At 45.1% G+C, this 72,089-nt stretch overlaps 2 protein-coding genes across 2 annotated transcripts; both read right to left on the reverse strand.

Moving 5' to 3' along the window:
• Positions 1-946: 946 nt before the first annotated feature.
• On the reverse strand, positions 947-29,660 carry CASQ2 (calsequestrin 2). The gene is made up of 11 exons (XM_083420412.1): positions 29,142-29,660; positions 20,589-20,673; positions 19,083-19,183; positions 17,993-18,104; positions 16,328-16,401; positions 13,719-13,849; positions 10,537-10,582; positions 6,731-6,785; positions 5,736-5,836; positions 5,251-5,325; positions 947-1,360 (listed from the first exon to the last, which is right to left on the reverse strand). The coding sequence occupies exons 1-11, from the start codon at positions 29,373-29,375 to the stop codon at positions 1,190-1,192; spliced, it is 1,185 nt and encodes a 394-aa protein (XP_083276538.1). The 5' UTR covers positions 29,376-29,660; the 3' UTR covers positions 947-1,189.
• Positions 29,661-58,045: 28,385 nt separating this feature from the next.
• On the reverse strand, positions 58,046-64,796 carry NHLH2 (nescient helix-loop-helix 2). The gene is made up of 2 exons (XM_083420884.1): positions 64,489-64,796; positions 58,046-59,844 (listed from the first exon to the last, which is right to left on the reverse strand). The coding sequence occupies exon 2, from the start codon at positions 59,842-59,844 to the stop codon at positions 59,443-59,445; it is 402 nt and encodes a 133-aa protein (XP_083277010.1). The 5' UTR covers positions 64,489-64,796; the 3' UTR covers positions 58,046-59,442.
• Positions 64,797-72,089: the final 7,293 nt, after the last annotated feature.

Raw genomic sequence — 72,089 nt, forward strand, 5'->3', positions numbered from 1 at the left:
CTCAGGTACATAATGTTTTGGGCTCTCCTTTCCATGCACTGTCTATGCAGTGAGAATCAGGCTTATAGATTTATTAGGAAAAACAAGGTGCTTAGCTTTGCATCTAAGCACAATGACTTTATCCCCTCCTTATGTGTCCCTTATTCATTCTTCACTTACTTTAACTCATTTTATGCTTAGTTAGTAGACAAAGCTGCTTTTTAAATTTTCAGAGCTTCGTTTTAATCTGCAGTTGGCTCGGTACAGCTAACAATACAGATAACGGCATAACTGATAATACTAACAATACAGGGTAAATAGCCTGATCATTCTAATCAGGAGAATTACAATGAAGTAAGGGGGACGCGGGTGGTGCTGTGGGTTAAACCACGGAGCCTCTTGGGCTTGCCGATCAGAAGGTCAGCGGTTCGAATCCCGGCGACAGGGTGAGCTCCCGTTGCTCGGTCCCTGCTCCTGCCAACCTAGCAGTTCGAAAGCACGTCAAAGTGCAAGTAGATAAATAGGTACCGCTCTGGCAGGAAGGTAAACAGTGTTTCCGTGCGCTGCTGTGGTCCGCCAGAAGCGGCTTAGTCCTGCTGGCCACATGACCTGGAAGTTGCATGCTGGCTCCCGCGGCCAATAAAGCGAGATGAGCGCCACAACCCCAGAGTCGTCCGCGACTGGATCTAATGGTCAGGGATCCCTTTACCACACCTAAGGGGGACATAGCAGTGGTTTCTTAAAAAGTATCCTACAAAGTCTGCTTGATTATTCTCCTTGGGTTCACCCTGAGAGCTTGTTTTAAAAATACAAGTTGAGCAAAGCTCAACCCAAAACATTAAGATCTTTTTGCGATAATCCAAGAAGCTCTCAGCCCCTTGTAAATAATTATCCTTCTTGCCACTGGGATAATTCCATGCTTTTTTCTGCTGCTATTACAAAGAAACAGATCTGCAGAGAGCAAAAATGCCATGCAGTCACCTTTTTTATTGTCTTATGCTTGGGAAAGAGCTTTTGGAAGTTAGAATAGGAAATATGTTGGAGATGGGTACAAAGCAAAGAAAACAAGGCAGCAAGCCTTCAGTGAACTTTAGAAACAGACTTTGGAAGTCCTAAATACAAATGTCTTCCCTTTAAGGGAGAACACTGGGAGGCATAACATCTTGAGGAATATAAATTTAATGTCCGGATGCTTTCAAAGTGCCATAACCTAGTCGTCGTCATCGTCGTCATCATCATCGTCTTCATCTTCATCGTCTTCATCAACATCATCGTCTTCAGTGTTTATCTTCCCAGAAAGTACATCCTCTATCCAATCTTCCAATTCCTCAGCTGTTGGGAGGTCATCATCATCTCTGATATCCATCCAGACACTATCAGCCTAAAAGAAAAGGCAGTATAGAAAGAAAAATGAAGATTTGCTTCATGTAAAATAGCAGGAGATTGGGCCAAACTAAACATTTAAATCCTGATCTGCCCAATTATGTGTATAATGAGAGGTGTTAAAAGGTAAAGGGACCCTTGACTATTAGGTCCAGTCGTGGATGACTGGGGTTTTGGAGCTCATCTCACTTTACTGGCCAAGTCAGCCGGCGTTTGTCCACAGACAGTTTCTAGGTCATGTGGCCAGCATGACTAAGCCACTTCTGGCGAACCAGAGCAGCGCACGGAAACGCCGCTTACCTTCCCGCCGGAGCGGCACCTATTTATTTACTTGCACTTGATGTGCTTTCAAACTGCTAGGTTGGCAGGAGCTGGGACCGAGCAACGGGAGCTCACCCCGTCATTGCGGGGATTCGAACCGCTGACCTTCTGATCAGCAAGCCCTAGGCTCTGTGGTTTAGACCACGGTGTACCACCTTCCAGTTCCTTTAGGTGTTTTCTCCTCAGCTGAGGGAGAAAAATGCTTAAAGGAGGTTTTGGGAAGGGTAAGCAGTGAGAGTCCAACTTTCCTTTTGGCTATCTGTCATAGATGCTTTCGCTAAGATTCCTGAATTGCAGGGGGTTGGACTAGATAACCCTTGAGATCCCTTCCAACTCTACAATTCTATGATTCTATGACTCCTCCGCCTTGCACTGCTTTTGCTCTAAGCACTGGCCCTTAAACTGTTCTGAAGTAAGCCCAGTTCATCCCCACTGGACTTTTGCTGAGTATTTGCAGAATCAGCCGTCTGAGATGTGCATGGAACAATACATGGCAATACATACATAGAAAGTTACAATGAATAGAAATAAAAGTTGAATTTCCCTCCGCACCACATTCCTTTTTGTAGTTGTCACAGGACCCCAGCCACACCCCTGCCCATGTGAGCACCTCACCACACTCGTTTGCTCTCCCCTTCCCCAGACTTTCCCACTGTCCCCAGGTGGAAATTCTTCATTTAACCCCCCTGACAGCCTCCATGAAACGATCTACGCTCTGCTGGACCTTGAGAACACCTCCGTAGATTGGCGTTTCAAAAGTTTACTTAAAAAATAAGAAGATTTTTCTTAGCGGGGGGGGGGGGGGGGTTAGCATGGTTATATGCACATAAAATGGGACACGGGTGGTGCTGTGGGTTAAACCACAGAGCCTAGGGCTTGCCGATCAGAAGGTCAGCGGTTCGAATCCCCGCAACAGGGTGAGCTCCTATTGCTCGGTCCCTGCTCCTGCCAACCTAGCAGTTTGAAAGCATGTCAAAGTGCAAGTAGATAAATAGGTACTGCTCTGGCGGGAAGGTAAACAGCATTTCTGTGCGCTGCTCCGGTTCGCCAGAAGCAGTTTAGTCCTTCTGGCCACATGACCCTGAAGCTGTACGCCGGCTCCCTCGGCCAGTAAAGCAAGATGAGCGCTGCAACCCCACAGTCGTTTGCGACTGGACTTAACTGTCAGGGGTCCTTTACCTTTTGTGCACATATAACATTCCTCAAAGGGCAAGGGAAATAAAACAGGATAAATACATCCACCTAGTCCTATCTAAAACTCTCTTTCATTTCCTCAAATTCTTTTAAGTAAGATTATTTCAGTGGAGAGTTCTTAGGCTCTTCTGTCTGCTAGCAGCCCTAGCTTTTTCCTCCTGCGCCAGGCTAGAGTTCTTCAGCTCTTCCTGTATGCTGCTTCTCATCTCTGCAAGCCCCCCCCCCCCCAATCTGGATCCCTGAGCTACCCTTTTGAAATCTCAATCCACAAACAAACCAGACAACAAAAAGTTCACCTTTGTCTCAATTCCATCTACAGACAAGATTTCAAGCAACCCACACTTTACCTCATTATTTTTAACACCTCCTGAAAGGTTTACCTGCCAGACAAAGTTGGCTCCAGTAAAATAATAATAATAACCATAATTCTCAAACCAAACTACATCCCAGATTTTTTTATTTCTTTGTAAACAGGAGTGCATCCGAGTCATTCCCTCAGCGTCCCAGAACAGGATGAACTGTTTTTAACAAGTGACAGTTGGCAAGTTCTATTCTACATTAGTTGAGATTTTAGCATTGCCGTGGGGCCCTTCCAATTCTACAGTTCTATGAGGTGCTACCAATGACTCCCATTAAAAACCACTATCACCAAGAGAAGGGTTGTAAGCTGTTTTAATATTGTTTTTAATGCTGCCACCTGCTCTGGGACCTTAGCGTGAAGGGTCTGTTATGAATAAATTAGTAACAGAAAGGAGTATGGGAAACATGGAATAAAAAAGGAGGGAAATGATAAAAGGTATAAATGTAGGTGCCATACGGAGTCAGTTTATCATTGTATCTGGATTTGGGAGCAGACGGCCTCCTGTATGAAGTGTGGAAGATGGTTGGGAAAATAAAATGCTTGTAAAAATTTATCACAAGGGACATGGGTGGGTAAAACCTCAGTGCCTAGGACTTGCTGATTGTAAGGTCGGCGGTTCGAATTCCTGCGGCGGGGTGCGCTCCCGTCGTTCGGTCCCAGCTCCTGCCCACCTAGCAGTTCGAAAGCACTCTTAAGTGCAAGTAGATAAATAGGTACCGCTTTATAGCGGGAAGGTAAACGGCATTTCCGTGTGCTGCGCTGGTGCTGGCTCGCCAGAGCAGCTTCGTCACGCTGGCCACATGACCCTGAAGTGTCTCCGGACGGCGCCGGCTCCCGGCCTCTTGAGCAAGATGAGCACGCAACCCTAGAGTCGGACACGACTGGCCCGCACGGGCAGGGATACCTTTACCTTTACCTTGAAAAATTTATCAGGTGTAAGAACACGATTTGCAAACAGAAATACAAGACTGCCCTCTTTAGTTTGGTGGTTCCTATAGTCAGTTATAATAGTTTGAACAAGATATCTCACTCCTGACAGAACAGTGCTCTGCCAAATTGCTGAAATAAATGTTTGCTTTTCAAATTAAGAGCAATTGACAGAATCAAGCAGATAACGCTTTTTCTGGGCTGCTCCTCTTCAGACTGCATGTATACTCATGACAGCACTGAGTTTTCTGTGCCTCCCTCATGTCTTCCACTTGAACCGGGGAACCACCTATGGGCAGTTTGCTAATCTCACTGCTAGTGCTTCTCTAAGGGGCAGAGGCTGACTGCAATACAGAATATTTTACAATATTCAGCCAGTTTTATTTCTGTCCTTAAGAGATTTCAAAGCTCAAATTTAGCTCTTAGAATCAATTACGCAAGGCAAGAATATTGTCTAACTTATTCTGAAGTTCGACTTGTGAAACATTCAACTTCCAAAGCACGGCTTCTGATTGGCTGCAGGAGCTTCATGCAGCCAGTCAGAAACCGCAGAAGCCCCATCGGACATTCGGCTTCCAAAAGAACGTTTGAAAACCGAAACACTCCAAGTTTCTGATGGTTCGGGAGCCAAAACATTCAACTCACAAGGCGTACAGGAGCCGAGGTACAACTGTATCTGAATTTTTGTACCACTTTATTGACTTCATGAATCAAAGGAGAGATGCCATAACTGGGAATTAGCAGGCTTTCCTCCTCCCCCCACTTGCTACTGAACTGACTTCCACGCTATCTACGATGGATCAGGGTTGGCGCCACCACAACCATAAGTGGGACACCACTCCTGAGTCTGAATATGTATATGATCATCCTCAGCCCGCAACTATAGTTCTGTCTCTGAAATAAGCAAGACTTAAGTTGGCAGAGGACTTCCTAGAAGTATACTGCAGTGGGATACCTGGAAGAAGAGAAGAGTATGGGTGCGCCAAACGAAGAAATCCAGTTTTTGGACTTTGGATAGGCCCCATGTCAGTTTGTCTCTTCCTTGAACCTAAAGCTACCAGGTACGTGAACTTGCTGATACTCACATCTGTGACATTGACCACACCAATCTGTGGCTTGAATAGGTCGATCTTGAAGGTCTTTTCCCAGTACACAATGAGCTGTAGGAGCAAAAGAAAAGGGAAGCATTTCATATAAATATGGTGATTTATTAAGCGGTGCATAAATCAAGTTCACCCAAATAAATAATGGGGCCTGACAAGTGGGAGACTAGAGGGAAAGAAAGGTTGCCATCCAAATGTGTGTGTTATTTTTGTAAGACTTGGGCTGTTGTTCTCCATTTCTCATTCAATATTTTCTTCCCCTTTCCTCCTTTGTCTCCACCAACACATTCCAGAAAGTAAGGGTTAATTTGAGCCAAGTACAGCTGGCAGAATGGTACTTTCCGTGCCAGAGTTCATCTCTAGGAGATTTGCCGTTGTAGAAGTGGATAGGAGGGTGCCTATGAATCTATCTGGAGCACTGGGAAAATTACAACAAAATGACAATAAGGCCAGGCCATTGTACTCACCAGAGGAAAGTCGTCTGGGTCAATCCACACAATGCTCAATTCAGGGTTGTCGGTATTGTCTTTAGCAACCTGCTTGACAATTTCCAGGAATTCAAAGCCATCTGAAAAGAAATACAGTCTAAGTTCCTCTCATGCATAGGTGTCAGATCAGGGTGAGAACAGGATGTCCCAAGCAACCCTGCCAGTGGCAGAAGAGAACAAATAAAAAATATTGGCCCTCTGCATTTTCTCATTGCCATTCAACTGTCCTTTCTGTTCTGGACATGGGGAGTAGCCCGGTAATCTCTTCATTTCTTTGCCCATCTTCTCCTCTGCATGAAGAACCCGCCTGTGACTTAGATGGCATGTAAACAAAACATTACTGGAGCAACAAAGCCATGTTGGAAGCCCCTGCAAACAAAGGAGCTGCGGGGAAAGGGTTCCTGTGAGCAACAGTAGCTGGCTGTACAAAGTGCAGATTAGCTGGTGCCTCTGATATCACTGGCCCCCTTCCGCCAAATCCCTGAGGTAGTTTTGCAACTCAGGAAAAGCTGTACACTAATAATAATAATAATAATAATAATAATAATAATAATAATATTGAAATGAAGCAACATATTTGCACTGTTCGTAGCCATGAAATGCAAGAACTGTAGTCTCCGATAGATTTACACACTCTCACATAAAAGAAAGGTGTGTTCACAACAATTCTTTCAAACAGTAGTAGCTTGTTCTTGCATTTACGTCAGCAGTAAATTACTTCACTTTTGTGCAGTTCAAACACAGCCAAAGCATGAGGGAGCAAATTATTGCTGCCTTTACTTTGTCCCCAGGGTGAGTAGAAAAGTATCACTGACCAAGTATGAATCCTACAGACATAGGAGGGTTAGAGATATCCAAGCAAATGGTTTTATTCCATGATCTGCTCTCTTGTGTTCTTGCACGTAGGAAGGGATATGTTGTAATTTCCATTGATCTCTGAGCTCCAGAAAGGTGGACAAAGAAAGATCCCTTACCTGGGTCATCTTCTTCAGCAAATGCCACAATGTGAATGCCATCGAGGTCATCCTCCTGTGGACAAGAAACATGGGATTGGTGAGCGGAAAGTTAGGGACGACAGTGCGCTAGGCATGGGGAGATGGACCTGAAGATCGGTCAACCAGAGAATGTCAAGAAAAATCTATGATTAGAAGTGTTTCTAGAAATTAACAGAAAGAAAAATATGAACAGAATCAACAAAAAAAATTAGGCAAAGTTCAGTGGGGAGCTGAAAATAAATGAGCAGACACAAGGTGGAGATACACTGGAAAGGGTTCTAAATGACTTGCCTCAATATGCTAATTCCGCATTTTATACTCATGGCTCCTACCAATAGAATGTCATCCTTGTTTGGGTCCAAGAGCAGTCAATAATGACAACCTTACAATGAATTCCAGTCTTCATTGTAGACTGTCTCACCAGAGTGGTGCATGCTCTGGTCATCTCCTGCTTGGACTACTGCAATGCACTCTACGTGCGGCTACCTTTGAAGGTGACCCGGAAACTACAACTAATCCAGAATGCAGCAGCTAGACTGGTGACTGGCAGCATCTGCCAAGACCACATAACACCAGTCTTGAAAGACCTACACTGGCTCCTAGTACGTTTCCGAGCACAATTCAAAGTGTTGGTGCTGACCTTTAAAGCCCTAAACAGCCTCAGTCCAGTATACCTGAAGGAGCGTCTCCACCTAAATTGTTCTGCCCGGACACTGAGGTCCAGCACCGAGAGCCTTCTGGCGGTTCCCTCCCTGTGAGAAGCCAAGTTACAGGGAACCAGGCAGAGGGCCTTCTCGGCAGTAGCACCCTCCCTGTGGAACGCCCTCCCACCAGATGTCAAGGAAATAAACAACTATATGACTTTTAGAAGACATCTGAAGGCAGCCCTGTTTAGGGAAGATTTTGATGTTTGATTGTGTTTTTAATATTCTGTTGGAAGCTGTCCAGAGTGGCTGGGGAGGCACAGCCAGATGGGCAGGCTATAAGTAATAAATTATTATTATTATTCCTGTGATTGATTGGCAGGTTCCATGGTCCATAAGGGTTTTCCCCCACAAGTTATTTTTCTTGCAGAGGGATAAAGTGTCCCAGAACACATATGGCAAGCCACTTATTTATAATGACTCAAGCAGACTTGGGGAGTACATAGATTCTGTCTAAGACATGTAGCACAGTTACTAATCTGAACTGCACCTGAACAACCGTTGACTAAACATTGTATTTAGTCAATTCACCAGCTCTCTCCTGTGGCCCAAACCCCAGCAATCGAAAACTCCCAACTGAAAACTCCAGCCTTTTTCACACAACTCCATCATGTGGTCAGTGAATGTATGAATGGCAAGCAAGAACACATCAGATAGTGAATATCAGCAAATCACTCTGCCCAACCCTGATTGCTCCACATTGTTGTCGTTTAGTTGTGTCCGACTCTTCGTGACCCCCTGGACCAGAGCACGCCAGGCACTCCTGTCCTCCACTGCCTCCTGCAGTTTGGTCAGACTCATGTTGGTAGCTTCGAGAACACTGTCCAACCACCTCATCCTCTGTGTTCCCTTCTCCTTGTGCCCTCCATCTTTCCCAACATCAGGGTCTTTTCCAGAGAGTCTTCTCTTCTCATGAGGTGGCCAAAGTCCTGGAGCCTCAGCTTCAGGATCTGTCCTTCCAGTGAGCACTCAGGGCTGATTTCCTTCAGAATGGAGAGGTTTGATCTTCTTGCAGTCCATGGGACTCTCAAGAGTCTCCTCCAGCACCAGAATTCAAAAGCATCAATTCTTTGGCGATCAGCCTTCTTTATGGTCCAGCTCTCACTTCCATACATCACTACTGTACTTAAACCAGAGCTTTAACTATATGGACCTTTGTCGGCAAGGTGATGTCTCTGCTTTTTAAGATGCTGTCTAGGTTTGTCATCGCTTTTCGGAGCTAAATATGTATGGCAGAACACATATTTCTCAGGGATCTGCACCATCAGGGTTTTCAATTATTTGAAGAACAAAAGAAGCCTTCTGTATATGCAGTTGCATGCATGTAAGGACTCCTTTTAGGCATTCAACTTTATACGGCAAGATGGAAAGGCCAACATAGGAGGCATGGTTGCATGCTTCTCCTGTAACTTAGTATGAGGAATGCTTACGAAGTTAAGAGGGCTCCCACCTTTCTACAAAATTCTGATGGGTATAACATTTCAAAGACTGTAGAGAGACTCCAAGTCATTAAGGACCATTAAAGTGGTTTCGTACAGGCCGTGATCACCCATAAAGTTGTAAGGCAACCAAACAATCACAGAAGGTTCTTTCTGGTGCTGTCCAAAAGTGAGAATTGAAGGGGACAGTTGGGGCATAGGAATGGGAGAAAGGAACAAAAAGATTCTGGCAGGGGTGTCTGTAAAATCTAATAAGAGGAAAAGGGAATTGAGAAAGGTTAGCATTTAAAAAAAAAAAAATCTGGGATGGTTTTCTTCCTAAAAGCCACAAGGTTGGCAGCAAGGCCTTGGGTATCTGGGCACAATGAAAATTATATTGGCAAAGGCCATCTGAGTTGGCAGTCAGGTTGTTTATTGTGCACCTGCTATGAATGTCATCTTGGAATTATACCATGGAAAACCCTCATGTTCCTTGTCTTCCACCAATCCCAGCTTTCAATTTCAATTGGTATTAATGCAAGAGGAAAAAAATCCATCTAAATGCTAATTTCTTTCCCCTCTGAGCCCACCAGTTACAGAACCCCCATAAAATGAAGAGCTAAAAGAATAAGTGGAAAACATCTCTGGGGGAAGGTGGGGGAATTGTAAGAACGAGGCTTTAGAGATGTTTGGAGCAGATTTACTACTGAAATGAGAGCAAAAATAGTCCACTGTAATGTGTGGTTTGTGTGTTTCTTTTCTTCCAACCCCCCCCCCCCGCCCCACAAGACAATTCAAACTGTCTTAGCACAAACACAATTCCAAAGTCGATAACTCATTAAACAAGTGGCAAAGGCTCATCTCTGATGCAGTGGAAGAAACCCGGGCTTCATTTTCCTAGCATCTCCCAGTGCGTTAGAGAACAGAGGCTGCCATTCAACTACCAATGGATGGATCTGTCCATTTTGGTTTATCTGTGCTTCAAAATCCCCCCCCCCCCTGATTTCGCTTCACCCTATCTCTGCATCAGTTTAGAATTAGTATTATTTTTTGAAGTCATCTGTATTCATCTTCATGTGCCTTTCTCCTAATGCAGGCATGTCCAAAGTCCGTTCGGGGGGGGGGGCAGTTTATTCCAAAAAGCTCAACAACTTTCAACTTTGGTCGGGCCTCTTTGAAAAAAGTTTGGGCCCCCCTATAATGCATGCATTTTGCTCATGATTTTGCCATATATACATGTGACAAATTCTCTTATATTTGTGTACACTATTTTCATGAATACTGCCTTTGACTGGGGGGGTTGGTCCTTGAGGGTGCCCCCCTGGTGAGTGCTGGATAGCAGAGCTACACGAGTCCCAGGTTCACATACCCAAGCTTCAAGTAGCAAGTGGGGGGGGGGGTAATTTCTTGCCAGTTCTTTGCTGCATGGCTGCGGTTTGCAGCTGTTAACATGCCCAGGAGATCCGAGGGCTGTGATTCTTCCTTATGACATAATTCCCAGATGCCTTGGATTTGGTTGTAGCAAGCATAACAATTTTACCATATACTTTGCATTCTGAGTCTTCTTTACGGGCGTGCTTGACAATGCAGCTAGACTAGATACTTTCTCACGAAAATATCCCCATCCCTATAGCTCCCAGTGCTCCCAATTTGTTTCACTTACCCAGGTCTCAAACATATCTTCTGGGCGCAGCTTGCGCAGTGTGGCTCTGAAAAGAAAGAACAGAGACCTCAGTTTTATGGGTGAATCTGTATGGCGCTTATGATTGTAAGATTCTGTGTAACAAAAGTAGACTCAGAAGACAGGAACTTCCACTGGCAGGCCTAAACCAGATTGACACAGTGGTCCATCTTTTTTTTACAACTGCAGTAAGTCTGATTCCAAACCATACGGGAGCATCAGCAATTTCCATTAACACAAACAGCAACAACGTGGGGGGAGCAAGGAGGAATAGACTCTATCCAGGCACAACATATCATGTACAGTGGTACCTTGGGTTAAGAACTTAATTCGTTCTGGAGGTCCGTTCTTAACCTGAAGTATTTAGGTTAGTGGGCTAAGAAGGCCACAAATTTATTGGTTACAGAATGTGAGTGGCATTGGATCAGACAGACTATACTTGACTCCTGCCCGCTCTGCCGGGAGTCACACAAGGGTTAACAACCAGTAGGGGGAACTTGTTGATGCAAATCAACTGGAAGCTCATGCCCAGGGCATAGGACAGGAACCACAACCGCAGGCTTCTTTAACAGAATACCCTTCAAGGGGAGTGGTAGGTGATGGCCACAACCTCCCCTCTGACACACAACGCGCTTGCCTAACCGCCAAACCTGACAAAGTTGTGACGATTTGCTATGAGGTAGGCGAAAAAACCAAGTGGCTGGTGCCAATCTGCCAAGTGGGAAAAAAATTCTACCAGGCCCCCTGGACAACCAAGGTGACCAACCGAAGTCCACAGCAAGGTCCAGAAAAGAAGGAAGAAACCTAAAGGAGGGTGGGCGGGTGATCGGAGGAAGCCAGGAACAAGAAGGGAGAGTCGTGTGCCTGCGGTCATTCAAATACAGCTAAGCCACGCACACACCCAGCCTTATAGGCTGGCTGGTGAGCGTGACGCGGGCACAAGACTCAGAGACGCAGGGGGCTGAGTTACGCCCCCTGCCAGCGCGAGAAGTGGTTCCCGCTCACAACACCTCCCCTCCGTGAAGAGGAGAGGCCTTTTCTGATAATTTTTATTTATGATTTTCAATTTTATGCATTTCAATAATTTTACAATCATTTTAATGTTTTGAAACTCAACTTCCTTCCCCCTCTTTCTGCGGTTCCTTCAATTAATTTTTTTTATAGTTTCTGCATATTCGAAATTATCTTAATCATTTATTCATCTACTTTAAATGCAAACTCTTATAAAACTGCAGGTTATTACAATAATCCTGCCAATGTTCTTATCTGTTTACAGTTTGTTTGTAAATATTCAATAAACCATTTCCATTCTTTTATCAAAAGTTTGTTATCTTGATTTCTTATTTTTTCTGGTAAGTTTCGCCATTCCTGCATATTCCACAAATTTTTGTATCCGTTCTTCTTCCGTTAGGACTTCTTCTGATTTCCATTTTTGGGCAAGTAAAATGTATCTTTTTCTATCCACCTACTATTTGCATACGTTTAAAGGGTTAGCATCAATGGTGTCCACCAACATCCAGAAGGATTTATGGTATTTTATGCCACCAAAGAATTTGGCAGAATCAACAGGAAAGTCATCTACTAAGGCAGCAAAGTTCATGTCTGTTCCATGACCAGACTTGAAGCCAGATTGAAATGGGCCTAGGAAATCAATTTCATCTAGGGAAACCTGGAACCAAGACGCCAACACCTGTTTCTGTTTGGGCAACACTTTGCCCAAACAGAAGGAACTATTTCAGACTGACCAATAGTTGTGTAATGCTGTCAAGTCCAGTGACAACTTTTCAAAAAGTGGCCTTACCTCATCTTTCTTGAAGCCAGATGGCATTATACCTTGCTAAAAAGAGAAATTGGGCACAACACAAACCTATGTGGCCAGACCTTCTCTGGCAGCTTTTATTAGCCAGGATGGGCAAGGATCTAAAGCACAGGTGGTGGGCCCATATCTCTACAAATCCTAGCTACATCCCTGGGCAACACAAGCTGCAAATAATTCTTCATTGCAATCCATGTACTGTATGTGTGTGGATGCAAACATGGCCATGCGGATTATAATGTTGTGTGCCACTCAGAAACCCTCCATTCTATTGTTCTTTTCACAAATAAATAAACCCTGCAGGATTTCCAAATTATTGGTCTATTGATGCACCCCCATTTAGAGTTACCAAATATCTGCAAATCACTCATGAAGAGGTTTTTGTGCAGGCTGTGAGAAGGAGAAGGAGAAGGAGAAGGAGAAGGAGGAGGAGGAGGAGGAGGAGGAGGAGAAGAAGAAGAAGAAGAAGAAGAAGAAGAAGAGGAGGAGGAGGAGGAGGAGGAGGAAGAGTTTGGATTTGATATCCCACTTTATCACTACCCTGGCGTGCTCTGGTCCATGGGGTTACGAAGAGTCGGACACGACTAAACGACTAAACAACAACAAAGAAGTCTCAAAGCGGCCAACAATCTCCTTTCCCTTCCTCCTCCACAACAAACACTCTGTGAGGTGAGTGGGGCTGAGAGACTTCAGAGAAGTGTGACTAGCCCAAGGTCACCCAGCAGCTGCATGTGGAAGAGTGGAGACGCGAACCTGGTTGACTAGATTACGAGTCTACTGCTCTTAACCACTGCACCACAATAATCAAGAGACCTGCAAAAGCAGGGCCTGTAAAACACAAGCCTTCAATAGGACGTTTGCCACTCTCAGATGAGAGACAGATTGGGAAGACAGACACCTGAACTCATAACATTTCTCTGATGAAAAAAGGGACGTCCTATTCCATTATTATTATTATTATTATTATTATTATTATTATTATTATTATTATTATTATTACCTCACCCATCTGACTGGGTTGCTCCAGCCACTCTGGGCAGCTTCCAACATCTATAAAAACAGTAAAACTATTACAGGGCTGCTTTCAGATGTTTTCTAAAGTTTATAGTGTTACTAATCTCCTTGGCTTGGGAGTCGTACAACTCCATATCCGTCAACATTTCTCCGTTTAAATTGGGATGGCCTTAGGAAAAGGGAGATGTTCTAGGATCAAATCAGAAACCAGGACGGCTTCTGTAAATCTGGGACGGTCCCGGGAAAATAGGGACACTTGGAGGGTCTGCTCTGCAACTGGGATGCCCTGACCCTATAGGACAAGGGGTACTATTCTGAGTTCCATGATTGATACCTTCTGTGCTCATTCACAAAATCAACCAATTCTTCTTCTGTATATGGCTTGTCAGGGACATGGACCGGTTCATCCATAAAAGGCTCATAGAAATCCACCTCATTTAGCTTCAGGCCCAGTTTCTTTGCAACCTATAAACAAGCAAAGAAACTGGTAAATTATGGGCATTTCTTTTGCTGAAAAACATTTCTCTCTAATATATTGTCAGCTCACACTGAACACTTTCTGAATGATAGAATTATTCAACATGTAAGTATGTGGAAAGTTAAAATACCGCAACAAAGAAATATAGCACTACATACTTTCACAACAACAAAAACACTGCTTTCATCAGAATCAGCAATGCTCTTCTGAAAAATAACAAAGCAAAATTGAATCTAGCAAGGTTGAATGGCAGTTTTCGTTTGCTTGTTCTTTAATCCCACATGCACAGTTTAAAAATCCCCTTTCTATATGCATATACAATAATTTATTATGATAATTTACATCTAGTCCAAATATTTTAAGCGGCTTGCAGCTAACAACATAAATAACAACATTAATAAGTTAAAGCAAGTTGCTAGGAAAAGATCTAAAACAAGTTAGCATTTAAAAGCATCAGGCAATAAAAAATGTTTATCTGGTGCGGAACAGACATCAGGATCGGCAGCACTGAGTGAGTCTCCTTAGGGACAGTATCCCACAGCCAAGATGCCAGAACAAAAATACAATTTCACTGGTCACCATCCACCTGACTTCAAAAAATGTGGGAACTGAGAAAAGTGGAAACTCGGGTGGCAAGGATACTGTTACATGTGGGCAGATTATAGGAGTGAATGATTATTTCACATGAATAAAGAAATACACAAGACCTTTATATGCCCCTTAACAACTATGAAACACTGTACATAAAAAAGAAGCAAGCTAAGAAAATGCAAAAGAAATCAAATACACTCCTCATCTTCTTTTGAATTTCATTCCAAGTCATCAAGGTTTGAGTATCAAGTCCCAATATAAATGGCAAGAAAAACTGTGGCCCACACCCCACTCCATCAGATGAATGAAGTGTTATCCTGAGTTGCAGGTACACAGATATACGATAGGGTGCAAAATTGTAAAAAGTAAGGTCAGAGGGAGATTAATTTTTGAAAACTACAGATAATGATAATTACATTCTCAGCAGCGCTAATTCACAAAACAATTTTGATAACACGGACATCAGCTCAACCACCTGGCTCTCATAAGCCATTCTTGAGTTAAAAGGTAAAGGTACCCCTGCCCGTCTTGACAGACTCTAGGGTTGTGTGCCCATCTCACTTAAGAGGCCGGGGGCCAGCGCTGTCCACAGACACTTCCGGGTCACGTGGCCAGCGTGACAAGCTGCATCTGGCGAGCCAGCGCAGCACACAGAAACGCCGTTTACCTTCCCGCTAGTAAGCGGTCCCTATTTATCTACTTGCACCCGGGGGTGCTTTCGAACTGCTAGATTGACAGGCATTCTTGAGTTACTATACCAATAATTTAGGAACTTTCATCACTTTGTAACTAAGCTAAGGGCTACTGCCTCTGTAACTTTTCTGACTGATGTATGGTAAAGCACATGACTCTGACCTTTGGAGAGTTAGTAAGTAAACTCTAAACGTGTTTACTAAACGTGGTCTTTTTCCTGTGCGGGGGGGGGAACGGAAAAGTTTGGAAAGAAACTTTTGAAGGGGACATTCTGGAATTTACTTGGTATTTAAAATGTCTAAGAGCCTATGTTTCCACACATTACTTTGTTGCATATTTTGTGACTTTAAACCTCTGCTAAGGTTGTCTCTCCAAAGAGTACTTGCCCCAAAATTGAATCTTGGCATTCAAGAATTCTCCTTTACACACACACACACACACACACACACACACACTTGCACCAACACCTAGGACCCTGTACAGTAGTTCTTGCAAGCGACGCAGTGAACAACTGGCAAACTCGCTTGCCATTGGAGTATTGCATGACTTAGGGGTCAGCAACCTTTTTCAGCCATGGGGCGGTCCACCGTCCCTCAGACCATGTGGTGGGCCAAACTATATTTTTTTTGGGGGGGGGGGGTTGAATGAATTCCTGTGCCCCACAAATAACCCACAGATGCATTTTAAATAAAACACACATTCTACTCATGTAAAAACATGCTGATTCCCAGACCGTCCTCTGGCCGGATTGAGAAGGTGATTGGGCCACATCCAGCCTCCAGGCCTTAGGTTGCCTACCCCTGGCATGACTCATATTTAATTACCACCAGATTTAGCCATTGCTAAAAGCAATGCTAAAAAAAGCATTGCTAAAAGCCATTGCAGGCCAGTGTGGTGTAGTGATTAAGAGCGGTAGTCTCATAATCTGGGGAACCGGGTTCGCTTCCCCACTCCTCCACCTGCAGCTGCTGGGTGACCTTGGGCTAGTCACACTTTTCTGAAGTCTCTCAGCCCCACTCACCTCACAGAGTGTTTGTTGTGGGGAAGGAAGGGAAAGGAGAATGTTAGCTGCTTTGAGACTCCTGAAGGGGAGTGAAAGGCAGGATATCAAATCCAAACTCTATTGCTGCAATCCTTCCTAACAGCTCTTATGTGGAATTTGCGGGGTTCCAGCTGCTTACCCCTTTGTCAAAGGTGGCAAAGAACTTGACGTAGGGCTGGAAGTGTTCCGCTGCCTCCTCAAATGCTTTGTAATCTGAGAAGCAGAAAGGAAGGAGAAGATTATTTCCCGTTTGGTCATCTTAAATGAAGATTAACACATGCACTGGCATCAGCTTCTGAAAGCTGGATCAAAAATAACTCCCACGGTAGTCAGTCTAGAAACCAACTCTGCATTTCCACCCTTGCTGCTGCTGTGCTATGCAGCCTGGCCTGATTCTGCCATTACGGAGCCCCTCTTTCCTCACAGAATAAGTGGGAAAGAGGGGAAAACACAAAATCAAGCTCTTCTCATAATATGAAACGGGACATGAGTTAAAATATCACTTTTCAAAAGCACAGAGAACCCTTTAAAATGAGATTTATTTGTCTATGTTATTCTCATTTGAAAACCACATGCATCCAGCTCCAAAGTTTAAGGAATCCATGTTGTGGATTTGCAAGAGCTCACATGCGTTTTCTCTCTCTAGCTTTTGCAGTGAATGGGAAAGTGAAAATATTATGTAGTTAGGAGAGGTTCATGGAGGTGGCAACCTAGCTGCAGCTTGAACTGAAAAGTATAATAATAATAATAATAATAATAATAATAATAATAATAATAATGTAAAGGTACCCCTGCCCGTATGGGCCAGTCGTGTCCGACTCTAGGGTTGTGCGCCCATCTCACTTAAGAGGCCGGGGGCCAGCGCTGTCCGGAGACACTTCTGGGTCACGTGGCCAGTGTGACAAAGCTTATCTGGCGAGCCAGCACCAGCGCAGCACATGGAAACACTGTTTACCTTCCCGCTATAAAGCGGTCCCTATTTATCTACTTGCACTTTAAGGGTGCTTTCGAACTGCTAGGTTGGCAGGCGCTGGGACCGAACAACGGGAGCTCACCCCGCCGCGGGGATTCGAACCGCTGACCATGCAATCGGCAAGCCCTAGGCACTGAGGTTTTACCCACAGCGCCACCCGCGTCCCGTAAATAATAATAATTTACTATTTACCATCTGGGCAGCTCCCAGCATAATATTAAAAACTTCCCTAAACAGGGCTGCCCAGCTGTGGCTTGAACTGAAAAGTTAAATGCCTCAAGAGGGTGAGAGACGCTTTCCCGAAAAACATATCAAGGGGCACAAGGGGCTACTTATACAGAGGGGGGGGCTCTAATCACCCCAAATTAAGCTTGGAGACTAAGAATGGTTAAGGAAGTTCATGTAAGGACAGCCCCTGCCCTGCACTCCATCCCACATTCTTCCGGAGGACCCCATCCTTCTGGGATGTCTTCTTGAGGGATGCAGGAGTCTGCGGAGGCAGGAGGGGATGAGAAACTCTCCTTCTGTGTGTAAGCCTGCACGCTTAGGATCTGCTCAGACTTTGGGATGTGCTGAGGATGGGAGCAAGGGCACCACCCACCCCCTTGCATTCCATCTCCACTGCACACATTTCGTGACCTCTTTCGGTTTTCCGTTAACATGCTGAACAGAACACGGGAATTGTATCACAAGACCAATTCAGTAGCAAGGCGGACAGAGCTCCCTTAAGCAAGTCTGTCTATCTTGCTGCAGAATTTGGATGGGAAACGTTGACCTTCTTAGACCCCTTCAGAATCCGCCAAGATCTATGACTCCCCCGACCAAACCTACGTTCTGAGTCTTCTCCTTTGAAGTAGCCAATGAGTTTGGTCTCTTCTTCCATGTGGTCAAAGGCCTGCAGCTCCAATTTGCTGTTGATGATCTCTACTGGGTCTTCCATCAGCTGCCATGAAGAAAGAATTTGGTCAAGAACAACTTATTAGCAATGTAAATGGGGTGCTTGCTGGGTGGATCTACAAACGGGGAAAAACACGCTATAAATAAGTCGGAAATTAAATCATTATAACAAAAGGGGGGGAAACTATGGAAAATAACATAGTTGTTTTATTTTTGCTCTCCAGCACCATCTGGTGTTGCATGTTTGTAATGCATTCAAAATGCTGTTTTCTTTTACTAATGTAACTTTTGTAGTAAAAAGTGTCGCATCAAGTGGGACTATTTCTCTATATCCCATCTGAGATTATTCACTTGGCTCCATAGTATTGAGTACTGGCCAGATATTTTAGACTATAATGCCCATCTGTCTGGCCAGTTATGCTGGCTTGGAGTGATGGGCGTTATAGTCCAAAACAGATCAGGGAAGATTGCTGTATACAAACTAGGTATTGAGGATGCGGCTCTACAAGAGCGGATTCAATGGCATTGTCTGCATATTAAAATCTTCAGAATCAGCATTTAGGGAATATGTCAGAAATAACAGGTATTATTGCATCATAATCCTAAACAAGTTCACTCAGGAGTAACCGTGTGTGGGCTAACTTTCTAGTGTTACAATTTGTGGCCATGCAGTCCAATCTAATGCACGACTATTCAAAAATAAGTCCTGTGATATATAGTGAAGTTTACTCCCAATTAAATGTGCATAGGATTGCAGTCTTGGGTAGTGGTCATGCTTGGAACAAAACAAGAGTTCAAAATTTCCACTTGAACAGTATTGGAGAAAAAAGGAGACAGCATTGAGAACAGTCCTTTTTAGACAAAGCGTGTTTCCATTCGCAATTTATGGCTTATATATTACATTTGCCCGGAGACCAAGAATAAGGTACCACATAAGTTGCAAAGAGCACTAACACGAATACATTATTTCAACTATAAATGTGGGAGAATTTATTGGGCCAGTTCTGGTTTTGTTTGTACTTACATCTAGGAGGAATTCAACCAAGACATCTGCAGCCATTTGCCCATCAAACTCGATGATGTGATCCTCCTTAAAGATGTACAGGCTCCCTTCTTCATCCAGACCTGGAGAAAGGGCATACAGAGAGAGCAACGACTTTGCAGTTAGACTAAATGGGCTGGTGAGGTTCCTTCCAGCCCTGTGATTTTATAGCTGTAAAACTGGATTATGTAGAAAAAGAGCCTGCTAAAATGGTCACACTGGGTCTATTAAGAATCTGCTGTGTGATGTTAGCTGGAGACCATTCTGGAAGGTGAACAGCCTTCCTTGGCTGGAGGTGGTGCCAGCAATATCTGCATCTGAAACAGAACAAAGGACAGTCGGGGCTCATCCACACTGCCATTTGTCCCACAATTTGTCCTATTTGTCCTGTGACTTCTAAGTTCTTTTCTTCGCCTGCTGCTCTGCCCGGCAAAATAAATCATAGGACAAACAAAAGTTTGGATGAGCCCTCAGTCCTGAGACTGGAGTTGAAAAGATTCAGATAGCATACCCTCCAACAGTTCCATTTTCTCTAGGGTCACAGTATACAGCAAATATTCCTTTAAACTGTTTAAATATTTCAGAGTGTTGCACTCAGCTCCTCCTGGTCCTTTCCCTCTTGCTAGACAATAAAACATCTCTGGGCAGTATGAAGCTATCTAGTTCTATCAGCACAAGGATTTCCACTTGTGCAATGAAACTGTCAGGAGCTTGTCCTACACTCGAGTAGGACCCTGGAAGAGACACATGCTCGACTGGCAGCCTTATCTCTCTCCCGATCGCTTGCCAATCAGCGGCTTTGTTTCAACAGCCCCTTCCCTCTTTCAAAAAAAGAGAGCGTGATCTGCTTTTCACACCTGGGCAATTCGGCTCCAGGGACCACACATTCGCTCCATAAGACGCACAGACATTTCCCCTTACTTTTTTGGAAGAAAAAAGTGTGTCTTATGGAGCGAAAAATATGGTAGTTTCTTACAGGTCCTACTCCAAGCCTTTCCAACAATCTCCGCCTTCTGCCTCCTCTCCATCACTTTCTGTTCCTCCTCCTTCAGGCTTTGTCCCCTGCTATTGGCGGCTCTCACCTTTGAGTGCCGTACCTATTTTTAAGCACCCGCACAGACCTTATAAACCACCACAGAAGTACAGCAGCTTTAACTTTGCTCCAGCGTAGTCATGTCATTGTTGTCAAGGGCTGTTTCGTTCACGCTGGTATCATTGGAACAATTGCATATGAAAGACTGAATTCATCAACTGCTCTAGAGTGAAATTTGCAGCCAGCCTGAGGCCAGATGGCCGCTGCAGTGCATCTTGTTGGATCAGGGCCCTGGCAAGGGAAGCCTAGGCGCTGGCGGTAATGTGTAAAAACCCAGCAGAACATTGGCTGCTCTGCAAATCGTCATTTGACTTTGGTCACTGGATATGTGACACTGGAATCTCCTCAACATTCACTCATGATTATCTTCAGCATTATAAACAGATCACACTTACCCAGCTTTTTGGCAAGTTTGACATCTTTCTTGGAATCCACTAATCCAAAACCAATGCCTTTCTCTTCTAGGACCTGTGCAGCGAGCTGAAGGAAAACACAGACAAGGTTGTCAGTCCAAACTTCCCACAAATAACATTTGATGGAGCAGAAGACAGAGCCAGCCATTTTGAGAGCCAGTGTGGTGTAGTGGTTAAGAGCAGTGGACTTGTAATCTGGGGAACCGGGTTCGCGCCTCCGTTGGGCGGGGTATGATAATAATAATAATAATAATAATAATAATAATAATAATAATAATTGAATAGGACATACCTATTTTCATTGGAGAAGTGTTGGAGGGTATGTAGAAGTTCTAAGTACAGGGCAATGCAAGGGAGTGATTCCCTCACCTTTCAATTTTGATACTCTTAGTGGCCTGACCAACTTGTCATGGGTTACAGAGGGAATGAGGGGAAACACTGGCTATGTTGAGAGGTCAGCTTTATTGGGCTTCTCTTCTCCTTCAGTTGTTTCCATTAAAGCTGCCCATTTATAAGAAGTCTGCAATTCTAAGAACTATTGCCTGAGTTTGCTTGTTTTCTTCTGTCCTCCTCATCCCTTTTCCATTGTGTCTTGCAGATTAAACCTGAGGGCAGAGACAGTCGGGCTTCTTATTGATCTTCCATGGGCTGCCCTGAGAGCCAGATGAAGAATGGGGTAAACATGCTCTCACTACATAAGCAAACTTGTTCTTGCTGTCAGATCTTTTTAGCCCTTTCCCCATGGTTCTCATAATTCCCCTCTTTTCCACATTTTCCCGTTTTGAGGCAAGGTGACACCCAAATTGCTCTTACCCCAGACGCACAACTGGGGGGTTATCGATGCTTTATAATAGTGTCCCTTTGATATTCTATACCCCGTTTTATATTTTCAACATAGTGTTTTATTGTGTTTGAGGCATTTTGAGCAAATGCTACCTGAAAACTACCTAATTTGGTTCCAAGATCTCTAGTGAAGTTTTAATATAATAGGTGGAAATATCCAAATGATATCCAAAATAATGCCAGAGGTATTATTATGGTTTTATTAATTGACAAATCGCCTTTCATATAAGATTCAATGTAATTTACAATCATGCAATAAAAACAGCTAAAATATCCTTTAAAACAATATAAATACACATCGAAAGCACCATTAAAATGTTTTTCTTATCCAGCTGGGCAGGCTTGGTATAATATGGGTTGAAATAAAATGGGAACCAGAGACCCTGTCAATGCCCAATAACCTGTGCTTTGCAGCTGACATGACCTGTCATGAGGGTTACGAAGTGGAGCTTGTGTAACTTTCATTTTTGTGCAGAAGGAGAAAATTTGCAGCTAAGCTTTTCTCACCTTTGCACTTGCTGAAATTCTGCATATCTGCTGAAGGTATAGGGCCCCTTACTCTCCTTTGTATCTGGATACCCATTGCCAGACTCCACCTCTTTGGTTCAGTGTAACAATTGGGGTCATCAACAGGACACGTTGATCCCACTGAGAACCCACAGATTTTCAGTTTGAATTTGATCTCAGCGATTCTGATTTGTGCACATTTGCAATTCAGCCCTTCAGTGGGGTTGCCATATTTGAAGAGCAAAAAAAGAGGATGCTGTGAGGGCCATTCAAAGCAAATAAATGGAATTTGTCTCAAATGGAAAAAGAGGACGTGTCCTGGAAAAGAGGACACATGGCAACCCTACCTTCAGCGCAAATTTGGACTTTCACATCCACACCATGTCTGCTCCGTTGTGGGAAGTATACACAACTGCCACAAAAGAGATGTGAGACAAAACGGAAGTAGAGGTCACGGAAAGAAGAGTTGGAAAGAAATAACCAGATCTACCCAGAGGGAAAAAATAAGTGCATATCATCTGATCCCGACACTGATGCAATTTGAACACATTCCGCTCCCCCTGTGTTGTTGTTGTTGTTGTTTTGATTATCTGTGGATCCAGTAAAAAAAAAAAGATTGTTGATTGAGAGTGATGTTATGTAGACAAAGCCCCATAAATGGAGACTTAGGGATTATTCACATTCACCTTTTGCCCTGCATTTTCCAGGCACATGTCCACACTTAAAAGCTCTGTGTCCCAGGGTCTTTACTTTTGCTCCATGCTTTCCCCACAACAGCACATTCGTTAGCACTGGATCGGAACAAACATCAATTCGGGTTTCCCACGGATTCGGGTTTGCTCTGTTTGAGCTTTAAGGTGCGAGTTTTCATGGGGGAAAGCTCCAGGGCAAGAAAAAAAGTGCTTGACACAGACCTTGCCTGGAAAGAGCAGAAGAAAAGTAATATGCATAAGCCCACAGGCAGATTTTAATCCACATTAAACTCCAACGTGGACAAGCCCTTACTCGGCATTTAAAAAGTGTTTCAAGAATTTTAAAAGTTCCACATATATTATGAAGTTTGTTATGTATTCAGTGGTCTGTGTTTGCCTGAGCTTGAGTCTGGACTAAGGAATCTGAGCTCCTGTGTTCTGATTCGATACATGATATCCAATCACATAACATTTCAGGATTTGGGCCTCTGCCATTGGCCCTTAAACTCTGAGTTGTGATTCGAAGCTTGGAAGTTCAGACAGCCAATCACATTGGGAGTGGGAGTGGCCCAGGCCTTCGGAAATGTATATAAGCAGTTGTTTTGCCTCTGTTGTCCAGTTCTGTTAGTTCAAAAATGGTTCTTGCTGTTATCACTGTGTCTTGCCTTGTGGGAACCCACCTACACTTCAAAACTGTAATTTTTACAACAGGTAAATCTACTAACTGCTCCTTGTTTTGTTGTAAACTCAAACCTCTCTTTTGCTCCTGCAGTTGGAATCTGTTCTCTTGCTATTTCTCCTCTGTTACTGGCGTGCAAGGCAACTCAGCAGCCTGCAACTCCGGGCCCAAGAGCCTGGAAAGGCTTCTTCTTTTGGTGACACATGTACAACATATCCCCCTTCAATGCATCAGCATTTGAACATGGCAACCGGCCTTGCAAAATTGGCAAAGGGCCACACTTGCAGGCAGGTAGGCCGATTTTTAAAATTCCGCCCACATTAAGCACAACACCCGGGAAGTCTGAGCATAAACTCAGAACTTGGGGCAGGTTGCTGTCTTAGCACATGCCAAGACACATTCCCAAAGTGGCAGCTCCCGGAAAGGGGTTTGCCTGACAGCTTGCTTTCACCTTCCCATTGTGTTCAAGTGACACACCTCTGCCTGGAATGGAAGCATTCAGGTCAGGCAATGAGGCAGAGGAGAAAAACAAAAGTCAAGCCCTGCTGAATTTCACCAGAAAGGCCTGTCTCTCTTTCGCTCCTCTGCTGTCCATCTGCTCCCTTGTTTGGCAACACTTGGTTTCAAGTGTTTTCCTTGCAATCGATTAAAGAAAAAAAAAAGACATTTTGTCAACCAGAACCAGGGCTTTTTTGGCCGTGGCCCCGATCTGGTGGAACGCTCTGTCACAAGAGACTAGGGCCCTGCGGGACTTGACATCTTTCAGCAGCGCCTGCAAGACAGAGCTGTTCCACCAGGCCTTTGGCCTTTGGTAATCCTCATGGAACACTAGCCCAATGGTTGCCATTAATTTGACTCTAAATTGATTTTAGAATGTATTTCAATTAATTGATTGTGAACACCCAAGGTCACTTTTCCACTCACAAGAAAGAGGAAGGCGGCGTATATGCTAACGACGGCCCTGCCCATGTCCACCTTGTATTGCGCCCCTCACTCTATCAGATCCTTCTCTTTGGGATTACTGAAATGTCATACAATAGCATGGCTCTTGTGAAAGTGCAGCATGCCCTAAATCTTTGTTATAAATAGCCCGAGCCCAAGTGTGCTCTGAAAGCACCAGGAGACTGAAGAAGATAACAACTGCCAGCTGGAAGCCTCTTGGGGGGGGGTGTCTACCACTAAATCTGCTCATGGCGCTCACTGACAGCAGTTCAGGCTTTTGTTGTAATGTTAGAAGCAAGGGCAGCGCAGCCAGGTTTAATCTGAGAGCTCTTTCCGAGGAGAATTAGGCTATTAATTTGCAGGCACAACTTGGAAGAGCGGTGTGGGCTATTTGCAAAATGGATTTTGAGCAGTCCGTTGGTGTGCTTTGAAGTCCCAGCAACTGGGGAAGGTGGCAATTGGTTAGCTTGGAAAGTTATGTGCATATCGCATGCAACGGAATCTCTCCTCATGCGTTCTGACATGAAAATTAGGAATTATGTGAGGAAAGGATATAAAACAGAATGTGCGGTTGGTTGTGCCTAACGCAGTGTCCGTTGAAATGATGATATCCTAAGTCCAGCAAAACATGCCTCTCCTGTATTGGTCTCTACAGACACAGCAGGCAATGCAACCTTCCAATAGTTTGACTTCATTCCCAAAGACCCACTCCTCCATTGTCTTCTGAGAGCAATGGAATGTCCAATGAGATTGGGAGGTCAGTGGGAGATAGTTTATATTAAACTCTACGAATCTGATGCACCACTCTGCCTGCGTCATATAGGTAGCATGATCCTATTCACGTTTACTCAAAAGTATGCCCTGCTGTGCTCACTGGAAGGACCTGAAGCTGAGGCTCCAATACTTTGGCCACCTCATGAGAAGAGAAGACTCCCTGGAAAAGACCCTGATGTTGGGAAAGATGGAGGGCACAAGGAGAAGGGGACAACAGAGGACGAGATGGTTGGACAGTGTTCTCAAAGCTCCTAACATGAGTTTGACCAAAATGCAGGAGGCAGTGGAAGACAGGAGTGCCTGGCATGCTCTGGTCCAGGGGTCACAAAGAGTCGGACACGACTGAACGACTAAACAACAATGCCCTGCTGAGTTTAATGGAACTGCATCCCGCAACCGTGTGCAAAAGATTGCAGCCCTAGCCAAAAATCCTGTACCAGTTGCAAATGCCAGCGAGGAAACCGAAATCGGAAAGACTGCAATTGCTGCAACCCATCCAATTTGTTTCTTTTACCAGACTTGTAACAGGGCGTAGGACTAAGTTCTGGAGTTGAACATGGCCTCACCCTAGGTTCACAGGGCTGCAGGATGCCTTTCGCTTAAGGTCACTAAAATTAGGAACACCCAGCCCAGCTAAAAATATGACCTAGTAAGACTATATGAAACCTTTTGTGAGGCAGTGTGCAGATCAGCCCACCATTGTGTGTCCCAGATGCCTGTAAACTGAATTCCTGGAGCGTGAGCAGAGAAACCTCTCTCCTGTTGGTGAGGAAACTAGAGAAGATACTCTGCGAGGGAGATTTAACAGACATGTCTGCCTCCCTGGAAATGGGGGGGAAGTCAAAGATGTGCATCTCTCTCTCTCTCTCTCTCTCTCTCTCCACCCCTCACCCCATAACCTATCATCTCAAAACTGAGATGGGAAACTTATTCTATGCTGAAGGAATGGTGGGTAATCTGGTGGGGGCCACATACTGTGGGGCAGAAGCCAGCTGTGGGTCAGATCACAAATGGGTGAAGCCACTCCTTTCCTGTTTTTCTCTGCTTGCATTTTGTGTGCTGGGTAGGAAGAAAGGGACTTCTTTTCCTCTCCACCCAGTACAGGAACACAGGACTTGTCCACCCTTACTTACTTTTTGCCTTGCTCTTTCCAGGTGCAGATATGCATTTAAAAGAGCCACGTCCAAGTGTGGGTTTTTTTGGAGGGGGTGGAGATGCCCCAGAGCTTTCCCTGCCAAAAACCAAAACCAAAACACTCTTTAGCACTCAATCAGAGCAAACATCAATTTGGTTTTTCTATGGATTGATGTTTGCTCCGAATGAGCGCTAAAGAGCCAGTTTTCATAGGGAAAGCTCTGGAGCAAAATAAAAGGGTGCTTAGACACAGAGCTTTGAAGTGCGGATTGTGCCTGGAATTTGCAGAGGAAAGGCAAGTGTGGATGAGCCCTGACATGAAGGATGTCAGGGCAGAGTCAGTTTGTAGTCTGTACCCAGATTTGGCCAAAGGAATGAATAGAGGAAAGCTTTGCTCTGCTCTTCACACCATTTGCCTAGAGCGGGTCAAATCAGAGTGATCTACGCTGGCATCAGGGGCAGACGTCGGTAATCTTTCGTAATATGGCGCCCTGCGCTAGGTCAACATTTGGCACCCCCAAATCCATCTTCTCAATTATCAATCGTCTCAATTTTATGCCCATTTGGCTCGGTGCCTTGTGCAGGTGAACCACACGCACCGTCCTAAATCTGGCACTGCTGGCATCTGGGTCAAGCTTGCTAGTGAGCCCAAGGAAATCTGTTCCCTCTGCTTTAGCACACCCTCATCCAACAGATGTCTTCCGCTCTCCTCAGTTGTTCTCATTATACCTGAAGTATACCTGAAGGAGCGTCTCCACCCCCATCATTCAGCCCGGACACTGAGGTCCAGCTCTGAGGGCATTCTGGTGGTTCCCTCCCTGTGAGAAGTGGAACCAGGCAGAGGGCCTCTTCGGTAGTGGCACCCACCATGTGGAACACCCTCCCATCAGATGTCAAGGAAATAAACAACTATCTCACTTTTAGAAGACATCTGAAGGCAGCCCTGTTTAGGGAAGTTTTTAATGTTTAATGTTTTATTGTATTTTTAATTGGGAGCCACCCAGAGTGGCTGGAGTAACTCAGCCATATGAGCGGGGTATGATGATGATGATGATGATGATGATGTTGATGCCACGGACTGATTGCCGGGCCTAGCAAGACCTGTAATTGCACAAAGGCCACCCAAGAACCTGCTTCAAAAAAAGAGCAACACAATGTCGAAAAGTAGCCCTGTGAGCCAAGAATGGAGCATCCCTTAGAATGGGGCAGAGCTTTAAAGGGCAAGTTTTCGTTCAGAAAGCTCCAGAGCGAAAACAAGGGTGCTCAGACTATGCCTGGAAACAGCAGGGAAACGTAAGTGTGGATAAGCCCACAGTCTGTCTTTCGCTGGTTGAGATGCACCATGGGCTGATTCCTCACCCCTCTTTACGGAAACAATTTGCTACAATTCGTCAAACAAGTCTCTCCACTGCTAGCAACACTGTGGCACACTCAAGTCCCTTCGCCATAACTATTTCCGTGAACAAATTTCCCAGCTCTCTCTGCGTTTCGGCCCCTGTCTCTGCCATGTTTCTTGGCCCCCTATTTTTGCCTGTTGGGTTGCCGTATTAAAAGGTTTGGCAATGTGATTTCTTTGGGGATGTGCCAGGGCTCTCGTTCCCCTGCTGTTAAATCTCTGAGGGGAGAGGCTGCAGCTCGTTTCTGGCATGCAAGCCTGCAAAGGCATTTGCGTGGACATGAAGGCAACATGCAGCCGTGGCAGGAAGATGACCTGGTTGCAGCAGGTGGGAGATGCTAAAAGTTGCCACTGTCAACATGAATTTGCTCTACCTGTGATTAGTAGGGGAAGAGGCTAGGAGAAGACTTCCTTCCTTCTCATACCACACAGTTGCCTTGCTTTGAGACGCCCACAGAAGTTCACAAGACGCAGCACTAGGAGGAGGAGGCCACAGTAGGAATTTTAGCTGGGAACAGGGCAATGTGGGACGGCTTCTCTGTAAGAAGGAGCTGTTGCATCTCTTTCTCCCAACTAATATTCTTAGCTTGGCAATTCCAGGAGAATCAGATTGCCAAAAGGTATCCCTCCACTATGCCTTGCAGTCCTTTACATGTTTTACAGTGGACGCTCGGCTTGCAAATGTGATCCGTGCAGGAGGCACATTCACAACCAGCAGCATTTGCAACCCGCAGCGCCGCGTCTGCACACACGAGGGTTGCGATTCAGCGCTTCTGCACATGCACAAAGCGCGATTTAGCACTTCTGCGCATGCATGAGTGCCAAAACCTGGAAGTAACCCGTTCCGGTACTTCTGGGTTCTGTGCGGTGCGCAACCCGAAAACACACAACCTGAAGCATCTGTAACCCGAGGTATGACTGTACTCATAGGATTCCTCTGGCAGCCAGTATAGCATTTTGTTTTGCTCCCTGATAGTGGAACCTTCTCACCACCAGAGCATTAAGCACATTCTTGGCTCAGAAATAGGTTTTGACAATAAATAAACATGAACAGCAAACGGTGAAGAGATCTGAAAGCAGGCAGCAGAGAACAAACCGGCGTCTAGCACAGACTGAGGCTTTCTAAGTAATGGAATATTATTTTCAGCTTGATTTAGCAGAGGCTTGCTTGGGTCGGATTCCTGACAGGGGCAGAACAATGGCTTTGATACCGGAATGCAGATGGAAGAAACACTTGGATTAAACATAAGTGACTGGGAAATTCGTTCCGAGAGTTTGGCTAGTGGATGAAAGCCTATCAAGCTTGCATTTGTGATCTTGTTGAATGGCTCTGATGTTCCCCACTTACTGCAACTCAGAGGCAGCGCCCTTGCCCCACAGAAACATTGACAGCTTTGAGGAGGTTCATTGGCACAAGCCTTCCAGACCGGAAAAGTTAAGATTTAGGTGCACATCTACACTCAAGCATATTTCAAAGGCCTCTTTAGAGGTCCCCCATTTGGTGTGTGTCCCCCCCCCCCACGCCGCCAAGGTGCTGAGTGTGACCGTGACATGCAACCCACACTTACCTCCAGCACCATCTCAGTCATTTGAAAACGCCTCTGCGAAATTTTGTCGGATGCCACAGGCTCATGAAGGAGCACGCCGACCATGTCATACTTCTTGAAGGCCTGCTTGTAGTTTTTCTCGCTCAGGTCAATCACCCGATCTTTCCCATCGTAGGTAGGGAATTCCAGTCCTTCTTCTGCCCTGCAGCAAGTGAGCACGTAAAAAACTGCCAGGAGCCAGCAAGCTGTTTTCATCTCGGGGTGTTTCTTGTTTATCTTGGGGGAAGGAAGAGGAATTCCAGAGCCTGCGGAGGTCCAGCTCTCGGGGTGCCAGCTTGATCTGCTGCCCTCCTGCCGAATCCGTCTAGATAGATTGAGGTCACTGAGAAGCAAACTGGCAGCCCTGGTTGGAAGACAAAGGCGAAAAGACAGACAGGAGAAGCTGGGAGACCAAACCCTGGATACCTTACATAGCTTGGCCCGGCTTCTGGGTCATTAAGAACTCCATTTTTAGGAAGCAGTTGTTTCACGCTATAAATAGACCCTGCAATGAATAAAAAGGACAGATATGACACGATTGAGGGACTTCGCTGGCACTCTGCTTTGCCTCAGAGAGAGAAAGGGAACAGCGGAGAGGGGAGGAGGGGCAGGAATGCGCCGAGATGCCTCTGCTGTACAGAAAATGCACACATCTCCCTTTGAGTTTCAGAAGGGGACAAGCAACTACATGGACTTTGTGGGTAACTGGCCTTAAAATACCTCCATTATTTATCGGGAGGCAATTAGGGGTTTTCCAAACAGATGTTTTATTTTCTGCATTCTAATTTGCCTCCATGAAGGAGAATTCCCCTAGACATGTTTGGCTGCTGTTAGGTGCTGAACTAAATACAAACTTGGACTCTCCCTCTCCCTATGTTCTTATGAAGAAGAGCCCAACCCTCAAAGTGATGCAACCAAGAGGATTTGTCGCACTCCCCACCCCCGCTTTTTTGTGGGACTGAACCAAAGAGACACATTTCAAGTGACATGGGCTGTATTTGTTTATTACATTTCTAGCCTGCCTTTCCACACAATGGAGCTTAGGGTGGGTGCTTGTCCATAAACAGGTCTATTTATTTCTAAGCTACACTGCTAGTAGCCCTACCAGCTTTTGAAGTGGTTCACTGATTAAAATAACAATCCTATACAGACCCTCCAAGTGTCCCTATTTCCAGGAGCAGTCCTGCATTTACAGAAGCCATCCTGGTTTCTGATTTGACCCCAGGATGCCCCGCTTTTCCTTAGGACTTTCCTATTTTCATCAGAGAAATGTTGGCGGTTATGGAGTTACGTGACACACATACACACACAGCCAAGGAGATAAATAACTATGGAACCTTTAGAAGACATCTGAAGGCAGCCCTGTATAGGGAAGTTTTTTTTAAATGTTTAATTATATTTATATATATATGTTGGAAGCTGCCCAGTGTGGTGGGACAAGCAGGTTTCAGGCTGCAGCTCAGATTTATCCCACACCTGAAATGAAACACGCAGACCCCTGGCTAGCAGAGCACAGGAGTACAGAAGAACATGCTAATCTTTCTCTGGTTGTAGATTCTGCCCCAAACAGCTAGAATTTGGTATTTATCAAGGCACACAAATCTCCACAAGACTTTAAAAGGTTTGGTTGAAACAAATCTCCATTTCTTGCATCTAGAAATTATGCCCAGGTGGGCTTGCTGAAAAACTGCTGCTTTTCATTTGATCTGAACAAAGCATTTCCAGGAGAAAAGTTATGGGCAGTTTTATTGACACACACTTTCTCACTTCACCCCACTGGCTCAAGATGATTCAAGTCACCAGGTGGTAAATCGGGGGGGGGGGGGATGTAAAGAAGATGCAATTGCTTCTGTCTGTCACTAGATAGAGATGTTGCACAAAACATTTAGAGTTAACTGCTCAAGCTGAAGGGACCACAAAGTTTGTTACAGGGAAAGTTTATTCAGCTAAGGAGGAGTTTTGCAAAAACCAAATACCCTGCTTGAGAAAATCCATGGCATTTTTCAGCTACCTGGTGGGGAATTAGCCTCCAGGTTCTTCTGTCAGGTAGGTAATCCAGTTGCTGTTCAACTCTGCTATATGAATAAACGCAATTCACATTGAAATCTCATATTGCTACTACAATAACATATAAACATGGAAAGTTAAGGGTGTGCAAGATTATTATTTTTTCAATTTGGGATTACATTCATTATTGAAAACTCAATTTGTTTCATGTTTATATGTTAGAATCTCGTTTCACAAAATTATTTGTTTGTTTGTATGTTTATTTATTTAATGTCTATACCTCCTTTCTGTGAAAATCACAGGGCGGTTTACAGCATAAAAACACAAAAATGCATACCATAATAACAAAAACAATACCCCCAGTTTAAAACATCATGGATTTACTATAATGATTTATCACTCTTTCCATTCCCCCCGCCGCCCCACTTGTGTTTTTCCTGCTGCCTGCAGGGGGAACAGGCATTTTATTTTACCAAGGGGCATTTTGGGGAAAACAAAATGGTAGTCACCCAGAGCCTCCACTGAAGGCAGATGCAGCCACAGCCTGTGCTGCCATAGAAGGTGGGCCTCGCCTATTCACAAATGGGAAGCCATTAATTTCCCTCTGTGTCAGCTTCTGTATGAACGGAAAATGAACTGAATGGGCCCTTCTTGATTCAATTGTCCTGAAATTTGTCCTGAAATGAGAGTAGACAGGAAATTTGTTATAGTAGGTATCTCTGGGAGGAATTCAACATCACTCTCTCCTGATCATTTCGTCAGCACAAGCATTTGAGCTTGTTAGATTCAACTATTTGCCTCTTCTTCCCCTGCACACTGTTCTGGGGGGTTGTCCCCCCCCCCCCAGAGCCAATTATGGGAGCATGTGGGGGGAAAGGGCAAAGCCCCACTATGCAAGACGAAGTCCTTCTGTATGGCTTCCGCTGGTTGGACTCCTCAGGTGAATCCCCACCCTATATATTTTTTTCCTTTTCAGGAAATTTTTTTTTACTGCTTCTGGCAAGTGGTCTGAGCCGATCAGCTCATGTCCCTAAAGCAATTTTAAAAGACAGCTGTGGAAATTAACAAGATCACCAATAATTAGAGTGCCAAAGTCATTTCTCCAATCAAAGGCAAATGTATGGGTCAAGCAATGTAAAAGAATATTGAAAACTAATGTTATGAGTTTGAGTGAAGATCTAGGAGCTCCTGATTCAAATCTATAAATTGCTATGAACACAGTAGGTGGCCTTTGGGAAGTCATTCTCTCAGTCTCAGCCCCCTCCTCATATTATTGCCCCTATATGGGGCAACAACAACAACAACAACAACAACAACAACAACATTGACCTATCCTGCTTGTTGGTAAGGATCACTATGCTAATGTATCAGAAGTGCTTTGAACATTCCAAAGCACTATGGAAATGCTTATTACTGATCTGATAATTCTTTTAGAAATAGTTTACTGGATTCCCAACTACTGTCCCTGGAGCATTACTGAGAAATGTCTCAGGGCCTGGACTGTACCAAACACCTTTTCCTCTAAAATTGTATCCTTTGACATCCTTGCTTACAAGAGACAGCGCTTGTGTAAATGCTAAAAGGTTTTACAAGGAATCCATTTTGCTGCTCTTCAGCATGCAAATTCAACCATGAGGTTAAACAACAGATCAGGAACATAATTGCTCAGGTCGGCCTGACGTATTCCTATTTTGACATTTTCCTGCCGCTGAAAGTATTTTTGAAAGGGAGCCCTATATAAATCAAATTAGCAGTTGCATTGGCCACAAGTCCTGAGAAGACAAGATTCAAGCATTGCCATTGGCATCAAGAAGCCCTTTGAAGAACATGAACTATCGGAGAGCAGTTCAGCTAACTGATACCAGCTGGGCCATTAACACATCACAATCAATGATATAAGAAGGATCCTTGAAGACTAAAAGGCCATAATGTCCCTCTGTTCAGTTTCATTGGGGTGGCTGGGCAGAGAACTAGCAGAAGGAAATACTGTATTTTCCCATGTATAATATTATATTTCCCCCCAAATTTTTTAAGTTTAAAATTAGGTGTCATCTTATACACGGAATGTTGCAATTAATTATTTCTTCATTTTGGGCTAAAAAAAGTATGGGTCATTTTATACATGGGGGCATCTTATACACAGGAAAATACGGTAGCTAGGAACCTCAGGAGTGCCTTCCTGGATCAGATTAAAGGCCTATCTAGCTTAGCATCCAACCAAATGCCTCCGGAAAGCCCCACAACCCCACATAAGGGCAATAATCCTCCTGCGGTCTTGCTGCCTAAAAACCTGTAGTGCCATCATGGATATACAATTTAGCAGCCATGCAGCTAAGAGCAATGGATGTTGTTGTTTAGTCGTGTCCGACTCTTCGTGACCCCCTGGACCAGAGCACGCCAGGCACTCCTGTCTTCCATTGCCTCCCGCAGTTTGGTCAGACTCATGCTGGTAGCTTCGAGAACACTGTCCCACCATCTCGTCCTCTGTGTTCCCTTCTCCTTGTGCCCTCCATCTTTCTCAACATCAGGGTCTTTTCCAGGGAGCCTTCTCTTCTCATGAGGTGGCCAAACTATTGGAGCCTCAGCTTCAGGATCTGTCCTTCCAGTGAGCGCTCAGGGCTGATGGATAGACCTCATGAATTATCTGAAAAGCCGTCTAAACTAGTGGCTGTCACCAAACCTGGCAGTGAATTCCATAAGTGAGCTATGCACAACATACTACTTTCTGAATCCTTGCAAGACACAGACTCTGTGGGTGAGGACTTCAGGAAGTTGATAAGTTGCCCGCCCTGGCTGATGTCACCCTCTCCCTGAAGGAGCAGCTTCATGATCGGGGGGTGCCCCTAAATCCAGCCCTGTTCCTGGAGGCCCCGATGTTTTCCATTGCTGGCCGTGCCTTTTACCAGCTTTGGCTGGCAAGACAGCTACAGCCATTCCTGGATTTGTATAGCTGGACCACAGTTTTCCTTGCATTGGTAACCTCAGAGTTGGATTACTGCTTTCTGTGGGGCTACTCTTGAGGTTGATACGGAGGCTGCAGCTGGTACAGAGCACAGCAGCTTGGGGGCCAAACTGCCATTGTCTGTGGGATTTGCATTTGCTGCCAATCTGCTGCTGGGCCAAGGTCAAGATTTTAGTGCGGGCCTATAGGGCCCTGTGTAACTCAGGACTAGGTTACCCAAGAGATCAACCGATCCCTTATATGCCCAGCAGGTCACTGCATTCTGCAGGAGAGGTTTTCCTTCAAGTCCCAGAAACATCAGAATCTGCTCCGCAGGAACTCAGAAGAGGGATTTCAGCATTCCTGTTGCAATACAACAGCCGCTTTGCTATCTCATCTTAACGGAAACAATCAAAGGCATTTTTCTTTTGACCAGCTTTAACTTAACAGATGGATGGGAAGGTCATTGCCTTAGATGTTCATTTTGCAATGTTTTTGAACCTGTTGGGTTACTTTTTTACTTTTTAAAAACTGTTTCTAGCTGTTTGCATTACGTTTGCAAATAACCTTGACACACATGTAATGGATGATTCATAAACTGCTACTGCTAATAATAATCAAAGTGTAATGAAAAATTCACATCGTCACTGAGAGCTAACTTACATGTGACCTGTCTCTCGCCTACATTTCCTTTCTCTGCTGTGTACAAATCTGCTGGCTTCATTAACTATGAACCCTGAAATTTTGGGATTCCCTTCAAACCTGTGCCAAAGGTTTGAAGTCATTTTGCAGCAAACCCCCCCATATTTTGCAGTGTCACCCATGCTGAGTATTCTTCAGAGGAGTTCCGAAATTTTGGGATTTTTAGTTAATGAAGCTCCACTAGTCTATCTGTTGCACAGGGTGGAGGTGATCTGCATCTTACTGCTAATTATAAATGTAAACAGGGGCTGGATCTCTAGACACATCAAAAAAGCATTTCAGGAAAACACATAAACTTCATAATCAGAAATCACATTGGTGAAAGACGGGACTCCACAGTGCCCTCTGGTGTCACAGTGTTACAATGCATATAAAACGCTTTTGCTTTACTAATGTAGCTGAGTCCTTTGTCAAGCTATGTAGAACTGCCAATGCTCCTTCTTAATTATAAGTCCTCTGAGAATGTGTTCCTACCTAAAATAGTATTTCTGCAATTAAAGGGTTCGTCCTAATTAGCTGAAGGCAGGGGACACCTTTTGGAAACTCCTGCAGCCAATCAAATGGACTCCCGGAACAGATTAAATTTGAGAAGCAAGGTATGACTGTATTATTATTATTATTATTATTATTATTATTATTATTATTAGTGCTCCAGTCACTCTGGGTGACTTCCGACATATATAAAAACAATAAAACATTAAAAAATTTCCCTAGGCAGGGCTGCCTTCAGATGTCTTCTAAAGGTTGTACTTATCTCCTTGGCTCAGGGGTCGCGTAACTCCATACCCTCCAACGTTTTCTCTGCTGAAAGCAGGGACGTCCTAAGAAAAAGCGGGACATTCCAGGATCAAATCAGAAACCAGGACAGCTTCTGTAAATCCAGGACACTTGGAGGGCCTGAAATATGCTTCAGGACAGGCTATTGTCCACAATGTCACGGGTACTAGTGTTCATCTGGGAAGAAGCTGGAACTGGTCACATTTGGAGAGAAGGAAGGTAACCTGGATGAATAGTCTGTCCATCATTTCTGATATTATTCTTTTGGTTGGGCAAGTCCTCCTGATACAGCTCTGAATGTTTAACACACTCGTCAAGAAATCATTTGAGTCCATAGTTTAGGACTTTCTCCAGTTAAGGTTTGATAAAAACAAGATGGTCTTGTTGTTTTTTGAGTTATAGGGCTGAATAACATGAATGAAATTAATGGTTATTATTTGATATCAAAATAGAGAGGGCCCCTTAGGTAAATGTCTAATTTTTTGTGCATCTTGTGTCTTCCTTTTGTACACGGGTGCATATGGCCACAATTTGTGTGTGGAGTGAAAGCAGGCCTGTTTCCCGGGTCCCCAGTGCTCAGGTCTCTGTTTGTGTACTGGGAGAGTTAATGAGAAGAGACTGCTATTCTTTCCCTCTGTTCCCCAATCCCATCTGTTCAAACAAAAGGCTGAAAGGGAGAGAGAGCCGAGACCCTGCTGGTCAAGAGGGGAGGGATAATAACACATATCCTTGGGCTACATTTCAGCACATGCAGCCCTTTCAAGCTGTGCTGCCGCTTTTATCCAGGCAAGAGAAAGAACAACTTGTATACAGAGCATATTAAAAACACAAATAATAAAAAAATATGCACCAGACCTGGGACAAAGCATCATTCCTCTCCTTCCTCGCAGAAAGCTTGGGCAAGCAGCTGGGAGAGGAAAAGAGATGGACCGTTCATGTCATAACACACAGAAATATTGCACATGGAAAATCTGACCTCCAAACAGGGTATGCCTAAACCCTGGTGAGGTCAGGACACTGAAAGCAACTAAAATCTTGTGTTCTACTGCCAGCCGATTTGTGGCTTGTTGAATTGTTGTTGTGGTAATACTGTCAGGATGCACAGCAGATCGCTGTCCCCAGGAGTTGGCAATCCAAATGTCAAGAGCAGGAGAGACAGCAAAGGGAGGAGACAGAGGCATGTGATCAAGCGCCCTTACACACATAACACACCTTTCAGGTGTATCGGCAGCAAAGAACAAAGCTGGAGGCACCTGAAAAAATGACTCTTGTGAGCATGCAAACCTGCACTGAGTTTGAGGACAAGGAAATATCTCAATCTGGGCTGCTCCCGGATCTGTCATTGTTGCTGGAGGCACAATGGACCTCAGGCACAAGGAGCATCTTTTCCCTGTTTCAGATCCTACTACACCATTCCTGAATATATATAGTTTAGCTGATGTGGTCCATACACTAGTATGGCTGCAAGTTCTGGAAGACCTGCTCCCTGCCTTGCTGGCTTTTCCCCGCCAGTCCTGGGAGGGCAGGATCCAGATTGACTCCAGCTATAGAAGCTGAGGCCGCTGAGAAGACCAGAGACCATCTTGGCAGACCCAGGTCATTGAGCCTGAGCTTCCACATCCGTCGACCTGCCATGAACCACCATTGGCACCACCAGCTTATATGCTTACTGTAGAATGTTAAAAGGTAAAGGGACCCCTGACCATTAGGTCCAGTTGTGGCCAACTCTGGGGTTGCGGCGCTCATCTCACTTTACTGGCCGAGGGAGCCGGCGTACAGCTTCCGGGTCATGTGGCCAGCATGACTAAGGCGCTTCTGGCAAACCAGAGCAGCGCACGGAAACACCGTTTACCTTCCCGCCGGAGCGGTACCCATTTATCTACTTGCACTTTGACGTGCTTTCCAACTGCTAGGTTGGCAGGAGCAGGGACTGAGCAACGGGAGCTCACCCCGTCGCAGGGATTTGAACCGCCAACCTTCTGATTGGCAAGCACTAGGCTATGTGGTTTAACCCACAGTGCCTCTACCTTGCTAATTGTGCTGTTTTAAATGTGCATCATATTTTTGCCTTCCATTAGCAATGTTTTTTTTTTTGAAATGTAAAGATAATTGTTTTGGTTAACTTTACTGTGTTAAATGTACATTCTGTGCTTGGCCTCCTTTGTAATGTTTTGTTTGGAAATCTTTTAAGGCAACATTTTAGTTTCCTGTTAATTATGTTGCTTTGAACGTATACTTAACATTGGACTTTCTTCTGCAATGTTTTATTCTGGAGCCAGTGTGGTGTAGTGGTTCAGAGCGGTACTCTCGTAATCTGGTGAACTGGGTTCGCATCCCCGCTCCTCCACATGCAGCTGCTGGGTGACCTTGGGCCAGTCACACTTCTCTGAAGTTTCTCAGCCCCACTCACCTCACAAAGTGTTTGTTGTGGGGGAGGAGGGGAAAGGAGAATGTCAGCCGCTTTGAGACTCCTTAAAGGGAGTGAAAGGCGGGATATCAAATCCAAACTCTTCTTCTTCTTATTATTATTTGATGTTTTAATGTGCATTGTAAACCACTTTACCATTTTTTCATTTAAAATATAAACCAGCATAGAATTGAAATTAATCATAAGAATAAGAATAGTAAGAGTAGATTATTGTACTTCACTTTATTTGGGGCAGCCTTGGTTCAGAAACTGTAGCTAGTGTAGAATAGGACAGTTGGTGCGGTTTCCTGCCACACGACACGCACAAAAAAACCCATTTGGCTGGGTTGCCCCATATAATACCCAAGTTCAGGGGTCTGCAAGGCTTACCGGGCCAGATTACTCCTGCTGAGATCCTCCGTGGGCCAGACCAGCGCAGCACAACGACGGAAATTGTGTCTGTGCATGTCCGCGGTGCCAAAAATCGCTTCTGTACATGCCCAGATGCCGGAAATCGCGCCTGCGCAGAAGCAATTTCCAGAGCCGCGGAAGAGAGTCCCCATGCCGTGCTGCGCCGGTTTAGTGCAGCGCGTGGGGACTCGCTGAGCGGGTGGCTCGGTTCGGGGGCGACTCGTGGGCCGGTTAAGCAGCCTCCGTGGGCCACTTCCGGCCCATGGGCCTTAGGTTGCCGACTCCTGTCCACGTTGCAGGAGCTGCAGCTGAGCTAAGTTTAAAGTTTCAGAAACCTGATATTTCCCCTTAATTTGTGCCCACCATTCTCGCCAATTCACCACGGATAGATTTGTCATTATAAAGCGGAATGCCCATTCTGAGGTTGATTTTTCCGCTGGTGAAAGTACAACTGCAGCATCCTGCAGTGGAGACCTGAATGCAGAGTCAGGAGCCTGGGTCGGCAAACTAAAGTCCGTGGGCCGGATCAGGCCCAATTGCCTTCTGGATCCAACCCACGGACAGTCCGGGAACCACTGCATGGATCGCCAGCGCGTCCATTCTTTCCCTCTCCCTCACGCGGTGGCGCCTCCTCCCTCCCTCCTCCTCCTGGCTTCTCCCTGCCCTGCCTAGAGGAGGAAGGGGGCTGGGCTTTGTTGGTGCCAGCAGCAGCAGCAGCAGCGCTTGAGTGGCCACCATTTTAAGCAGCCCCTCTCCAGAGCCCTTTTGCGCGCCGCTCATTGTCCCGCCACCACTGCCAGCCTCTGCCGCTCGCAGGACACAGGTAAGCAGCTACCGGGGCTCAGGATGCTTTTGCATCATTTATTTATTTTTCAAAATATAGCCTGGCCCCCCACAAGGTCTGAGGGACAGTGGACCAGCCCCCTACTGAAAAAGTTTGCTGACCCCAGTCAGGAGAAATCTGCACGACTTCTTCCTCGGCAGGAAACTTAGCTAAGGGGAAGGGAGAGAGACTTCAAAGATGAGAAGCTTAAAAAGCCAATGCAATTCTGGGCTGCATCAATAGGAGTATAGCATCTAGATCAAGGGAAGTAATAGTGCCACTGTATTCTGCTCTGGTCAGACCTCACCTGGAGTACTGTGTCCAGTTCTGGGCACCACAGTTCAAGAAGGACACTGACAAACTGGAACGTGTCCAGAGGAGGGCAACCAAAATGGTCAAAGGCCTGGAAACGATCCTTATGAGGAACGGCTAAGGGAGCTGGGCATGTTTAGCCTGGAGAAGAGGAGGTTAAGGGGTGATATGATAGCCATGTTCCAATATATAAAAGGATGTCATATAGAGGAGGGAGAAAGGTTGTTTTCTGCTGCTCCAGAGAAGCGGACACGGAGCAATGGATCCAAACTACAAGAAAGAAGATTCCACCTAAACATTAGGAAGAACTTCCTGACAGTAAGAGCTGTTTGACAGTGGAATTTGCTGCCAGGGAGTGTGGTGGAGTCTCCTTCTTTGGAGGTCTTTAAGCAGAGGCTTGACAACCATATGTCAGGAGTGCTCTGATGGTGTTTCCTGCTTGGCAGGGGGTTGGACTCGATGACCCTTGTGGTCTCTTCCAACTCTATGATTCTATGATTCTATGAGAGGTCCTAATATGAAGGGGAAGCCAGGACAACAGTAACAAGAAACTTGGAGTAAAACCCGAGTAGCTCACTTCTGATTTGGCTAGCAGGCAAAGCATATCATGACGTTTGTCACTCAGCACTGTGGAATAAGCCAATGAACATGTGCTAGCGTAGGATTATTTGCATTGTTGCATCATAACCAGTGGATTGCTGCATAGACAAGATGTGTCAAGGCAATCGGTAGTGAAACTTTGCAGATAATCACATTGTTACACACCACCCCAATCTCTGAGCGGTGGGATATTCTACACTGTGTAAGATAAACAGATTTCAAAAAGTTACCTTTCAGAGGTGTGCTTATTAACATTTTAGGTATTACCTTAAAAATCCAAGTCCACACTATCCAGGTTATCATATTTCAGATCTTTCCCCATTTTCTTTTACCATATTGGCCTGAATATAAGCCTCACTCCCCCCGCCCCCAAAAAATTCTGGCCATGAAAAGTTAAAGTGTGGCTTAAATTTACGACCTTACGAAAATGGGCTTTTACGATATCACTGCTGAAACAGGCATAGAGTAAACCAGAACAGCTGTGAGTGCCTGCGGAATTTTGAGGGAGTGGCTGATTTTCGGGTATTGTCTTTTTTCTCTCCCCCCCCCCCCTTGAATTTTTAAGGTGTGGTTTATATTCGGGCCAATATGGTATATGTGAATTTCAGCAGAATGGGCGATGTCAAAAATAAATCTGTTTCTTAGATAAGGACTTAACATTACACTTGTGAGAGCCATGTCTGTCATACTGTAACGCTGCAGTTGTTACTGTTTGATTTGTTCATTTGTTGATTTCAGTTTTGCTCTTCTGATGTTTGACAACCTTACAGCTCTGTATTGGTGATAGCAAGCACTGTCTCTGCGGCTGTAGTCTTTTTGTTAATATCAAATCTTAATTTAAAATATAAGTTAAAAGCAAAAGAAATCAGTATATTCTACTGAATATCCTCACTGGATTAGCACTAACCAGTATATTTTAAAATGTAGTGTTCTGATGGGGTATTTAGCTATTATTCACTCTATAACATGACTAAATTGAATATATTGAAATAATTCAGGTTTTATTTTGATTCATTAATATAGTTCCTTGGGTATATGAAACGATATAACCATCTTTTAGCTGAATGCATAATCTTTAGTTGAGACCAAATAGATGAGTTTAGAACCTGGTAGAATTGCTTAACTGTAAATGCATTTGTTCCTACGAATGTCAAGAATGAGAGACCCAGTGCCTGTTTTGGTGAGAGATTATTTCATACTTTCAAAATAAATTTAGTAGGGGGAAGGCATTTGAGATCAGAGATAAACATTGCTGGTCTGTGCCACAATATTTCCCACAGCTGTCAACCATATAGATCTTTCTCTGCTGTTGTCAAACTATCTATTTCAAACCATTTAGTAGCAGCGGCTAATTCTGTGGCTTGATAATAGCTAATAATATTAGAAACTCCCAAACCTCCCTTGTCTGTTTTTCGATATAGATTTTTGTTTGCTGTTCTATGCAGTTTGTCCATACAGATGTATTTCATAATGCCATTCTGCTAACCTGCAATTTTCTATTCCCAATGGGAGCGTGGTTAATAAAAATAATATTTTAGGTAAGGTGATCTTGAGATCACTTCTATTCTGTCCACCCAAGAAAATGCATAGCATCTTCATTTTTCCAGATATTTCTCCATTTCTGTTGCCATTTCTTTACAATTAGGTTCTTGTATTAGTTTTATTTCTGGATGTAACCATATCGCCAGAAACTTGATGGGAGTCTTACATCTGTCTGCCCTAATAAGTCTCCACATAGCCTAGCAGAAATATTGATCCCAAAATATTCTGACTTGGAGGTGAAAGTTAGTTCAGGCACATGGATCTGCCCTGTATTTTCCACTGTGAAGAGAGATGGAATGAATTTATCCAGCTTCTCTGCAATCTCCTTTTCCTCCTTTAGAACGTCATTGACTTCCTTGTCACACAAGATAGCAGGTGCCCCAATGGCGTCCATAACTGCTCTACAACTAATGCGTTTAAATAATTTGTCGCTTTTGTCTTGATGTTTTTAGCAATGTGTTCCTCGGATTCTTTTCTCTTGCCTCTCCCATCCTATCCCTGCCACATCCCTTTTTGAGGTTTGTGCAGGCTTCAGTTCTGCCAACTTAATTTCTGCTGGTGCAACCTGGCTCAGCCACAACAGCCCACTGGATCCAAACTTCCCCATTGTGGCAGATCTGGGGTTTAAATTGTGCAATAAATTGGTACATGGTCAAAGTTCCAGATTAAGATAATTAACAGCACAACAAAAGGGTGTGAAGAAAGATATAGTCTTGTCCCTTTGCGATTCAGAACATTCTCTTACTCATCACCACCCCCTCTGAACTGACCGCTTTTAAATAGCTTACTTTTGTCATCACGCCAAACTGCTTACTTGAACATCAACCCTGCTTTATGCAAGGACTCTTAATAGGAAGATGAAGGGAGAAGGGTCTCCAAGATACCGCAGCATTGCTGCTGAGGCAAGGCCTCTTAGCGAAGGCATTAATGGCTTCTGGGAGGGCATGGCCCCTGTGTCATTAATTGAATGCCTCCTAAAGTTATTATATTTGTTTTAAGTGCGCTTGCAGAACTCTGGGGATGCCACAATTAAAATAAGAAAAAGGTATCCCCATAAATACCATTGAGAAAAACGAGGTTGTAGGATTCCTAGTGTAGATCCTAATTTCTTCTTCAATTCGTAAGCACATTTGCAAACTAGGGAACTGGAATTTGAATGGTTGTACATCTAAGTGGGCAGGGACCCTGCAGGCAATTTTCCTCAAGGCTCCCTCCACCCCTCCTCCTCCTGACATAAGATATAAATCAGATGTGGGGCAGACACAGCTGCAACGGAGCAACCAGGAGCCTTAAAATGTGTTCCTGGCTGTTCCTTGGGATCTGGCGCTTGCATTAAATCTGTCCCAAGTGGATTGGCAGCTCCTGACTGCAGCTCCCAAGCATAGCCGATCCCTGATCAAAGCCCTGCTGGGATCGGCTGCACTCTACAGTTTTCAAGTGAGGTTTGATGATAGCGCTGATCAACTGATCAGCAGTGTCTTCAACTTGGATCAGTCGGGATCTTCCTTCAACTCAAGCCAAGCTGCACAGGAAAAATAGGTTGCCTGGTGTCATTGTGATGCAAGTTGATTGATAGAGCCATCCACCTGTCAAACTGGCCTGTGGAGGGTGGGGGCAGAGCTAAGCATCTGACCCATTGCACTGAAAAGTTCCCCCACCCCACTTAGTTCAAGATACTGTAAAAAAAAAAAAATGCAAATGGTGATCTTCATTTTAGAAGAGGCATTTCTCATATTCAGTTAACTGGATGGCAATGTATTTTTGCAATGCATTTTAAAAATAATAAAGTGAGGGTTTTTGTTTTGTTTTTACAAGGCACTCTTCCAGACAAGGGAATATCCCCTTCTTGGTGATACCTACTAAAACATGCCAGCATCATCTAAAATAAATAAATAAATCTGCTCTGAACTATTCAATTTAATTGATGGATCCATCAGTTAAAACACACAAAATTAATTCGCCGTATTTATTTACATTATGTGACAGTTTAGATCATGGGTAGGCAACCTAAGGCCCGGGGGCTGGATCTGGCCCAATCACCTTCTAAATCCGGCCCACGGACGGTCCGGGAATCAGCGTGTTTTTACATAAGTAGAATGTGTGCTTTTATTTAAAATGCATCTCTGGGTTATTTGTGGGGCATAGGAATTCACCCCCCCATATAGTCCGGCCCCCCACGAGGTCTGAGGGACAGTGGACCGGCCCCCTCCTGAAAAAGTTTGCTGACCCCTGCTCAAATGCAGTGTGGAATAAATTGCTGTGTGGGTGCATGCTAGAATCCTTTGTTTCACCTCCTGGCTTTTTCTACCTAAAGACGCTCAGGCCCTGTTCCCAGCACCACTGCCCTTTACGTAGACCGTTTTTCAAAACCTTCCTGGTGGTTTATAAAGCATCACAGTTAAAGCAGAGAAGCACACTCCGGACTCTTTCCTCGTTGTCCCATGTTGCACTTTGTGTGCTTTGGTTTTTGTTTTAAAAGAGCTTTCCCCTCTCTTGCTGTCTAATTAGGATCTTGTATGCTGGTTAAGTATTGGCACATTCTGCAGCGCAGCTGTGTCTATTTGATGGTCATATTTTGGCCACTTCCTGGCACATTTGCCTGTTATTTGTGGCTGGCTTATTCAGTTCTCTAAAGTGTTGTATGCTTCATTCGTATGGCCCATAATATACATACTTCCAGTGTTTGAAGTATGCTTTTAAGAATGCTTAAAATTGCCTGTTGGTTGTGTTTTGCTTTTCTTTAATTTATACTTTTAACTCTTGTTTTGGGAGGTGATATAATAGCAGTTAAATTAACCCTTTATACGTGTGAGCTAGTACCATTGAATTTACCGTATTTTTCGCTCTATAGGACGCACTTTTTCCCCTCCAAAAATGAAGGGGAAATGTGTGTGCGTCCTATGGAGCAAATGCAGGCTTTCAGGCAGCTATCCGCAAGCCTTCGGAGCACTCCGAAGGCTTGCGGATAGCAGCCTGCAGCCAACTGCCGCTGCGCTCCCTGGGCTTCAGGCAGGTATCCACAAGCCTTCTGAACGCAGCAGGAGTTCCCGCTGCACTCAGAAGGCTTGCGGATAGCTGCCTGTTTTGGGGGCTGGCGTCGGGGGAAGCTCGGGCTTCCCCCGCCCCAGCCCCCCGGCTGGAGATGGATCCCGCTCGCTGTCTTGGCTTCTTTGCTCTTTGGGGCTGGGGGGGAAAAAATATTTTCCCCCCTTTATTTCCCCCCCTAAAAACTAGGTGCGCCCTATGGTCTGGTGCGCCCTATGGAGCGAAAAATACGGTAATAGGACTTATTTCAGGTTAGACATAGTGAGGATTGCTGCCTACGGTTGCCACTGGATCCAAAAGAATTGGCTTGCTCATGTTGCTAATTTCTCATGACCAGCTCTTCTGTGTTGAACCACTCAAAACAAGTAAGCCCAGTTTCCTTTAACACATGTAAAATGTTATGCTAGGTGTGTATGTTTATCAAGAGTGACACTCAGAACACTTGGTTCTATCTTGGTTCTCTTACATGATTTAAATCTCCCCCCATTAAAACATTTCATTTCTGTCTTAACAGGAACTTATGGTGGCATTCGTGATTCTCCTTGACTACAATTTATCTTCACAGTGGATGGATGGGATGTTACCTGCTCTTGGTGGGGTTACACTCCCTCACAAAGAGCAGGTGTGAAGCTTGAGGATACTCCTGGATCCTTTGCTGTCGCTTGAGGCTGAAGTGGCCTCAGTGTCGGCATGCCCCGGGCACCCACTGGCACAGGAGCAAGGCCTGCTCACAAGGAATGGTCTCAGAGATGCTGATGTGTGAGAGAGAGTGCTCTAGAGTTCTCTAATCCTCATGCATTTAAAATATTCAGTAAATTTTGAAATCAAGGTTTGTCACTAACCCTGTAGACATCTTCATGGATATATATAACTAAAACACAGGATTGCATTCATTCCTAGATGTTATGTTGGCAATATCCAAGTCTGTATGTGCCCAGCACAATATGGGACCCAGGTGGCGCTGTGGTCTAAACCACTGAACCTCTTGGGCTTGCCAATCGGAAGGTTGGCGATTCGAATCCCCATGATGAAGTGAGCTCTCATTGCTCTGTCCCAGCTACTGCCATCCTAGCGGTTCGAAAGCACGGCAGTGCAAGTAGATAAATAGGTACTGCTGTGGCGGGAAGGTAAACGGCATTTCTGTGTGCTCTGGCTTCCATCACAGTGTCCTGTTGTGCCAGAAGCGGTTTAGTCATGCTGGCCACATGACCCGGAAAGCTGTCTGTGGACAAACGCCAACTCCTTCAGCCTGAAAGCAGGATGAGCGCTGCAACCCCACAGTCGCCTTTGATTGGACTTAACTTTCCAGGGCTGGGCGATATCTGGTTTTCAACATCATGATATATCACCAGCTAAACATTGTGCTATACTGATATACCACAATGTCTGAAATAAGGATGGAGCTATGCAAATGCATTTGCTGGCCTCATGGTTTTTCCTGCTTAGTGATTTTTGCATAGCACACGCACCATGATTTGCGGTATATTGCCAGGTCAAAAACTGACTCTCAGATAAAAGGGTGAAATATCATTTTATAAAGGCAATAGTCTGATGCGTTTTAATGTTAAGTTTCTTAGAAACACCACCACCACCCACATTTTAAGGGCTTAAAAAAAAACCCCAAACCCCGAAGTATCACAAAAGGCACCATTAGGCTGTGCATACAAGACTTGCCTGAATTTATGCTGATGAACCCACAAGCTGATCGCACAAAAAGGTGCCACTAAAAACTGTTTTCTTTTGCCATTTATCAGGGTCAGTCAGAAACGAATTCTTGCCTAGGTGAGATTTATTATTTAACAGGGCTTTTTTCTCAGTCGGAACTCGCCAGAACTTAGTTCTGACACCTCTCAGGTGGGCGCCATTGCCATTATGAGAGAACAAGGGAGGTGCTCATGGAGAGTTCTGGCACCTCTTTTTCTAGAAAAAATAGCAGCGATATTTAGCCATCCAGCATAGATGTCACAAGTCTTATAGCACCTCAAAGGATTTATTACAGCATAAGCGTTGATGGACAACATATAGAGATATTCAAAGGTGAAGGAAAGGAAGATGCGGAGCTAACCTAATAGATACCATTGAGTGCAGCTTCTGAATTTTCTTCTGTCTATATACTAATGATGTTTCTATTTCCGAGGACGATCCCTGTTTTAGGGTGGAAAGCTGGCCAGGGACTGGAGTGACTCATGTTTTCATTCTCCCATCCGCACCGATAGGAAGCTTTTCTTCTCTGTCATGTGGCCTCCCCTCCCCCCTCCATCTCCCAAAGGAGGTGACAGACGGTCCTGTAATTTGGTTGCATGCGCTCGACTGAAGCAACACCTGCCTCCATCCCAAGGGGGCTCAGAGGGGCTCATCCCAAACCAGCGAAGAGCCAAAGACAAATCTGAAGCCCACATCCTGGGGAGGGGGAGAGAGGAGAAGGAGAGAGATTTATCCTGTTCTTAATGGAAGGAAATGCAGAAGGGGGCTTCCAGTTGAGAGAGAATAAAAGAGCAAAGGGAAATGCGCCTGGTATTTAAACGACACGTCCATCGACACAAAAGGGTTATATTAATTGGGTACAGGGTTATACAGTTCGGCAAAGGAAGGAAGGCAGGAAAGAAGGAAGGAAGGAAGGAAGGAAGGAAGGAAGGAAGGAAGGAAGGAAGGAAGGGATAGGAAGATGCAAAACCTATTGAAGGGACAGTAAGAAACCTAGACTGTAATAGAGGAGATAATCTCAAATATCTATTCATAGAAATGCACTGGGGAAACCCCTTGTCAAGGTAGCTCCCAGATGAAACTCAGCTGGCCCATTTCTCCTCCACGTGAGCAGAAATAAGAAAAGGCCACCAAAGCCCATGGAAATCCTTTTCAGTATTTTCCCAAAGTATCCTAAGAACTTTGTTGAACCATTCATCCCTTCAACAAAGCCATACTTAAGAGGGGAAAGACTGGAGGCATGTCCTGTTTATGGGGGCCCCCATCCCACTGCCGGAGAAACACGGCTTGACACCCAGGGCTCTCTAGTCAATAAAAATGGCAAATCATGATAGACACTTTGGCAATAAAAATAAAATTAAAGGACAAAGTCCATTTATGTAACCCAAAATGCTGCTGTCCGTGGCTGACTTGTATTTTGACACATCTGATGCACTGGCTTATGAAATCAAGTTCTGTCACATAGTACTGAATGTTTACGGTTTGAGTTTGGCAGGGGAGAGAGGTTGAAAATGATATGTTAAAACACACACACACACACACATGATGACCTTTGACAAATGAGTAGTTTGGGATATGAGCAAAAGCTGAGCAGGGACCAGATATATTATGTCTCATACTGTAAGTCCTCAACCTACTTTTGTCTCTAGCAAACAAGTTTAGCAAATTTTTATACTTGTATAACCTGTTTGACCAGAGGTAGCATAGCAGAAGATATGTGTATTGTATCATTTGATTGGGTGCATCTTCCAGAATGATTGTCTGTATCCAGCCTGAGCTGGAAGCCAGGAAGTCGCCTGTTCAAATCCTGCTTCAGTCACTAAAAAAGGTAAAGGACCCCTGACGGTTAAGTCCAGTCACAGAGTCTGGGGTTGCGGCGCTCATCTCGCTTTACAGGCCGAGGGAGCCAGCGTTCGTCTGCAGAGCTTTTCCTGCTCATGTGGCCAGCATGACTAAGCCGCTTCTGGCGCAACAGAACACTGAACCCAGAGCAGCACATGGAAACGCTGTTTACCTTCCTGCCGGAGTGGTACCTATTTATCTACTTGAATTTTTTTGGCATGCTTTCGAACTGCTAGGTTGGCAGGAGCTGGGACCGAGCAACGGGAGCTCAACCCGTCATGGGGATTCGAACGGCCGACCTTCTGATTGGCAAGCCCAAGAGGCTCAGTGGTTTAGACCATAGCGCCACCTTACATAAGGCAAGATGAGTGGTGGTACCTGCTGACAGGCTCCCTCTCTTCCTATGTTTGCTTTGATGTTGCTTTGGAAGTTCTTGCTTCTGTTGGTTTTATATAACTGCTGCTTTGAATACATTTTATGTAGAAATGAAATAATTAATAAGCTCTCTCCTTTTCATCCCTCATGTGCAGCATGGGGATAATAATGCTGAACTGAACTGACCATTCCATTGTATGGATTCTGAGAGACTATACCTGAAGCAGATTGAACATTCTAAAATGCTGTGTACCTACAAAGCAAATGGGGATATATTTGCATTATTTACAACAATGCCTCTGCTTTGAACACACCTTTTCTGAGGCACAGTGCCAACAGAAATCCAAAATGGCAATTTTAAAATGTGATAAATAAATCCATTAATTCCACTCACCCATCCATTAGTACTGGTTTACTACACCCTTTCTATGCCTGCATATTTGCAGACTGCATTGCCATTTCCCTACATGCTTTATTCTTCTATTTTGTACTCACATTCCAAGTCCAGAGTTTTGCAAAGAAGCATACTAAAACCAGTACAATTAAAGACAGGAATACTGGGTGCCTATGAGAATAAAAAGCTAGGCTTAACTTCTTTGTTTCCTCATAGCATAGCCCATACTATCATACAAACACTTATGTTTCTTTATCCTTTTGGCTAGTGGGCACATTTGGAATTTTGAGAAACTGCCATGGCTGCCATTGTGTGTCTGTGTGTGTGTGTGTGTGTGTGTGTGGCATAATGCAAAATGGCTGCCATAGGAGAGGTCAAGCCTGTGCAAACCGGAACTGTATTCCCCCACTGTGGAAACATTGATCAAACTGTATTCCATGCATTGTGAATTTTAGAATTTTAGACCTTGCACACCACCGTATAAAGCTCTGGTGGGTTCAGTTATGCCCTCAGTTATGCCATGTTGGTGACCCCAGCAGTAGACTAATAAAAATCTGGATTAGAAGGTACAACCAAATATAGCAATGGCCTGGAAACTTCCATGGTGGCCTATGTGCTTAGCTCAGCCCAACAGGTATCACATTTATTTCCTGCTGGTGACCATGACAGTCAAACATTCAGGTAAAACATTTCCCAACAATGTATCCCCACGCCAAACTGTTGTTGAATTTCTGTCTTTCTAGGTGCTGTTAAGGGCATCAGAATTGTGCTAGAACGTGCTCCTTACTGAGGCCTTTTTAAAAAGAACTATCCACAGCAAAGAACGCAGCAGATGTTTCCTTATCAGACGAAAGGGTAAGGTACCAGTAATGCTAAGAACAATTAGTCAGATTCTTAAAACTCCCCAAATCTGCAAATGTCTCTTTAAAAGGGCACCGCTGGTATTTCTGTGCATCTCCCATTCCTTTCAATAGGATTTGCAGATATTTCCTGCTGGGTTGTGTGGGGGAAGTATTGCGTGTTCACCTGCACTGTAACCTGGAAGTGACAAAAACGAAAACTTTTAAAAGCACAAGATGTGTCAGCAGATGGACGGCCTCGTACCAAGGACCAGCTGCCAACGTTGCCCTCGGCCACTTCGATGCTGCTCCCATTGAAGGTGGCGCAAGAAGGATCTATTTTACAGATGCACCGTTTAGTCATGGCTTGAGGAGCATCTGCAGTCCTGAGGATTTTAGTGCTCTGTTCATCTCAGTTAATGTAATTAAGTATTTGGATTCCAGTGAATAGTAATTGCTCCCCAAAAGCTGATCTCTGGCTTTTCTCTCACTGCATTCCATATTTTCATAGCTGTGAGTGATTCGGGGGGCGGGGCGGGCAGGAATGGCCACTGTGCTTGAAAGTGAAACCTCTTGCTGAAAGGCTGAGCCAACTGCTAACTGGAGTACAGTGGTACCTCGGTTACAGATGCTTCAGGTTACAGATTCTGCTAACCCAGAAATAGTACCTTGGGTTAAGAACTTTGCTTCAGGATGAGAACAAAAATCATGCGGCAGCAGCAGGAGGCCCCATTAGCTAAAGTGGTGCTTCAGGTTAAGAACAGTTTCAGGTTAAGAATGGACCTCTGGAACGAATTATGTTCTTAATCCAAGGTACCACTGTACGTCTTGCTTCAGCTCCTTTTTTGTGCAATTTGCCATTCAAAGCAAAATGAAGAGTTGCTTTATTCATTAGGGATTCTTCTCCTAAAAGTATTATACTCTTGACTTTTCAAACCGCCTTGATGCTTCAAGTACAGATTGTACAGATATATGATTTCTACTTGGCAATTGCCCTGCTCCTTTTCATCCTTAAGGATTTGCCTTGGTGCTCCTATGTGTACATCCTATTTGTTTTAGTACTCATTCATCAAAAATGTGTTCAGTTTGTTACTTGCATTAGTATTCTTTCCTTCCTGAGTTAATTTTTTTACCACTGGCTGTGATGTTAGTTTCTCCTGTTGCCCAGTGGCTGCTATTTTATCTGAATAAAATGAGGCTCCAGTGCCTTGGGGGGGGGGAGGGGAGAAATGATATCCTCCACATACAAAATGGCAGCCCGTACTTGGCAGCAACCATTTTTGGTGGCATTTTTCATTTTATCTATCTGCTGTGCCTTGGAATCTAGCATACTGTGCTAGATCTAGCATCTAGCATACTGTGGGTACACAAAATGGTAGTTGCCAGGAGAAGGCTGCCAAGCAGGCACCTTAGGCAGGCAAGGCTATTCACCCCTGATGGCACAAATGGGTATCAATGGAAGTCCTGAATGGGATTCCCGTTCATATCATTCATGCTTTACATTTGTTTTGGAACGGTTGATAACTGACCAAGTGGACCCCATTCAGTACAATTTTACATTTGATCTGGAGATAATAATAATAATAATAATAATAATAATATTTATACCCCACCCACCTGGCTGGGTTTCCCCATCCACTCTGGGCAGCTGCCAACAGAATATTAAAAACACAATAAAACATCAAACATAAAAAACTTAAATAGGGTTGCCTTCAAATGTCTTCTAAAAGACAGATAGTTGCTTATTTCCTTGACATCTGATGGGAGGGTGTTCCACATGGCGGGTGCCACTACCGAGAAGGCCCTCTGCCTGGTTCCCTGTAACCTCACTTCTCGCAGGGAGGGAATTGTCAGAAGCCCCTTGGAGCTGGACTTCAGTGTCTGGGGTGAACGATGTGGGTGGGGACACTCCTTCACGTATATAATGCAATGGTCACACTCCTAGTGAGTGACACAGAGAGAAATTTGTCCTCCTATAAGCTGCCAGTCTCTTGGGATAAGTCTCCTTAGCAGGAGTCATCAACCCAGTGCCCAGGGGCACCACGCCAACCACAATGGCCTTCACTGGTGCCTCTGGAGTCCCAGGCTGCAAACTTCCATGTTTTCCTGTTGCTGTTATTTTTTTTAAAGTCTCTAGCCCTCCAAGAAAGAAAGTTATAAAGCAAAATGTGCAGCTACCCTTCCAAGCAACTTCTGTGAAATGAGCAAGCTTGGTCACTGCCGCCCGTCAGTGTTTTTAACCAATGAGTGAAGTCAGAACTGCAAATGTTAAGTGTGTTGTCCAGACCTGAGGCAATAGGAATCCTTAGGGTCCAAAAGAGGTGCTGTTTTCCCCTCCGCTTTCTGTGATTTCCTGTTATTTCAAGCCCCCATGGCAGCCATTTTGCAACCGGCACTCCAAGCAAAAAGATTGGCAACCCCTGTCTTACAAAATATAGGGGGCAGGCAGATCGAGTGGTACTGATACATCTGGCTTCGTGACATCCACAATGCCATTTAGGATGCTGTATCTCTCGTGTGCTTCTATCCTGATAGGCATGGTTTTGAACTGCCCATCCGTTGCCCCATGGGGCCCTATGCCATGCTGGCACAAATGCACCTCACGAGTATGCACAGGGTTGAAAGCACGATAAATCAATGGAAGGTCCCCAAAGACTTCATATGCAATGAGCCCCAAACCTAACCTAGTCACAACTCTACATTTTCACAACTGGGTCTAGATCACTATAGCATACTGCTATTTTAATTTTTGACTTTTCATCCTAGTCTTTGGTGGCTTTGCAGCAATTTACAGAACAAGAATTTGGCGGCAGCAAACCTACATTCGGCTGCCATTGCCTGAGCCCTTCGACTGTATCACTACACTTATGCATGAAACCACTAACTTTGTCCTGCCAGATGTTTACTTATTATTTCGCCAACTTATATAGGCTGCTCGGTATGTATGAAAGTATCTCAGAGCCGTTTACAATCAGGAGACAAAGACTCTAAACGAACAAAGAGTCAAGGACACTAAAACATGGAAAATAAATGTGCGTATGCAGAGAACAAACAACCAAGAGAGAAAAGCATCACAAGAGATGGGGGTGGGGAATCAAATACTCCAGATTCCTCGTCAGGTCTTGAGAGGCCACCGTTGTGCTCCCGCTAACAAGGAAACCATGCAATTCAGTACCATTCACACATGCACTCAGAAACCAAGAAGTGGATTAAGTACACATCCCTTTTCCAAATCACAATCTGTATGTACTCAAAATAATACAGTAATAATAATAATCATAATCATAATACATAGTGTTGGTCTAGCAGGGAGATGCAAGCGCTGCAGGAGGGCAAAAACCTTTAGTGCAACCAACCAGAATCACACAAAACAGTGAGCAAACTCTCCTTAAAAAAAAATTAAAAAATTGAATGACCGGAAGAGAATGAGAGTGGCGCCATACTTTGTCCCTTAAAGGCTTAATTGATTTTATTATGGCATTGCTTTTGTGGACTGGAGCCTCTTTCAACAGATGCAGGAAGTGTCATCTTCAGCTGCCCGATATAAACTCTATGACACATCTCTTGCATTTCCTCCTGGGGTCCTGTTTACATCCCCATAGCTCAACTGCTGGAGCAGGAGACCCTTAATCTCAGGGTCGTGAGTTTGAGCCCATGTTGGGCAAAAGGTTCCTGCATTACAGAGCGTTGGACCAGGTGACCCTGGTGGTCCCAACTCTACGACCCCCAAGCACCACTGTATCCAAGAGGCATTATTGAGGTACAACACTCATAACCACTCACAGCATTGCATTAGTGGGCCATTTCCCAGAGAATGTTCTGTCTGGCTGACGGAGCTCTGGCCTGCCTGGTCTCACATAGCAAAGTGGACTAAGTTCATGACATTTCACAGGCACTTCATAAGTAATATGTTCCCTATGTGGAGATAGTCTCTATAGCAAAGAGAGGGGAAAGTGTATTTGAAGCACTGCATGGGATGGGAACACAATGCACAGTAGCCCGGCCCAAAGAGATGTAACAAAAGAAAAACAGAGCATATCATACATGACAATATACATGGGTTTTTTTTCCTCCTGGCTTTCTGCTATATTATCCACCCTTAATCCCTTTTATTTCTGCCTTGATCTGCTCAGTTCATTGTTTGGAGGTTTCAAGTCAATAACACCATGAGATCCAAGGAACATTTACTCAAAATTGAAATCCATTTGTTTTTAAATTCTTCATTCGATGAAAACATCCCTGTTTCTTTAAGAATTTGCAAGCCCCCGGGGATACGATTGTTTTCGCAATCATCTCTCAATGCTTTCCCTGAGTTTCTAATTTCATGTTGTTCATAAATGTTGCTATTTATCCCAGAGAACTGAGTCACTAGGTGTATTCCTCATAGAACGGAGTTGGAAGGGACCCGGAAGGTCATTAGTCCAACTCCCTGCCCTGCCCTAGATTTAAAAATGAAAACACATTCACATGTGTGGGCGCATGCGTACATTGGCTTAATATTTTTTGCTACTTAATAACACTATAATCACAAGATCTTTAATGCTTGCTGGTGTTGTTAAACAGATTTAACTTTATTTTTTCCTTTTGTTCTAATATTGTGGAATATTTTGAATTGGTGCTGTCTTTGTACTTGTTATATGTCTGTATACATTATGTCTATGACAGAGCACTATAGTAGAAAAGAGTTTGGTTTAGTTATATTTAGACTACTATATACATTACCATTCTGTTTTGTGTACTCATATCCCCATCTGAAGGCGTGGTTTTTTTAATGTAGGGAAAATCTAACACATGAAATGATCTTGAGGAGTTTTCCCCAGCGCAGTAGATTCAGGGCAGACAAAAGATTTGCACAATGCAAGATGGAGTGGTGGTCATTAGCTTAGACACCTTTAAAGGGAAATGCGACAAATTCGCAGAGGACAGGCTATCAGGTTAACCATGAACACTCCATGAATCCTCCACAAGCAGCAAACCTCTCGGCATCAGTTGCTGGTAGAGTGGGGTCGGGCTGTGGCCTTCAGACCCTCTTCCTGACATGCCAGCTTCTGACCCCCAGATATAATAAATGCATCCATGAAAAACGATGACATACAAAATCAAACTAAGGCATACACACATACTGAGACGAATGAGGTCATTTGATTTTCTTTTTTCTTCGAAGGAACAGAGATGTATTTACAGCAGTGTGACTAGTTCCTCTGCACTGGGCACTGAGCCAAGGGGGGCATCGCAGGGTACCACAACTATGGCGGAACAGAAGGCAAGAGGCAGGGGCTGCAAAATTTGGACCCTGCTCAGGCCACTGCCAAAATTTGAAAGACCAAAGTCCACCCTGGAAGGAAACCATCTCTTGAGTTTCTGCTAGCCAACTGATACAAACTCTCTTCCTGACCCTGAATCATCTAGTTGTTCTTTTAATAAACTTTCTCTTTCTTTATCACCTCCTGGGCTTCTTCCTTCTTTTCTGCTTCCAGTTATCTTCATCTCTTTCCATGCTTGGATCACCACACCTCATTTCCCCGACATGCAAAATCCCTGCCAATTGATCTTCTACTCCTGCATTTGGTCTTCAATAAACTCTTCCTCCTAGCAGCACACTCTTGAAATTTCCTGTGACGTCCCCCATCTCCCTTTCTACCAGCCTGTTGGTCTTCAGACATCCTTTTTAAGCTACACAACTAACACACCTCGAGTTACTGCCCCGCTTCTTGAGTTGTTCTCTCACAACCCACTCCAGCTTTCCATCCTCTCTGCACATCTAAAATTACACTTTGTAAATTGCTTTCTTCTCTCACTCCTCTTGGCTCCCTTGCAACCTTTGATATGGCTGATCTCTCCACTTCAGTTGCTCCCCAGATTTTGTTCTTAGTCCTTCACTTTGCACTCTTCCTCATAGTCATTTAGTCAGTTCATACTTTCTGCAGTTCATACTTCCTGCCCTTCTGGGTCTTCTAACAACTCCAGATGTCTTCCCTAGGCTACTTTTTTCCTATATACCTGATCACCACCTCAATACGGGGGAAGCAAACAAACAAATCCATGTCTTCCAATTTAAGTATTCCCCATGCTATTTTATTTCTCTCTCCATCAATATTCTCAATCCTCACTCTTCTCAACAGGCTGATCTTTGATTTCTCTCTTTTCTGTCCCTGCACTTGTTTTCAAGCTAAATTTTTAACTTATTGAAATCCCTTCGTCTCCCCCAGCGCCTTGCCCTACCAAAAACTGTAATTTATGGTATTTAACCATTTCATATGTAAACTGCTTTTGTTTTCCCATTTCACTCTTGAGCTCATCTCAGAGCTTGCATGTGGATCTAATTTCGCCTCTTCTCTTCTCTTCCTCCTCCTGTTTCTTATTTGCTTCTTCTTACCTTTAAAGGTAACCATGGACTTGGGACTTTTTTACTTTCTCTTTAGTTGCCTTCTCCCTACCCTTCTAATGCCTAGCAGGTAAAAATGGGAGGGCTTTGCTGAGCATTGCAATCCCCTAGCCCAGTGCTTTTTTTCTGGGGGGGACGCACACCCCTAAACATTTTGTGAATCTAAGTTTGGCCTCATTGAGGGGCAGTACAGTGGTACCTCGGGTTAAGAACTGAATTCGTTCTGGAGATCCTTTCTTAACCTGAAACTGTTCTTAACCTGAAGCACCACTTTAGCTAATGGGGCCTCCTGCTGCTGCTGCCCAATTTTTGTTTTCATCCTGAAGCAAAGTTCTTAACCCGAGGTACTATTTCTGGGTTAGCGGAGTCTGTAACCTGAAGCGTATGTAACCCGAGGTACCACTGTATTTCAATATGAGTAGGAAAATGAGAATACCCCTAAGCATTTTTAGGGGGGGAGCACTGCCCTAGCCCATGGCTTTGTACCACCCCAGCTCTACTCTGTTTATTTATAAGGTTTCCAGCAGATAGACAGCAGCCAAAGATAAAAATTAAAAAGTCTGTCAGATCCACCAGTCTCTTCCCGGTGTGTGCCATCCTTCAAGCCTCTACTGTTCCTGAATTATAACACTCAACATTTCTATAATGCACTTTACATACATTATCCCAGTAATCTTTACAAGCGCTTGTTAAACCTATTATCCCGACAGGGTTCTCATAGGACAGGCTGCTGCCTTCTGGGACTGAGCTGAACCAAGGACATCCCATCCCTCTCTTAGCCACGCTACAAGACCAAAAGAAAACTAGGGCTCTGCGGGTCACACACAATGCCAAATAGGTCCAAATTCTTATTGTTCAGCTGCCTGCGCACCATCCTCATGTGCTCAAGCATGTCTGGTTTGGCTTGAGGATTTATTGCAATCTGCTCCCCAAGATCCAGCTCAACACTCCCAGATTCTTACCAAACCTTTAAAGCTCAAGCTTTTATGGCAGGTGCCTCCATGGACTCCATGCAATTTGAAGCCAGAGCAATGGCATCCCAGACTGTGGCTAAAGTCCTGGAACAATGATGCTGCCTCTAACGTAAACCTTTCCACTGAACCTTTTTCAGGCGGTCAGCTTTTTGGAGAAGCGGCGTTGAAAGATGTCCTTGCAGAATCAAAAGATAAGAGAAAAATCTTGCTGACCCAAAGAGATGACAAGCGCCCTACCAGGCCTTTCTCTTCCTCCTCTTCTCACTTTCGTCCCTTTCGCCCCCAGAATAGGCAAAAGGACGTCAGATTCAGACCTCAATTCTTTGAAGCAGCAGCAGCAGCAGCAGTCAAGTGTCCCATTTTATTCTATCTAGTTTTCACTCTTTTGCGTTTTTCTCTACAGATCAAAGTTGCAATCTGACTTACCTGGGAGTAAGTCCCGTAGAACTCCGTTGGACTTACTTCTCAGTAGACGTGCACACTACTGCACTGCAAAAGGGTATTAATAATAATCAGCAAATAAGAGGACAATCTAATTTCCAAAGGATCATACATATATATATATATACAGTGGGAAGGAATACATAATACTTATGCAGTACTATAGGGCTAGCCATCTAAACACAGACAAACAAGAGTGATTTCCTGTTTCTCTGTGCAGAGTGCAGTGGGACTATCTATTATACAGGTTACTGCAAAAGTTCCACACATTTCAGGTGGCTTAGAAGGGAGGTACTCTTAATGGATTGTACGCTTGGAATAGCTGGTGTATTGTTGTATTGTAACCAAAATTAAAAACACCAGTTTTGCTTTATAATTTTATTTATATGCAAAACAGTGCACCATTCATGAGAGATATGAAAAACGCTTCCGATAGAAACCAGATTTTCTATTTTCACTACAAAATATTGCCTTATACAAAGCAACACACACACACCAAAAAACCCTGAAAAAGACTAAAATCTTTGGATAACAGATGGTTTTTTTCTTTCTTTCTCTAAAACGTACTTTTGTTTTAAGAGATTCACAGCAAAAGAGCATGAAACATTTTCTGGTTGTCAACTTTTTTGGTTGTCATAAAGGAAAGTAGTCCTGTTTCTTCCCTTAAAAAGAACAAAACAAAAAAGTCTGTAAAAAACACACATAAATATACACACGCTCACAAAAAGACAGACGTACGGACAAACAAACAAAAACTACTTCCCTTATAAATGGTTTGCAAAATACCTTTTAGACAGAATTACAAGTCAGAATAACCATACACATTAAAAAAAACAAAAAACTTCAAGTGAAGTGCTAGTTTTGATTCCACACACAAAATAAATTTTCAAGGACAAAGTCTGAATATATAAAATACGCTTAGAAACAGGGGAAGTGGTCCAATAAACCCAGAGCAAAACGAAACCCACAATCTGGTTCCCAACAAACACTTCCAAAGTCAGACAATTATTCCACAGAAGAAGAAAATGTAAACACTTGACTATAGAAAACCAGTTGGCACAAAAGTCTTCAACGCAAAACCTTTACCACTCCCAAAATTTTAAAAAATAATCTCGGGGGAAAATACTCTACTTCTGCTAACCCAAAATAAAAAATAAATAGTTACTTTTGAACTGCACTCCTGGATCACATGTTTTAAGGTCGCAAGCAGTCGAGACTTTTTGGATCTAGAGAAAGGGGCACTTTGACAGTTCAGGGTCTTTTGTGGGTTTTGTTCCCCCCCCCCCAAAGAAGATCTCCACTTTCTGCAATGGGAGCTGCCCGGTGGGTAGGGGGAACCTGGCAGGCGGCAACCCACCCATGGGGACCCCCTCGGGTGGAGGGACCCGTTCCATTTCAAGTTTCTCTGTTAGGGCCCGATTCAGGAAAGCCCTTTAAGGCACGAGCTTAAAGCCAAGGGATCTCCCGCCAAGCTGCCGTCGGGATCTTAAACACTTTGCTGAATTGGGACCCTACCGCGGAGCGGGGGAGTTGCTTCAGGGCGGGGATCAGAAGGAAGAGGCGCGCCCTCGGGGCGCAGGAAGCCGCGCGGTGCGCTTGGCTTCCAGCGCGGGCAGCGCCTCTGCAAAGCGCCGGGGGAGCCTAGGACGGGCCTTCGGGGGACCCCTACCGGCTTGCCGCCGTCCACCCCACCCCGGGCCCTGGGTTTCTTGCCCTCTCCGCCCCGCCTGGCGCCGCCCCTGGAGGGAGGCGCGCGCCTGTCCTACACGTCGAGGACGTGGTTGAGATAGGAGATGTAGCAGATGGCCAGGCGCAGGATCTCGATCTTGGAGAGCTTCTTGTCGGGCGGCAGCGTGGGCAGCAGCTTGCGCAGCTCGGCGAAGGCCAGGTTGAAGGCCTCGACGCGGATGCGCTCCCGGGTGGCGTGCGCCGAGCGGTACTTGGCGGTGGCGCGGCGCCGGCGGCGCTTCTCCTCGCGGCTCAGCGGCTGCTGAGGGTGCGGCCCCGGGCGACCCTCGCCGCCGCCTCCCGCCCCGTCGCCGTCGGGCGCCTCCAAGTCCGAGGCGCAGCAGCTGCGAAGCCCCTTGGCCTCCAGGGACTCCGGGTCCGACGGCGCCGACGACGGGTGGTCCGAGTCCAGCGCCTGGTCCGGGCTCAGCATCATCTGGCAAAGAGAGAAGGCACCGTCAGCAGCGACGCCCAGAAAGAGGACCGCCAGCCCCTCACCCTCGACGGCAGCCTGGCGAGCCAAAGCGCCAACCAGGGTTTCTCAGACTTATGGAGAAGAAATACATTGGTAAGCAAAGAGAAATAACTCCCAGCAGGGCTTGATTTATAACACAGAACACAACTGCTTTATAATATAATTGTGGGGCGTCCAGAAAGTAGAAAGCGACGCAGCTTCATAAGAACTTGAAGAACATTCCCAAAGTATAATTAGAAACGAGCCTCTTGCATATGCACCTAAAGCATGTATACAAACTCAATGAGAGGTGTGAGCTTCCTTTTGCTGGACAATCTCATTTCTACTATGAGATGGTCATCAGCATCTCTTGATGCTTTTGCTCTCATTTTGAGAACAGATCTATCCATATTCTGCAAATAAAATTTCTTTTGCTACCATACCATGCTACACTGAAATGTTTGAATGTTTATTTGATTGTCCTTGAATCTCCCGGCCAAACCAGTGTGGCGCGCCAACACCCCTTGAAAACCACGGGGTTAGGCTCTCCCCTCACTGCGACTGGCGCAAGCTTTGCAGTGCAAGCTTTGCATTGGAGGAATCCCGTTTCCATCAACTGTGACACAAAGTAGCTGGAGTGGGACCAGGCAAAGAGACCCAGGAAGCTCTGGGCGAGGGCAGCTGGGAGGCAGAAGACTTAACGCGGGCATAGAAGTACTTCCAAGCGGGCGAAGCACTTCGCCATGCGCAGCCCTTGCCATATTTGTTTGTTAAATTTGTAGAGCGCCCTTCACCCGAAGATCTCAGGGTGGCTCACAATAGAAAAATACAAGATCAAATTACAAAGCGTGAAAAAACAGGCCAAGAATTCTCCCCCTCGCACAAGTGCATTTAAAAGCATCTAGGCTGCATATCAGCCCAAGGTTTGGTTGAAGAGGAATGTTTTTGCCTGGTGCCTAAAGGTGAACAGGGCAGACCTCGGCAATTTTTCGTAATATGGCGCCAGGTGTGAAGCCGACATTTGGTGCCCCCAAATAGGTCTTCGCAACTCTGGCTCTTCTCAATCTTGTGCCCTCTTGGCTCGGCACCCTGTGCGGGAGAACCACCTGCGCCACCATAAATCTGGCGCTGAGTAAGGAAGGCGCCAGGCGAGCCTCCTTGGGGTGAGCACTGCACGAACGAGGACCTACCTCAGATAAGGCCCGTTCTGGTGTTGCTACCAGGGGTCTCAGATTTCAGCGGTACCCTGTGGGGTGCCAAAATTCAGCGCCCCTCGCCCGACTCTCGCCTTCCATTCCACCTCCTGGTTGCGGCGCCACTGAGGACCCGCACCGGTCGCGCTCCGCTAAATCTGCCTCTGTTGCCCCCCTCTGGACCTCTCACAGAGGGGGCACACGAAGAAGGGCCTCCCATGGGGAGACCGGTATTGTTATCGCTACTCTTCCATTGTCTCCTGAGACCGACGGTGCCAACCAAGAGAACAGCATGTAGATATGGGCAGCGTTTGGGCGGTGCAGAGTGCTGCGTAACGACCCTTGAGCCATTCTCCTTCCAGGGGGCTGCCATGACCCCCGACTGGTCCATAGGCAGTTACAAACGGGGCGGGCGACGTGGGGGGGGGGGAGGCCTTGTCTAGGCCACCTATCTAAGTCCAAAGGAGAAGCGAGATTCGAAGCAGGGACCTGCTTCGAGCCAGAGTCAGAGCTATGTCTCTTTAGCCACCACGGCCGCGCTGTCCAAACTCCCAAAGAACTGACCACAGCGCACGCGCTCTCTGTCTCTCTCTCTTTCACGCGCAAGCAATATTATTGCCGTTTTTACGTTGCTGTTCTTTTACAATTGCGTTGACATGACTATGCTATCGATACCGATCTGCCAGCACAACATTTTCAGCAATTCAGGCCACACATTGAGGGCGGGCAGGATGGAACCTTATCCAGCTTCTAGATCAACGGGTGCTTATTAACATTATCATAGAATTCCATAGAATTGGAAGGGACCCCGAGGGTCATCCAGTCCAACCCCCTGCAATGCAGGAATCTCAACGGGCCCGAACATTTCATAGACGGGAGGGCGGAGGAAAGGACAGAAAGCTTAAAGGAAGGGCTCTGTAGCCTCTTTTGCTGGACCTACTATGTAACAGGGCAGTTAATCGTTCTTATCTATTCTGATTTATACTTTGTCTTAATTTATTGCTGCGCGGGCACGCTCAAAAAAGCCCGCTGCTCCGTTTATGTTTCGTTTACAAAAGAAAAATAACAATAGCCTTAGCAATCCAAACCCAGCTCCCAAACAACGGAATCGACATTAAATGTTTCGAAGTGCGCTATCCTACAAAGGTTTATTCGGAAGTAATCGAAACTCGCTCCCACGTAAAGGGTATGTGAGAGTGACGCAAATAAGACTGGTTTTGTCTTCCCGCTTTCTAAATCCAAATCCAAAAGTTACGTTGCCGTTGCTACGGAGAGACCAGTTCTGAACTCAAAAGGCCGCCCCGCTCCCAGGCTGAGCCTCGATTCCGACCTCGGCGTGAAATACAGAAAGTCGGACTATTTGGGGAGCTATTTGTGGTTTGTTGCGCCTCGCGAGCGGATGCCAACGCCCTGAACGTCGAGGAATGCGGTTTTTAAGTCGGTGAGTTAGTTAGGCATCGGAGAGAGTGCCCTCCTCTCCTGGCGAGAATCTCAGCTCCCGAAGGCGATCCGTTTTCGGTTCACCACCTAACAATGGACCAGACAATGCAAGGTCCGAGATCAAGATTTCGACCGTCGGGAATAGTTGCAGCCTGGCGACGCGAGGATCCAACTGCATTGAAAACAGCAACCTTAGGGAGAAAGCGCCGGGTGTTGTTTTTGTTTAAGGATCCTGTTCGTGTCTGGTGGTTTTCCTCGCACGCGTAGGAGCAGGCGGGGGGAGGGACTGTTCAAAGGGATGTTAACATGCCTGTTTTGCAATCTGTGCCCCCCCCCCGCGGCAAATGCATATACCAGAACAATGTTGTAAACCGCCCTGTGACCTTCAGATGAAAGGCGGTATACAAATACGTATAATTCAGGGGCACTTAAACTCTCTCGGCTCCGGTGGATTTAGTTTGCTTAGCAGCTGAAGGAAGTGCGGGCAGCAATCAGGTGCACTTGCGAAGCTAAGCAGGGGCCGCTCAAATGGACCACAAGCTGAGCTTCCGGCCTTGCAGGGGGGTGGAGTAGATGGCCCTCGGCGCCCCTTTCCGTCCCAAGGCCCGTTAATGCGAGGCTGGAGTCTGAGGAGGAGGAGGGAGAGCGGCCCCCGGCCAGGCCCCTCCTCCTCCAACCCACAAGTGGCTCCCCGGCCACCTCGGTTGCCCGAGCGAGCGCCTTTCCGGAGCCGCCCTCGCTGGGGATCGGAGCGCTCCCCCGGGCGAGGATCCTGAAGGGCCCTCGCCACCCATCGCCCCGTCGGTTCTAGGATGCGCCTTTGCCAAGGGAATGAGCGCGCCTTGCCATCTGTCAGGGAGAACTTCCAGGGACACGCGGGCATCTCAGAAAACAATGCAGTGCCAAGCAGGAGAGAATGACCCGGGGGACACTTGGGGGGAGGGGAGGGGTCACTGCAAACGGGGGGGGGAGGGTGAAGTTCCTGAGAAGAGGAAGTAGCTGGAAAGGCGATGGGGAGGGGACAGGGTCCCTGAGGACGAGGACAAGCATAAATTAAATTGTTTGTATTATTATTATTATTATTATTATTATTATTGCCAAGGCTTTGCAAAGCTCAGTGTTTTCGTTTACCAAAAATGACACACCGCCCTGGGATCTGCAGTTAAAAGGCGGCATATAAATCGAAATCAGCATCATCTAAAAGGTCCCCCTCCCGTTTAATGCCAGAGGAAATCATTATTATTACAAAGGATTTAAAGGAGAGCGGTGGAAATAAATATCGGGGAGCGATGGGAAACAGCCTGCCCTGGAAACCTGGCGCTGCGTAGGATCTCCAAAGCCCACCGGTGTTATTTGGCAAACAATGAGCCAATTACGGAAGTGTTGCTTTTGTCCCCGGTTCCGGGGCTGAACCTGGAGAAGATCTCGGGGACAGGCGAGGCGACGCGTTTCTCTCCGAAGTTGCTATCGGGTGTTTTTTAAAAATATATATAAAACAGGCGGAAATGCGTTTAAGATTTAAAAATAATAATACTAATATTCACAAGGAAATAATAGTCTAGCTGAAAAGCAAACGAACAACGCGAATGGAAAATAATGTTTTTGGAACGTAACAAGTCGAGGGTCTGTCTGGAATTTCCTGCGCTCCAGCGTTCGCCTTTGGAAGGCGGCTCGGCTGGGCTTCGGAGCCCAAGTTCTGCGCTGGAAGCCTCGTTTGCCCGAGCGAGCCTTGGATTTCGAAGGCATTTATTTCTGCTTGCCAAGTAAATCTATATACTTAGGCTGGCGACTCGAGGGAAGGTGCCTCCCCGGAACGTGGGTCTTCAGAGCCCTTTTAAAAACCATCATCATCATCATTTTTGAATTTATCTTTAAGGCACCTTCTTACGCAAATCCCTACGGCCTAACCGGGCCATCGCCCTGTTTTCCGTTCCGTTCGCATGAACGCTGCCCAGCCAGCCTCACCTGGTGAACATTTTTTAAAGGACTTTACCTTGCAGGAGCCTTGACGACACCCTTTCTTGCAACGCCTCCGACCCCCTTTTTTCCGCGCCTCAAATAAAATTCCAGAAAGGGTTCATCTTAGTCTTTGGACATGAAACAATACAAAAGGAGAAAGAGGGAGAGAGATAGAGAGGGGGGGCGGGGAAGTGATCCACATATGAAAAATAAATAAAAAATAAATCCTATCGCTAGACCGGAATCGTTTTCATCGCCTCGCAGAAATGGAAGCAGAGAGCGCAACTGTCAACAAACGAGAAATAAAATGCACTAGGGGAAAGAAAAAACAAAACATCCGGGCCGGGGGGGGGGGAGGAGATGCGGGGGGGGGGAGAAGAACGACACCTCCGCAGGTCTCTAACCAGGTCTCTCTAATGCCAGAGGACGCTGAATTGTGGCTTGATGCTTCCAGTGGTGCTGGTCAGCCGGCGCCTCCTGCCATAATCGGGGCGCGCAACAAAAGAGACGGTGCGCTAAGGAGGAAGGAGAGCGCGGTCCTCTCCGCGGGCGCGCAAGGCGACGGGCCCGACGGGGCTTTTGTTCAGACGACGCCTCTTCCTGCTCCTTCCTCCCTTCTCCGTCTCCCCTCGCCGCCTTGGCCCTTCTGCGGGAGGAAGGAGGGAGCCCAGGCCGCCTGCGGGGCCCCTTGCTGCCCATCAAGCTCTGGTGCGCATCGCTCCCGGGCTCCGCATGGAGGGAGCCCACCAAGCAGCCAGGGCCCCCCGGAGCCGAGGGCCGGCCTCTCCGGTAAGGGGGCTGGGGGTGGGCCGGGGGTGGAGAGATGCGTCGGGATCCCCCGCAGGTTCCGGTGGATTCTTGTCCCGGAGAAGCGGCTGGCTATAAAGGCGCAGGAGGGAGGAGGCGCCGGCATGTCCCCCCCCCCCCCAGCCGCGTCGAAGTTGCTACCCAATGGGCGATCCCATTGGACTGCCAGCGAGAGGCGCGTCGCTTAATTGGACTTGACATCTGTCACCGGGTGGGAGTTTCAGGGCCCCCAGATTGCCAGCCAGCCAGCCAGCCAGCCGCCCGGCTGCTCGGAGGGCAGCATCCGCGGGAGAGGAGAGATGGAGATGCGCGAGCCGCTCTCTTTCTCTAGCCGAGGACGATTCACACGTGCACCTTCGGCTTCCGCTGGGCGCTCGCGTGTGTGGAGCTGTCACCGGCCTTGCTGCTAGAGCTGCCCAACCCCGCAGTCCAGCATCATCTGCAAGAAGAAGCAGAAGCCTCGCCACCCCTGACCTTAAGCACGTTCTTGTTGTTGTTTCAGAACGGGTCCCACGGTCATCTAGTCCAACCCCTGCAATGCAGGAATCACAGCTAAATAATCCATGAAAGATGGCCATCCAAGCTCTGTTGGAAAACCTCCAACGAAGGAGAGCCTACCACCTTCGGAAGGAATCCCTTCCACATTTCTTGCTATAAGAAATTTATCATTTGTTGTCATTTGAATCCACTGGTTCAGGTCGTGCCCTCTAGCGCCGTCTTCCTCTTCTTCTTCGGCAAGCATGCAGGGCCATGCATTCTGGAGAAATGTGTCTGTTGTATTTGTTTTTATTTCCTAAGATTTATAACCTCTTGATTGCAAAAAAACAAAAAACACAAAACCAAAAAACCCAGACCCAACCACCTCCCAGTGGTTTACAAAAAGATAACACTGTAAAATCAACAAGAATTTGCAATCGAATTTAAAACATACACAAGTAAAAATACCAAAACTGATTAAAAAGAGCTCAACTTTGTAAGCGTTGGATAGGCTCCTCTAAACAAGACTGTTTTTAGCAGGCAACAAAAAGAGTACAGTGAAGGTGCCTGCTTGATCTCGACAGAGTTCCGATGTGCAGGTGCTGCCACACTAAATGGTTGCGTGCTGACCAATGTGGCTGTTATGTGGCACCTGCAGGAGTGCCAGTTCCGCTGGCAAAGTGGCTGAGTGGGCACAGGTGGGGCAAGGGGATCTCGCAGGTAAACTGATCCCAAGTTGCTACGGGCTTTATATGCTAATAGTAACACCTTGAACTTGGCCCAGGAGCAAATCGACAACCACTGCATGTCTCTAGCATTAGTCAGGGTGAGGCCACTGCCTTGGGATGTAGAAGGCAGGGGCGGCAGTCCCTGTGGCCATTCCTCTCTGCTGGAGGGCAGAAAGGTTTTGTGCAGCCCTTAAGTCTGGTTGGAAAAAAGAAAAGAAAAGCACAAAACTTGAAACTGCTAAAAAATAAATAAATTGCAATAATAAGTAATACGACGATCTTTGGTTATCTTTCTCAAATACAAAAGAAAATGTTTTAGCACACAAATAATTTTGAATCATTTTGTAAATTGTAATGTTAAAGTTTAAGTCTCTTAAAAGTTTTAATTTCAGGTACATCACCATCTCACTTCCTTTGCAAATTTTGCCACCAATTCCTTTGGGTCAAGAGCTGATACTCAGGCATGTTCCATTGAGATAGCTGTCAAGCCAACTTGTCTCTTTTGCAACATTGTTGAGCATATGTAATTTTTTTATAAGTCTGAGCTTGGAGAAACTGAGTTCACCATTTGCCACTGACACTGGAGGTGTGAAAAGGATCCTTAGAGCAACAGAAACAGTAGGAACATTATCCTTGAGGTATTGTTGCAGGATGAAGAGAAGTATTCCTTGTGGTTGCATAGACTTTGAAAGTCTTCAGGCTATTGCTATATGTTCACTGCACAGAGCTTCAGCATCAGTTTCATTGCTTCCATTGTGCATCAAAGGTTTTTCCAAATTCAAGTACATCTTCAGTAGATTTTTGTTGTTATTATAATTTATATACAGCCCTATGCCTGTAGGTTTCATACAGCTCTAGATCTATCTATCTATCTATCTATCTATCTATCTATCTATCTATCATCTATATCTATCTATCATCTATCTATCTATATCTATCTATCTATCTATCTATCTATCTATCTATCTATCTATCATCTATCTATCTATCTATCTATCTATCTATCTATCATCTATCTATCTATCATCTATCTATCATCTATCTATCTATCATCTATCTATCTATCATCTATCTATCTATCTATCATCTATCTATCATCTATCTATATCTATATCTATATCTATATCTATATCTATATCTATCTATCTATCTATCTATCTATCATCTATCTATCTATCTATCATCTATCTATCTATCTATCTAGCTATCATCTATCTATCTATCTATCTATCTATCTATCTATCATCTATATCTATCTATCATCTATCTATCTATCTTTCTATCTACCTATCTATCTATCTATCATCTATCTATTTATCTATCTATCATCTATCTATCTATCTATCTATCTATCTATCTATCTAATCTATCATCTATCTATCTATCTATCTATCTATCTATCTATCTATCTATCATCTATCTATCTATCATCTATCTATCTATCTATCTATCTATCTATCTATCATCTATCTATCTATCATCTATCATCTATCTATATCTATCTATCTATCTATCATCTATCTCTATCATCTATCTATCATCTATCTATCTATCTATCTATCTATCTATCTATCTATCATCATACAGGAAGCCTAACAGGGAATTATATTGTTGTAGCTGTTGGAATATCTCTTCAACAGATTGTATGGCCATGTCTAAGACAGCATAGTAGAAACCTCCTTGCAGTGCCTCTTCTCATACTCAGACTGCCATTTCTTTCTCTCTTTTTCTAGCTTGCTCTGTCTCAAAGTCTGGCAGTATTTCTAGCTCCTTTGCAATCTCAGTGGCATCTATCAAAACTTGATGAAAACCCTCAGCATCCTTGCAGCCCACACAATGTAGGTAATTCTTGGTCACCTGCAGTTGGCTTGTAGCTGAATTTAAATTAGCTTCCTTATTTTGTAGTAGCTAGCTTGTAAGATTGTCTTCAGAAAGGGTGTTGTAGCATCTAACAAGGGATACCACAAACTTGAATTTCCAAATTGCATCAGCAAGAGCCTTAGCTTCAATTTGGGAAGTGTTTTCAGATAAATACTTCAGGTTTGTGTCGTCAAAGATTTCTATTAAAGCAGCATATATGCAACAAAGGTAATATCTGAGTGGTTTCAAAGCATCTTTTGAACCTGTTTCTGGTATGGCTGGTGCTCTGTTTCTTTTGCCGAACAACTTATAGCAAAAACAAAAAGCCACATATTTTGAGGTTGAATATTTCAAACCATTGGCAGCACACTTCTTTACCATTTGCTAGTATTCTCTTGTAGTGTATAGGAGAAAATCTTCTGGGTTTTTTGAGTCTTTCAGAAAATTATGTGATACAATCTGGTCTGGTCCTTATTGTAAGATGCTTAAAATTGTCACTGCAATAGTTAGGGCAGTGAGCAGGATCACTGCGATTCAAATCTGGTACAATAGCATCTTCTTTTGCAGACTTTGCAGTATTTTCACTTTTGTTGACATCCTCTTCTTCCTCTGTGTGGTTTCCAGAAATATCTCCCATGAGTGAAACGTATGTCTTAGAGTTTATATAATTCATAGCAGGAGAACCACATCCAGCTCCCTATTTTCAGCAAGAGTATAGCCACATATTCTTGTGCTTTCAAGTGCTTTCTGTGTACAAAGGTAATTCAGGGAAGAACACACACACACACACACACACACCCGGGTTTGCTTGCCCCTTAGCTTTTTCTGCCTTTCTGCACTCAGCTCCAGACAGTCCTTTTTTAATCAGCTGTAGCTCTCTAGAAAAATGAATTCATTTTCTACATAAGATTAAGATCTGACTGTAAGGTTTAAAATTAAGTGCCTTTGCACTTCCCATGTGCATATATATTACATAACCTCCCATCAACTCCGTGGTCTTTCCATTTCAAATAAGCATTAAAAAACAATTCTAATGCACAAAGTACTTCAGAACTGATAAAATTATTCAGAATATAAAGTAAAATATTATCAGAAAGTTGTAACCAGTGTTAGAAACTGAGATATGAAAGCTAGGAGCTAAATGGCACCTTAGACCGAGGTTATGGGCGCAACAACGGACTGTCTAGGCGCACTTTTTTATAACAAGAATACAAAGCTGAAAACGAATGAACTGCAGCTAAAATATTATGTTCACTTTTCACATGGTCTAGTCCTTCCCCTGCCCACCCCCCTAATGTTCTCAAGAGGGTCTCTTCTCCAGTCTTCAGAGAGCAGCTGGAAGTGGGGAGGCAGGAAAAGGTCCTCTTTCCTTTCACTCTGCAGTTTTAATCTGAAATCTTAGGCACAGTACTGCACCCAGAGCCTGGAAACTGCTTGCGCTAATGAAATTCCCCATTGCAAAATGCGCCTGGAACAATGGGAGTTTCGAACACTGCATATTACACAAAGTAATCTGTATAAAACTGTGCCTCTCAAAAGTCAGTACAGTGGTACCTCGGGTTACAAACACCTTAGGTTACAAACACATCGGGTTACAGACTCTGCTAACCCGGAAGTAGTACCTCGGGATAAGAACTTTACCTCAGGATAAGAACAGAAATTGTGTAATGGCAGTGCGGCGGCAATGTGAGGCCCCATTAGCTAAAGTGGTACCTCAGGTTAAGAACGAATGTACCACTGTGCTACACCTTTGAGGTTTGTGCCCAAGGTGGCTGCCTAGTTCACCTCAGGATAGCACCAGCCCTGATCACAGGCATCCTATTTTAGTTTCTTTAACTAAACAAAGCATCTTTGTACTACACTGGGTCTTGCTTTTCCTGTCCCCGCTCTGCCCAAGTAAAATAAAAATAAAAATAAAAGAATAGTTTAGAAATATTGCTGCACGAGGACTGACTGTTTTCGTCCTTTGTTTATGTATATTGCTGGCCTGCCTTGGCACTCAAGGCAGTTGGTAAGCTTTTCAAATATTGCTGATTACATGCTCACCCCACCCTCTCTTGGGACAGCCGACTTAGAAGCCTCTGCTGAGGTGGAAGCGCTTTAAATAAATGGCTAGCCTCACAACAACCTTGTGAGGTAGGCCAGGTTGATAAATAGCAACAGGCCCAAGCTTACTCAGCAGATTTGCAGCTGAGCGGGAATGTGAACATGATCTCCGTAATTTAAACCTGGCACTGCCGCCCAATCTCCCTCAAACTGGTGCCTTCTGGGTGTTTTGGCTGCAGCTCTCATCAGCTCTGACCATTGGGCATGATGGCTGGGGCTTATGCACCCAGTTGGGGGGGCTGCTCTATACCACACTGGCTCTGGGTTGGGCTGGATCCCTTGCATGGGTGTATTTCTTGGTCCTTTGTCAAAGTTGCATGTGTTTCTTGTGCCTTCTTCTGATTCCTTCCTTCCCTCTTCCTTCCCCTTCTCTCCTTTCTCTCCAGCCGCCCAAAGTAAACCAACAGCCCTCCTTCTGCTCTGGCACTGGCTGGCTGAGGCTTAAGACGGGCACAAACGCAATTTTTCTGTGCTTGTATCTTAGCCCAAAGGGCAGCTGCTACCAACTGTCCACATTTCTAGTTCCAAGAGGGGACAACTCGGGGTCCAGATCCAACAGATTGAGATCACGGGCACCTCTAAAAAGAAAGGAATGGCCAAATGATCATGTGTGCCCACCTTTCTCCAGTCGCCAGACCCGGCAAGTTCACATGTGGCATCTAGCCGGCTGCCAGCCCCCAGGGGCTGCTTCCAGACTCTTGCTGCCCAGGCCCACAGCTGAGCATCAGGAGCTGCTCCTGAGCCATCTGGCAAGACCATCTCAGTCCCACCACCATTACTGGGGAAATGGCCTAGAGGCCTCAACTCTGGGGCCTCTCCATTGACAGAGGTTCTGCCAGCCACACCGGACGGCGTGCGCAACTCTGAGGCTATAACAATGGACCACATACAGCAGTGGAACAGCAACAATGTACTCCATGATGTTTGAGACACTGCCAGTTTTGTGCAGGTCAAAAGAAGAAGAAGAAGAAGAAGAGTTTGGATTTGATATCTTGTCTTTTACTCCCTTTTAAGGAGTCTCAAAGTGGCCAACAATCTCCTTTCCCTTCCTCCTCCACAACAAACACTCTGTGAGGTGAGTGGGGCTGAGAGACTTCAGAGAAGTGTGACTGGCCCAAGGTCACCCAGCAGCTGCAGGCGGAGGAGCGGAGACGCGAACCCGGTTCCCCAGATTACGTGACTACCACTCTTAACCACTACACCACACTGGCTCTCTAACTGCTAATGGAAGGGTTAGAAATAAAATTAGAATGATGTACATGCCAAGAAGCAAAAGAAAAAAGAAAAGCAAAACTGAACAACTGAGCAGCAGTATTTCTGTGCTGCAGTGTGAGGTAATAGCAGAAAGCCTCTCCGGTTAAGACAGGGTGAGGGGTAGAGTTATGAGTTTGTGGGTGCCAGGCTCCCTGAAATTCCTGTGTCCAGGAGGTGTTAGAATTTAAGCAAGGCTTGGAGAGTTAAACTGGTGCCTGGGTCCTAATCCCTGGACACAGTTTATTGTGTTCAGGAAACCGCCTGAGGTGATGGGCCATTGGGAGAAGAAAAGGAAGGTGATGAGCCATTAGGAAAGCCAAAAAGAGGGGTCTCTGTGCCAGACAGCCCCTCCCTTAATTCAGGGTTAGTTAGAAGAAAAAGGGAGAATTCAAAGTAGAGTTGA

This window comes from Podarcis tiliguerta, assembly GCF_965153285.1.
Source record: "Podarcis tiliguerta genome assembly, chromosome: 17".
Taxonomy (NCBI): Eukaryota; Metazoa; Chordata; class Lepidosauria; order Squamata; family Lacertidae; genus Podarcis; species Podarcis tiliguerta.

Coding starts and splice junctions, on each gene's coding strand:
- CASQ2 (XM_083420412.1), bottom strand. CDS start 29,375: ATGAAAACAGCTTGCTGGCTCCTGGCAGTTTTTTACGTGCTCACTTGC. Junction 19,184..20,588: donor CAAACTTGCCAAAAAGCTGG/GTAAGTGTGATC, acceptor CCCTTTCTCCAG/GTCTGGATGAAGAAGGGAGC. Junction 18,105..19,082: donor TGGTTGAATTCCTCCTAGAT/GTAAGTACAAAC, acceptor TCTTCATGGCAG/CTGATGGAAGACCCAGTAGA.
- NHLH2 (XM_083420884.1), bottom strand. CDS start 59,844: ATGATGCTGAGCCCGGACCAGGCGCTGGACTCGGACCACCCGTCGTCG.